Source organism: Bactrocera dorsalis, chromosome 2 (genome assembly GCF_023373825.1).
Source record: "Bactrocera dorsalis isolate Fly_Bdor chromosome 2, ASM2337382v1, whole genome shotgun sequence".
Classification (NCBI taxonomy): Eukaryota; Metazoa; Arthropoda; class Insecta; order Diptera; family Tephritidae; genus Bactrocera; species Bactrocera dorsalis.
In genome coordinates this window covers 81,606,478-81,678,331 of record NC_064304.1, presented here as the reverse complement: position 1 = coordinate 81,678,331, position 71,854 = coordinate 81,606,478, and the positions used below count along the sequence as shown (strand labels likewise).

At 38.2% G+C, this 71,854-nt stretch overlaps 5 protein-coding genes and 1 long non-coding RNA gene across 12 annotated transcripts; 2 read left to right on the top strand and 4 right to left on the bottom strand.

Annotated features, from left to right (window-relative positions):
- The first annotated feature begins 13,318 nt into the window (after positions 1 to 13,318).
- Positions 13,319 to 40,182, top strand: LOC105223222 (serine/threonine-protein kinase Pak). Of its 6 annotated transcripts, none has more exons than XM_049448523.1 (8): positions 13,319 to 14,273; positions 27,445 to 27,768; positions 27,839 to 27,993; positions 33,203 to 33,368; positions 33,430 to 34,098; positions 34,731 to 36,118; positions 36,289 to 36,507; positions 36,578 to 40,182. In XM_049448523.1, exons 2-8 carry the CDS (start codon positions 27,615 to 27,617, stop codon positions 36,659 to 36,661), a joined length of 2,835 nt encoding a protein of 944 aa, XP_049304480.1. In that variant the 5' UTR covers positions 13,319 to 14,273; positions 27,445 to 27,614; the 3' UTR covers positions 36,662 to 40,182. The 6 variants fall into 6 exon arrangements, with proteins under 6 accessions (XP_049304480.1, XP_049304481.1, XP_049304484.1 ...); XM_049448524.1 differs by lacking the exon at positions 13,319 to 14,273 and adding an exon at positions 27,146 to 27,359; XM_049448527.1 differs by lacking the exon at positions 13,319 to 14,273 and having other exon boundaries at positions 35,403 to 36,118.
- Positions 25,203 to 27,132, bottom strand: LOC125776472 (uncharacterized). Its single transcript, XR_007421737.1, has 2 exons — positions 26,923 to 27,132; positions 25,203 to 26,853 (listed from the first exon to the last, which is right to left on the bottom strand). It is a non-coding gene; the product is annotated as an uncharacterized LOC125776472 (long non-coding RNA).
- Positions 40,183 to 40,685: 503 nt separating the features above from the next.
- LOC105223221 (39S ribosomal protein L51, mitochondrial) lies at positions 40,686 to 41,355 on the bottom strand. Its single transcript, XM_011200872.4, has one exon. The coding sequence runs from the start codon at positions 41,349 to 41,351 to the stop codon at positions 40,806 to 40,808; it is 546 nt and encodes a 181-aa protein (XP_011199174.1). The 5' UTR covers positions 41,352 to 41,355; the 3' UTR covers positions 40,686 to 40,805.
- A 5,836-nt stretch (positions 41,356 to 47,191) lies between these two features.
- Positions 47,192 to 54,198, bottom strand: LOC105223220 (transcription elongation regulator 1). Of its 2 annotated transcripts, XM_011200870.4 has the most exons (9): positions 53,893 to 54,192; positions 51,633 to 53,341; positions 51,438 to 51,571; positions 51,165 to 51,373; positions 50,944 to 51,094; positions 48,543 to 49,034; positions 48,133 to 48,470; positions 47,736 to 48,068; positions 47,192 to 47,658 (listed from the first exon to the last, which is right to left on the bottom strand). In XM_011200870.4, the coding sequence occupies exons 1-9, from the start codon at positions 54,084 to 54,086 to the stop codon at positions 47,532 to 47,534; spliced, it is 3,687 nt and encodes a 1,228-aa protein (XP_011199172.2). In that variant the 5' UTR covers positions 54,087 to 54,192; the 3' UTR covers positions 47,192 to 47,531. The 2 variants fall into 2 exon arrangements, with proteins under 2 accessions (XP_011199172.2, XP_029404934.2); XM_029549074.2 differs by lacking the exons at positions 47,192 to 47,658; positions 47,736 to 48,068; positions 48,133 to 48,470; positions 48,543 to 49,034 and adding an exon at positions 50,216 to 50,589 and having other exon boundaries at positions 53,893 to 54,198.
- A 6,920-nt stretch (positions 54,199 to 61,118) lies between these two features.
- On the top strand, positions 61,119 to 63,852 carry LOC105223219 (terminal uridylyltransferase Tailor). Its single transcript, XM_011200869.4, has 7 exons — positions 61,119 to 61,313; positions 61,371 to 61,743; positions 62,213 to 62,437; positions 62,522 to 62,770; positions 62,838 to 63,008; positions 63,106 to 63,307; positions 63,363 to 63,852. Exons 1-7 carry the CDS (start codon positions 61,287 to 61,289, stop codon positions 63,550 to 63,552), a joined length of 1,437 nt encoding a protein of 478 aa, XP_011199171.1. The 5' UTR covers positions 61,119 to 61,286; the 3' UTR covers positions 63,553 to 63,852.
- A 5,423-nt stretch (positions 63,853 to 69,275) lies between these two features.
- LOC125776164 (uncharacterized) lies at positions 69,276 to 70,362 on the bottom strand. Its single transcript, XM_049447052.1, has 2 exons — positions 69,363 to 70,362; positions 69,276 to 69,292 (listed from the first exon to the last, which is right to left on the bottom strand). The coding sequence occupies exons 1-2, from the start codon at positions 70,360 to 70,362 to the stop codon at positions 69,276 to 69,278; spliced, it is 1,017 nt and encodes a 338-aa protein (XP_049303009.1).
- Between the last annotated feature and the right edge of the window lie 1,492 nt (positions 70,363 to 71,854).

Sequence of the window (71,854 nt, the reverse complement as noted above, 5' to 3'; positions counted from 1 at the left end):
TTTGCACCGTGCAAAAAGCTGTATTGAAGCAGAAGTAGACTATTTTGAATAAAATAAGTTGATTTTGCCGAAAAAATCATTTTTTCTGTTTTTTTTTTAAGTCCTGTTTACTTTGGAATGCATCTTGTAATATTAGCAGGTACCATATGAGATTACAGCTCTAGGGATTAGAAATAGGTCTATTAATATAAAGCTTCAAAACGTAAAGAAAAACGATTGGGTAGTCGGAAAAGGCTTTTCGTATTTCTAATCAAACTACAACTTATTTTTTATATTTATAATGAGTTTTAATAAACCAAATATGTACCATTTTGGTCGACCACGTTTTACCATTTTTCCGCCAGAGACATTATTCGATCTGTGTAAAACTTTTCTGATTTCTAGGCGAAACCTGCGACAAGTAATTTTCACAGGCTTCTCTTGAAGCCAATTTTATTTCATTAAGGGAGTTCTGCATTGACCGAAACAAATGGTAGCCCAGTTTTTGCCGGGTCATCAAAGATGTGTGTGGTCTAGCGCTGTCCAGATGGAAAACGAAGCCATTTATGTTGATCAGTTTTAGCCGTTGTGTTCGATCGCTTCAGTTGTTGACAGTAAAATGTAGAATCAATCGTTCAACCAGGCTGGAACAGCTCATAGTAGTTGGTTCCTTTCCAATCCAATCATTAGTTGAGCTTCACAACGCTTAGACCATGATCTTCTTGTCATATTTTATCCACTTTTTGACAGTTAAAAGGACTTTGGCTTCAGAAGTTTCGTTTAATTCGGTCCTTTAAATTTATCACAGACAATTCATGTGGTAGCCAGCCTTTTTTAAATGGTTCAAAACCGTTTGATGATGAATGTTAAGCACCTTAGCGATATCATGGCTGCTTATCTTTTCCATAATTCCATCGACTTTTTCGACGATAGGTCGACCAGAGCGAGGTACATGTTTCACATACACATGTTTCACATCGAAATTTCCAGAACAAAAGCGGGCGAACTATTACAAATCTCATGGCTTGCGGGGCACTTTTCTCTTTTTTGTGCAAAAATTTTAAAATATATCGAATTTCTTCATTATTTTCACTCATTTTTAAACAGCTGTAACTTTTTTTCAACTTCCACCAATTTAATTTTATTTGGTTAAAGAAGCTTGAAATCTCAACTTTCCAACACTATATGGTATGACACAATGTGATTGATAGCTCTGGAGTTATACGACTACAACGACATCTATTGACAAAATACGAAAAGACTTTTTCGACTACCCAATATTATGGAGCCACACATTATATGGAGTACATTGTGATACTGGAGGTCTGCAAAACAGGCCTCCGTTCTGACAAAACCTACCCTGGCGAGTGGTCTTTTCATCTTCAGAAACAAAAATTAGTCGTCCGGAACCGTTTCTATAGAATATAATAGAAAGGATAACAGTTTGTCTATGAAATATCAATGTGGCTCTAGTGCCGGCAGAGGTGTTGGTTTGTGTATTGTAAGTCCAGTGGTATATTGTTTCTGCAATTTGGCATCAAATCCATCCCATAAGGCGGCATAACATGGCTCTTCTCCAGTTAGGCGATTGCTCCTTGTGAAAATCAGAATACGTTGACCTTCCTTCCTACTTCCTATAGTTCAATTTTTGCCTTCTTCGGGGCGGATTTGCAATTTCTTGGTTGCTATATCCGGAGTTGAACTATAGATTTAGAACGCTCTGTAATTTGTGGCTTATATCAGGTGAAGGCAATTCCCAATTTCAAGACTTAACAAACAGGCGTGGTACTAAATTTACAATTTGATTGTATGTAAATGAATTTTAGATATATTTCTAAGTCAGCGCCAGCTATCAGATAGGTTTTTAGATCCCATATCTAATAAATATGTTTTACAGATATCTACTCGAACAAATTATGCCGGGGACATGGATAATTTGTGTTCAGAACACTGATTCTACTCTTCGGACAGTGAAAACTTCTGGTTGTCAAAGTATGATACACAGATAATTATAAATCTTTCGGAAGACGTATATTTTTTAAGCTTTCCTGTTTAGCCTTCCATTACAATTCAAGCTTTTTATTACAAATTGCGTTATTTTCTAAATACATATTTATGTGTGTGTGTTATTTATCTGCTTCCTCCTCATTATTCTGCCATTAAAATTGTTCGTTTTTATTCTTTTTTATTACATTTCTTCTTCCACTTCTCTTTTTGTGGTCTGCACGTCAGCAAAATTTTCGCTTTCTTCCACCCTTTTTCTTGCCTTCTCGCACTTCTTGTGCCTTCCGTCTAGCAGCGCCGTGTTGTTGCTGGATTTTCGTCACAATTGCACTTTCTTTTGCGCGCGCTTGGCCTTTATCGCGCTGAAACGACGACATTGTCGGTCGACTACAACGAAAGCAGCAACAATCAGTGGCAGGCCAAAGTCAAAGCCAAAGCCAAAATTAGTGGAAATACACGTACGACCAAGCGAAGACCGACCACGTTTCGCGCAGCAATAGTTGCGCATGCGCCGTACATACGAAATAAGCTTAGCGCTACTGCTGCCATTATTTTTAATACCACAAATAGTAGACGTATTTACTTGCAACAGCATTTATAATTTGTTCTATTTTATTGCACGCGCTTCATTGTGGCCCCCCAGCGGCACGGACCACGTCTTTCTTTACCACACTCTCTATCTCTCTCTCTAGCACACTACCTCGTTTTATTTTTCTGTCTTGTTGTTGTCCGGCTACTATTCGGCATGCAAATGATAGTTTGTGCCTTTTTGTTTTCCTCTTTTTTCGCGTTTCCCCTCTCACTTGACCCTTCAAATGTTCGCTTGCATGCTGAACACACTCTTTTCTGTTAGCAAAGTCCACAAGGCTACTAGTGCTCGTACTCGTAAATATTTACTACTTACACTTCAAATGCTACTGTGTACTGCAGCTACTTGTTGCATGGTGTTGTTGCTGTTGTAGCATTATTAAAATTCATAAACACGCCGACACTTTTAATTTGGGTCTCCAACGTGATGGTCATGAACCAGCAAATGCCAACAGCACTCAATAGACGGTGCTTTAAATTTTTCGCCACAAATCGTTTATGGGTACATTATTGTGAGATATCTATGTACATATGTATATAAAAGAAAGAATTACCTTACCACGTCAACATTTTCTATTTTATTCTTCTATGCCGAAATTCCATCCAGCCCCAGTCGTTCGTTGGCCTTCTTTACTTGGCTGTCAGTCACCCATTTGAAGACTCTTCAAGTTCAAGTTTCTGCAATTGGTTATGCTGTCATTTTATCTTTGCGTTTTAGAAGATTTGAGATTTAGTTGTAATTTTGCGATCGACAGCTGTGTTCCAGTTAAAGTTTAGTGTCCTGAATATAATGTACACTAGCCAGAAAAAGTCTCCGCTCATGATAAACAAATGCTTTTGAAAATTAATAAAATCAAAACAGCTGTTTCAAATTATTATTTTTTGTATGTGTTTAAACATTGGCATTAATGAGTAATGAGTATTTCGTTTGTTAGAAAATAAAATAAGACACATTTTCTTGTGAAATCTAAAAATAAGTGTCAAAAAAAGTATTCGCTCATATAATAAAAAGCTTTTAAATCAATACAAATAAAAGTAATTAGTAACTGGTAGGATAACCCCGGCGTTTTAGAACCTCAGCCAGCCTTTCGGGCATCGAATGCACAAGTTTCGTTGTTTCTTCCGCGGATATTTTGGACCATTCTTCCAGGATGACATTTTTCCGCATCTCCTTGCTGGTGATGGTATGAGTGCGGATTCTGCGTTCCAATAGCGCCCACAAATGCTGTATGGGGTTGAGATCGGGTGATTGTGGAGGTGTATGTAACAACTTTGGAGTATTTTAAAAGAGCCAAAGGCGCACAATGTCTGCAGTGTGCTTTGGATCGTTGTCCTCCTGAAAGAAAAACACAGCAGGTAACCCCAATTTATGGCGGAGATTTTATAACTTTCCTTGTTTCCCGGTCTGTTAATATTTTTGGGCGACCGGAACGAGGTTTTGAAGTAATGATTCCAGTTGAGTTAAAGACTTTGATAACGTATCTAATTGAAGACTCAGCTCTACCAACTATTACTCCAATTTCGCGAAAAGTTTTATACCTTTCTCTTATTATTGTAATAATTTTTCTTTCATCTACTCCAATTTCTTTTTGTTTTTCGTTCATTGGTACTAAAATAAGTAGTAGTAGTAAGGTTAGTTCGAGCGAAAAAAAGCATATTTTCAATAATTTGTTTTAAAGATACAATCGATATTTATATATTTGTATAATTATAGCATAATTATATGATATTGGATTGTCAAAAAAGTCTTGCGGTATTTTTATTGAATTTCTTTTTTATTGAAATTGAAATGAATTTCTTCTTTTCGCTACGTGGCGCAAACTGGATATTCCAAGCGAAGCCAGGTCCTTCTTCATCTGGTCTTTTCAAATGAGTGGAGGTCTTCCTCTTCCTCTGCTTCCCCCAGCGGGTACTGCGTCGAATACTTTCAGAGATGGAGTGTTTTCGTCCATTCGGACAACGTGACGTAGCCAGCGTAGCCACTGTCTTTTAATTCGCTAAACTATGCCAATGTCGTCGTATATCTCATACAGCTCATCGTTCCATCGAATGCGATATTCGCCGTGGCCAACGCGCAAGGGCCCATAAATCTTTTATGGAACCTTTCTCTCGAAAATCCGCAAAGGCGACTCATCAGTTGTTGTCATGGTCCAAGCCTCTGCACTATATACCAGGACGGGAATAATGAGTGACTTATAGGGGTTAGTTTTTGTTCATTGAAAGAGGACTTTGCTTCTCAATTGCCTACTCAGTCCGAAGTTGCACCTGTTGGCAAGAGTTATCCTGCGTTGGATTACCAGACTGACATTGTTGGTGGTGCATATACTGGTTCCAAGATAGACGAAATTATCTACGACTTCAAAGTTATGACTTGACGTGAGAGCCAAGTCGCGAGTGCGACGACTGTTTGTTTGATGACAGGAGATAATGCGTCTTGTCTTCTTTCACTACCAGATCCATTTCCTTTGCTTCCTTATCCAATCTGGAGAAAGCAGAACTAACGGCGCAGGTCTTGAAGCCAATGATTTCAATATCATTGGCATACGCCAGCAGCTGCAGAGGAGAGGTCCTTTCCGATCCTGAAGGAGCTTTTGGTGTTGCTCAACGTCATCTTATACATCCGTATTAGCCTTGCGGGGATACCAAGTTCACACATAGCGGCATAAAGGCAGTTCCATTTCATGCTGTCGAAGGCAACATTGAAATCGACGAAGAAGTGGTGTGTGTCGATTCTCCTTTCATGGATCTTTTCATAGATTTAGCGCATGGTGAATATCTGGTCGGTTGTTGATTTGCCAGGCTGATAAGGTCCAATCAGTTTGTTAAGGGTAGGCTTTAATCTTTCACACAATACGCTCGATAAAACCTTATACGCGATGTTGAGGAGGCTTTTACCACGGTAGTTGGCGCAGATAGTGGGGTCTCCCTTTTTGTGGATTGGGCAGAGCACACTTAAATACCAATCGTTGGGCATGCTTTCGTCCGACCATATTTTACAAAGAAGCTGATGCATTCTCTTTATCAGTTCTTCGCCGCCGTGTTCGAATAGCTCGGCCAGCAATGTTCTTCAAGCAGGTAATTGCTATTCGAACTTCTTCATCGTCGGGCAATGGAACGACTGCTCCATCGTCATCGATTGGGAAATTTGATTCGCCTTCTCCTGGCGTTGTACTTCCATTGGCATTCAGCAGGCTGGAGAAGTGTTCCTCCATAATTTTAGTATGCTCTGGGCATCGGTCACTAGATCCCCTTTGGGGGTTCTACAAGAGTATGCTCCGGTCTTAAAACTTTCTGTTCGACTCCGCATCTTTTCGTAGAACTTTCTTTTTCTGTTTGCACGTGCGTCTCGCTTCCCTCTTCATCTCTCTATCTGTTTTCTCTCCGCTGCGACACGGCACTCCTTGTCGTACCAGCTGTCCTTTTTTGGTTACATTTTCAAAATATTATTTTTAAGGAAAACCATTCCATAAGCCTAGATATTCACCAACTAAATATTTTTGATTTTGAGCATAACAAATAATATTAATTCATGAAATTTTTTTCCAAATAGTACTGTTGTAACCTCAATACACAAATACTACTCATACAAATAACATCCCTTCCAAATTTTAAATGAAGACCTCAAAACGCTGTCATTTGTTACTAATATACCGTTAGAAATAAAAGTAAATTAGTTTTTAGCGCAGACGCCAGCGCACTCTTCACCAGCCGTGCTTTTTTTTTGTACTTTTCGTAACGAAACCATTACTACTTAGCCCTTCTAGCTTGGCTTTAGCCAAATTAATGCTTTCCTTAAAATCAGCCATAAAATCACTTACTAAATAAGGTTGTAAGGCAAGTTGTTCGCCAAGCATTCCTTCATGCATTAATAGTGCACATTTCGTGGCTTCGTATTGTACGTGTGTGTATACGTGCCTACATATCTTTTCTCCAAGCAATCACCTTAATTTTTCCGCTCAATTAAATTTTTAAATATCGGCTAACCAAAAAAGCAACAAAACATTTACACACATCACCAACAAACATAAAATTACCATTACATTGGTGAATTGGCGTGGTGACCTTGTTAATCGGCAATGGTCATGACCATTGCTTTTGAATGTCGAATCAATGTATGTATGTGTGTATGTCCATATGCATGCAGGGAATGAGCTTACAATGCAAGCAACGGTAGCGCTTGCATACCACTACTATAGCGCTTACATACATAGAAGCTACAGGTAACAAGCGTACAAAATTTTGGCAAAATGCATGAAAAGCAGAGGCCGTAAAAGTTAGCCGAAATTGTTACAAGTAGACTGTAGGCTAATACAACAACACTTGTAGGCGAAAAAGTCTACATTTATACAAATATGTACATATGTATATGTATATATGCATGTCAGAAAGTCCATTTAATTAGCTACCTTTGATGCTGCCACTTAGCTTCGAGCGACACACCCACATATACATACATACACATGTATACATACATACATATATATGTATATATATATACATACATACATATTTACATACATACTTATGTGCATATCCCACTGTGTCAATTCAACTAAATGCATACCTCGGCAATCAACAACGAAAACAAACGCCAACGTCGCCGCCAGCAAACTCACACATTCGAAGACACACTCACACACATACACCTATTAAATAGTTTTATGCACACCTTTACATTATTTACGTCTATGCAATCATTTAAAACAAAAACAAATCTTGCTCAACAATGAATACAATATAAAGAAAAACGAAAAAGCAAAAGCTATAGCAATGCAAACACAATAACAACAACAACCAGCAGCTATGCTTCAACTTGATAGTCACAACCTCAAACTTCAACTTTAGCCTTAAAGTGTCACTGTCATGGCCCTTTTCACTGCATTGACTTTGAGCAGTTCGCTTGCTTACCTCTTATTGCTGTTGTTGTTTATACATACATATAAGCACCATATATAACTAAATATACACGTTTAATAAACTTCGTATTCAAGTTGGTTGTTCGTATAACATCGTTTCTCTGATCTGCGATTGCATTGTTGCTGCATACAGATGTGTGATTTACGCCATAACTGTATGCTCATGTATATAATATGTATGTGTGTAAGTATATACTGAAGCTTTATATGCATAACCTGTTGGCAATTTAGTTTAAGATGCTTTTTTGTTTTTCTTTTGCTGCTTGAGCATAAAGCGTTTACTTGCGGATACAATGGGTCTAAATAGAGCCTTTGAACACACTTACAAATTATTTTCAAGAGCAGAAGATCTATGTCTTAATATTGTTTAATTCATTTCATACTTCTGGCTACTTTACTGTTACAGTTTACAGTTAACAACACTCCAAAAATATTTAGAATCCTAAAGTTATGTCGGTCCTGGCCGATCTGACACCCGGAGGTCTCTAGTCCTTACGTTTAGATCAATTTTTAAGCTTACCACACAATTTTTAATGCAGTTAATATCAATCCCAGATATTTTCTAGGTTTGCGAATAGGGTGCCTACCGAAATATTTCAGTCTCATGAATGTGACAAGATGATTCCTTCACGCCTTTTTCCATACAGAGTGTACGATTATGATCAACAACGTTTCGAACAAATTTTTGTGGTATTTGTATAACATGGGAGGAAGTATAGTTCTGTTAAGATTCCCCAAGGATCAGTGGATGCTAAGAAACCTTCACAATACAGCAGATTTCAAGAAACCGTTAAGTTAGGGGCTAGACCTAACAGATGTACCAATCTTAAATTTCACCGTTGTGTACCGTAGATCGAGTTTTTTCTGCTAATTTTGAGAGTTTACTAGGCTTAAATGAAGAGGGAATCGTTGAAATAAGAAAATAATATGCATCCAATGAAATTTCTAACTTAATATAAACTAAGAATAAACACTTTTAGGAAAGCCTCTTTGGATTCCGGATCAAGAATCAAGATATAGAATCTTACAATTTATGAGAAGCTTTTGCGTAAAAAAATAGCTTCGGAGGTTAGCCATTGTCAGAAGGGAACGACCGATATTGGGGAAACCTTTTATGTGGTATAAGTTGGTAACTGGTATCGCGACCAAGTTTTGTAGAAGAATAGTCCAATATTTCAGTTGTTGAGAGTTCACAAAGGGTAGAGAGACCTAAAACATATATGTTTATGTGGGTGTAGATCTTCAAAAGATATTGTTCGCCCGTAGCAACAATTATGCCCGATTCGCATACAGCGCATACTAAAGCACCCCCTTGCCCACAGACCTGTGTTTCCCTGCGGAACTACCTATAGGCTTTCCTTCGCAGGGCAGGTATTGTTTAAGTAGTATATAACATCTCTTTTATATATAACATCTTATTTTGTCATACGTATGCAGCTTCTCAGGACTGCACTCTCGGTCTTACCGCAATTTCCTCTTCACGCAGCCTTTGCATAATATATGCTATTATCCCACATACCATATCCCACAGGTAAGATGTTAGCATAAAATTTACTACATCCCTTGAGCGTATGGGTAAGGACTTTCCTACTTTATCTGAAAGTATTTGCCTTTCCTTTTGGAAGCGGACACATTCACCAGTATGTGATCTGCCGTTTTCATATCATTTTCACATTGCATGCAGAGAGGAGATTCCACATGCTTATATTAGTACAAATAGCTTCTGAAACAGCCATGGCCAGATAGAAATTGCGTGAGGTAGTAGTTCACCTCCCCATGATCCCGCGTAACCCATTCTCTAATATTGGGTATCAGAGAGTGGGTCCACCTTCCTTTCGTTGAGGTATTCTATCTCTCCTGCCTTTTTCGGAGGCATTTTTCGTTGATTTTTTCCATTTCTTGCTTATATTGGCTAGGTGACATGCTAGCCCTCATGGCTCGGACTGGTGAGCAACGCTCTGCTGCTATGTCTATGGGGAGTCTTCCAGATATAACATGGATTGCATCATCCGACACTGTGCTGAATGCACAGCAAGTTCTCAATGACGCCAGTCTGTGAACCGAAGCAACTCCTCTCATATATGAGCTATGTTTAATAGCAGATATCCAAATTGGCGCCGCGTAAAGAATGATGGAGCTACTGACACTTGTCAGCAGCTTTCTGACTAGTTGTCTGGGGCCTCGCATATTGGGCATTATTCTTGCTATTGCCGACACGGACCTCGCCGCTTTGGTGTGTGTGGCCATTAAGTGCTGCTTAAACGAAAGTCTTTGATCTAGGATTACTCCAAGATATTTTAAATGTGGACTTGACTTTATTGTATGCCCATCAATACATATCTCTATTGTTTCCACCTTTTTTCGACTACTCATCAAAACAACCTCCGTTTTGTGAGCAGCTAGTTGTAAACCAGCCTTTTCGAGCCATCTTTTAATATTGCTGATGCTTTCGTTGCACTTGTTTCTCGCCTGGCCCAAAGTTTTCGCTACTACTACGACCACAAAGTCGTCCGCATAACCTACTATGTTCACCGCATCTGGCATCGCGACTCTCAGAACCCCATATACATATACATATACATATATATGTATATTACTGTGCAGAACAAAGACTTTCTAATCTCACCCCAGATAAGTAAAAATTACACTGAAATCGCCCTTTCTTAGAGTATCGAACTATACTGTTCTCTTCGCATTTAATTCTGTACTATTTTAGTAATAGTTTTTAACAGCAACGCCCCACTGTGCGCGCCAAAAAGCTGCTCGAGGTACAAGTATAATTGAGTCGGCTTGAATACAACCGGCAACTTGAACACACGCACACATGTAAACAAAGTCAATTATGCCCGAATGGCTAACACAGACACGTTCAACTGTTGCTCCACGTAAAAAGAAAGACCAACGAAGAAAGGAAAAAGAAATGAAATGTGCAAAAGTAGGTCAACGCGAAACACAACAATAAGAAGAGTGAGAAAAAAGTTGGAAAAAACGAAAAACTTGAAAAAATAAAATCGGTAAAGCAGACAAATCAACTTATGCTGTGAATAGCGAGCGCGTTGTTAGTGCGGCTGGCTGTCGGCATTTAGCTGGTAGCTGATTGTGTCTGTTGCGGCTAAAGACATCGTCACAGACCCGCCAATGGACCAATGGAGCCAGAGCCGGCTGTGCGGAGTACCAAGAAGCTTGGAGCTTGCAGTTTGCGTACCAAAGTTAAAGAGACGATGTTAATTTCGATGCTAGATGCGATTCAGTGGGACGTAGTCTTGACTTGCTGCGCGCTGCGTTTGTGGCAGTATGTGCGTGTGTAAGCTGTAAGTAGACAAACGAGTTGCGGCTTCGTGGCTGCCACTCAAGCCGCCTGGCCAACTTAGCGTCAGTAGCTTTGCTTTCAGCCGCATTTCGACTCCGTCTTAGCGGAGGATGCAATGCAGCTCCGATTGCGGGGTGGCGGGGTAAATACTTTATAGATTTTATGGTAAAATATTCCACACACATTTATGATATGGACGTATGCATATGGATGCTGCCGCTGTCATAGTTATGCAAGTATGTATGTATGTGTATACATACATATGTATATATGTGTTAATGTATATGTGTAGATATGTTTGAATGTGTATATTCATATACATATATGTAAGCTCTCAACACACAGCGGCTTTATTGTTCTAGATATTCTTTATAATATTTTGAATTTTAATTTCAATTACTTTTTTCGAACAAGCACATGTAAATCTATGTGTTAGTAGCTCCAAGCTGCCTTCAGCCTTAATTCCAAACGCGTATTAGAACTTAAATGCACACACACACAAGACATAAATTCAAAAATGCCATTTCAAAATTACCATAAATGCATAAATTTATTTATAAAAAACACCAACAATAACAACAACTTAATATAACACGCCAATAAACACAAATACAAGCTGAAATATATTAAAAGCTTTTGCCGAAACACTTAATGGCAATCAAATGAGCTCTTCTGGATTTGCAGACATTTTATGGCCCCTTAATGGCACGGTGTATATACATACATATGTGTGTGTGCATAAATTTGGCAAAATGCGCATTAAAAACTATACAAATGAGGGTAACGTGCTACAAATGAACCGTTAAAATGTGTAGGCGATATTATTATTGTTATTGATAAATTTTTAATTTGCAACATTTTATTACGAAAATGTCATGGAATTTAGTTCAAAGCGATGATTTTAGAACTATGACATATAAATTAACAAAAAGAGCGTACAAGAATATATACTCGTATTTAGTAAGAGATTATGCAAAGATAAAACTATATACATATGTTTGCAGTTAAAAATAAATTTATACTCTGAGTTGAATTTTTCATTAACTTTCCAATTTAAGCTGAACTCACATAGTTTCGGGTTTACTAAAAACTTCGTAATAAACAAGTAAGAGAAAAAAAAGAGTATGATCATATGAGTATCATGTAAATATAAAAGGTTATAATTCAGCAGAGAGAATCACAAATGAAAGGCTAAAATGCCATAAATCAACCCATCGGCGTCGAGTTTCTGAATTCATGTTAGGAGAGATCGAACTAGAGAACCTTAACTTTTACATGACACCAATCTATTGATAAGCTCCTTCAAAGCGACGAACACTGTAACGAAATACGAACCAACTGACGGCTCTACATTTTGTGGGAGAAGACATTTATTTGAATAATGGTACTTCCAAACAACCCTCGCGGAATTATATGTCACAAAGGACCTGTCAACCCGACGGTATGTCATAATAATATATTTGAATTATTCTATGTTCCTACAACAATAACATACATACATATGTTACCAAATTCCGCAAGGTGGCTTTCTACCTCCAATGCACCGCAAAATGTCACTCCTTCGCTACAATTCCCAAAACAGTCGGGTCTAATAATCAGAAGGAACTCGGATTGTCAATCGGCAACATTCTTCTAAATTACTTCAGGGATGTTTTTGCCGCTACAACAAGAGAAACCACTTCGCAATAGGAAATTGACATTTCCATCGCCTATGATTGTACAGCGAACAAAATATTGGACTAGCTTATTCCAGCTCTCAAGTCCACAAGTTTTCACTACTTAGAAATTGAAACCTGACTTTAGGTTATTTCCAGTCACACAAACAAAAATATATCCCCGATGTGTAAAGCCTAACCGATTAACCAATCTCAGCTAAGTACACAACAGCTTCGTCACATTCAGTAGAATGGTTGAAGAATTCAATTGATCTGTAAGCAGTTAAGTAATAAAAAACAAGTTAATCAAATTTTACACATAAGAAATAACACTTCTTATAATATTTAATTTGAACTAAGCGATCTGATTTATCACAAGCGCCAAGCGGTATGCAAAGATATTTTAATTGATGCAGTATGTTCAGACGATGCTAATCAGTGATTGACGTAATAATTGCAACTAAACAGATTATGATCACTAAAACTGAAATAATCATAAAAGAACAACTGGGTTTGCTGCTAGTTTTCTTTTGATACAAATGTTTTTATAATTAAATAAGGTATTAATTACATTAATAAATATTGTATTTAAAAAAGTATGCATTATCGAACAGTTTGCAAAGCACTGTGAGCATAAACAGTGAATGCAACCTTGCAGTAATCCAATCAGAACAACTATCTCTCTTTGGCAAGTAATCATATTAAGCATGTAAGAAAAGGATAACATTAAGAAAATAACTTATTTAACAATCGGAGCGAATATTCCAAGCAAAGAGAAATGCCAATTAGACTGCATATGTCAGTGTTTCCTTGTGAAGTTTTTAACATTAGGGTTTTTGTATTACAATACAGATCACCGTTTATTTTACTATTTTGACATAATTTAGCGTTTTATTGTAAAATATACGCAGGTTTATGATAAATTCGAAAACATTACCAAAGTTTATTAAAAGAATTGTGAAAAAATTCGAATATTTCACATAAAGCGCCCACACGAATGCAACCTTTGGCGAGTGTGACAGTAGACAAGAAACGATAGCAGCGATAGAGTGCAGTTAGCTTTTTTCCATGGTGTGTTTGTGTTGTCCAATAAATCCAAGAAATGGCAAAGTTTAACTTGCAGACAACTCCATAAAATTTAACTAAAAATCTAAATTTATTTTTAACCATTTATAGAATGATAGTGCATAATCGCTGTGAACTTTTCTTTTCATATTGATACAATGATTAGCTTGGAACACCGTCGCGAAAGTTACTGTTTGAATCGTCATCCTTAATTTTTTCTTCGTCAGTCAATGCGATTTTTCACTCCTTCATTACCTTTCAGTACTTCATCCGCTCATTAATTTTTTTTTATCTTGCACTCGGCCATAATTTTTTGATTGTATGTTCAAAAGTGCAGAGTTAAGAAAATTGAAATGAAACTAAAGTGAAAGAAAAAGCGAGAAGGAACGGCAAGACTAATCAAACGACCGAGAGGCAAGTGGACGCATTTCCTGCTCCACAAAAAGTTGATTAAGAAAAAAAGATATATTGGTTGAAAACTGAAAAGAATTTAATTAAAATCGTGAAAGGTGTTGTTAGTTGTTAAAAAAAATTACTTGTAAAAAGAGAAAAAGCTAGAACAGCACAACGAAAAAGCTGAATTACATTTACGGGAATTGTCACCAGCTGCTGCTGTCGACCAATTACGCTGACACTTGCATTCCAAGTTTTGGAGACAACCATAAACGGAATGTAGCAGTTTAACCTCGGTAACAGCACATAGGGAAAGGAAGGAGGTGGTAGTGTTTCTAAGAACCTCGTCTTTTAAAATATTGGGTGAGTTATTTAAATTTTATAAAATTCGTGAAACTTGCACACGACGTATTTCAACAGAGACTCTATTGTTCGAATAACACCTTTATTAGTAGCAAATAATTTACAATTGCTCTAACGCATGTCTAGCAGTTAAATTGATTTTTCAACCATAAACTATTATATGCATTATTAATGTGAATTAGTTTGTATTAATTTATTCTTGCTCTAATACATGCACATCAAATTTTAATTAATGTGTGAGCATTGTGACTTGATTTTTGGTAGAGAACGAGTTATTCAGTTATTTATAACTACTAATATCAAAAGTGAAAATGTTAAGTTGCGAATGATAATAAAGAAAGCAATAGAACACCAATTAGAAGATGAAAAGTTAAGAATTTCTATTTAAAAAATAATAGATTTACAATTCTAAATAAACTGTTACGTATAAGAACATTATCAGATTTAGAAGATAATTATGTAAACATTTGTTTTTAAATTTGTAAATATCGAATTTATCATAATTTAAATAAAACTCGAAATAAACTATTTTGACAATTGACAATGCTGGCCTCCCTTTTGTGCCTTGGTATTTTTCACAATATGTGTCTATATGGTTAGTATGTATTAATTACTAAATAAAATGGTTAATAAGCCCTTCTAACCAAATTGAATCAAACATTATTACGCATATAAACATATTATAAATATACAGGCACATATGTATAAGCGAAAATATTTAAACTGAATCTTTTAATTTTAATTTAATATCAGGTTTGCTTAAACCGACAAAACCTCTGGCGACCGTAACCTACAGTTTAAGACTTCTGACGCTCAGTCAGTCACTTAGCTACTTGGTCATACTAAACCATTACATATCCAGTCATTTACATACATATGTGTTACAGTCTTTTAAGTATTTATGCATATGTTTCCGTTCACTCACTTGAACACACTTTGATGCGCAATGTTGGCTTTGTGTCACACTCGTTTATGTGCTTTAGCTATAGCTATTCTAGTGGTTGTGTAGCCTATTGTTAACTTTTAACTACTAGAAGTAGTTGTTGTTAGTTTTCCTTTTGTGGTCTTCATATTTCCGTCGTACGGTTCCGGAGGCACCTAAAGCGGCGCAACACCACGACTGGGTGGCAACCAACTAACACTTTTGTCGTCATCATTCCATTTTTTTACGCATGAAATGCCTATATTGCTATGTGTAATTATAAGAGAAAATATGCAAACAAAAAATTATTAAAGCAACAAATAATAATGGTAGTATTTCCGCCTCCGAAATGGCTTAAAAGTAAACGCCAAGGAAGGTGGGTGGACGCCGGTTAACTTGCGTCGTAAAGTTTTAAGCGTTTTTGTTTTAGATAATATATATTTTTATACCCTTAACACGGTAATTGTATATAGCCTAGGGAACCACTATAGCCCAATCTGGTTACCATACACACTGAACGATTAAAATTAAGGCCGTATATGGAAAATTTTTTATTTGACGAGATATCTTCTTGAAATGGGGAAAAAAAATTATCAAAAGCAATGCTGCAATTTAAAAAAATCCAGATCCGTCCACTATATCATATATCGAGTTGACATGCGAACTGAATGATTAAAATCAAGTCCTTGTAAGGAACTTTTTTTTATGAAAATGGGGAAAAAATATTATTCTAAACGAACCACTAAGCTTATAGCAAGCAGTCTTAGAATAGAATAGAATAGTTTTAATTGAGGAAATGCACCGCGACCTGAGGTCTATTGTGCCCTCTCCTATATCACATGACCTCCCAGAGCCCCAGCAGCCTGAACAGTTCCAGCAGTTTGCCGGGCTCTAGTGAGGTGATGTGATCCCTGCTGATATACACTGAATCCAGGGCCTTGCGCCTTTTTCCACAGATTGCTGTGCAATCTAGGATTAGGTGTGCTGGTGTTTTCTGTTCCAGGTCGCAGAACCGGCAGTTAGCACCGGAGACCATGCCCATGTTGGACAGGTGCTTCCTGAGCTTACAGTGCACTGTGTATATTGCGACGAGGAGACGGAATTTCTCACGGGGTAGGTTAATTAATTCTTTAAACATGGAGAGATTATACCCTCCCAGAAGCAGCTTAGCGTGGCGCATACTTGCTGCCTGCCGCCAGTGCCGCTCTCTTTCCTCTCTCTCCTCCGTGCGGAGCAGCTCCTTAAGAGTGTGGGGTCCTACCGCTATGTATGGCTCTGGTCCAAACATCCTGGACGCTGCTGCCGTGCGGGCCACTTCGTCGGCCTTCTCATTTCCTTCTACTCCCTTGTGCCCTGGTACCCAGATTAGGTGTACCCGATTGCACATGGACAGGCGGTTTAGCTTTCCTATGCATTCCTCGACTAAAAGCGACTTGGTCTCGTATGATAGGATCTCTTTTAGTGCCGCTTGACTATCACTGAGAATAGCTATGCGCTGGTTGCGATAGTTGCGGCTGAGGTTGAATTCCGTGCACTGACTGATGGCAAAAACTTCAGCCTGGAATATGCTTGGGAAGCAGCCCATAGGTATGGACAGCTTAGTACGCGGTCCCGCAATACCTGCCCCAATACCTTCCGGCGTTTTTGAGCCATCAGTGTACCGCTGAATGGTACTGTCTTCCAGCAGCTTTTCCAGCGTGGAATCATTCCACTCCGTCTTGCTGCCTAGAGTTACTTTGAAATTCTTTTTGAGATTTATTTTCTTTGTTGTGCCATCTCGTGGGAGGAGGGCCAGCGCTAGAGCGTCCTTCTGTTTAGAGGACATAATCTTCCCTCTTCCACACTCTTCCGCTGTCATTAGCAGCATGGTGTGCTTTGCTGCTAGCTCGATCACCTGATGTACCGGTGTCAGCTCTAGTATGACTTCCAGTGCCACCGTGGGGCATGTGCGCATTGGCCCGAAGCACAGACACATGCAAGTCTTTGCAGCTTTGACAGTCTTCCAATCACCGAAGACTGCGCTGCTTTGGTGGCCCAGGCAACCGCTCCACTATCATGGTATACAGCCATCTAATGATGCTTGGCTTGCATCCCCATGATTTCCGGCCAGGCGTCTACAAATCATAAGCGCTCTAGTTGCCTTGGATAGCGTTAGGTCCAAGTGCCTACTCCATCTTAACATTGAGTCTAAGGTGAGGACAAGGAATTTAACCTCCTTAGACATTTCCACCTCCGATTGTTAGGGATCTCCGGCCCGGAAGAGATCTCCGCATAGTGAATGGGATCACGGTGGTCTTTGCTGGGTTGATATTTAGTCCTACCGTGTTACACCATCCTTTCGCCAAGTTTAGGCCCCTTTGAACAATGTCACAGAGAGTGTTCTCAAATCTGCCTCTCGCCATTATAACGAGCTAAGCTTATAGCAAGCAGTCTTACGAACCGTGTACTTTTTTATTTGTGAAAGGTATTCCAACTTGTGCATATATATTTTTGTTATTGTCAATGTTATACACTATGTCATACGTATTTAGTGAAACATTTTTTTGTGATATATTATACATATGTAAACCTAAAATAGAAAAGCCCGCAAAGCACGCTTGAGTATGAAACCTCAGAATTACAAACATATATTTGTATTTCATACATGCAATACAGTGCAAATGTACTTTTGCTGAAACACTCAACAAACGAATAGACATCTCTGCATATTTACATATAAATAAGAATATAAATTCATATTTGTTATTTTTAAACTCAATGCGGCATACGTTCGCATACGCGCAGTAACACAAACCGCTAATACCACAATTTACTTTCAGAACTACTCTCCACTTCCCCTACATATAAAGGGTGATTTTTTAAGAGCTTGATAACTTTTTTTTGAAGATAATTTCATTTAAATGTTGACCGCGGCTGCGTCTTAGGTGGTCCATTCGGAAAGTCCAATTTTGGGCAACTTTTTCGAGCATTTCGGCCGGAATAGCCCGAATTTCTTCGGAAATGTTGTCTTCCAAAGCTGGAATAGTTGCTGGCTTATTTCTGTAGACTTTAGACTTGACGTAGCCCCACAAAAAATAGTCTAAAGGCGTTAAATCGCATGATCTTGGTGGCCAACTTACGGGTCCATTTCTTGAGATGAATTGTTGTCCGAAGTTTTCCCTCAAAATGGCCATAGAATCGCGAGCTGTGTGGCATGTAGCGCCATCTTGTTGAAACCACATTTCAACCAAGTTCAGTTCTTCCATTTTTGGCAACAAAAAGTTTGTTAGCATCGAACGATAGCGATCGCCATTCACCGTAACGTTGCGTCCAACAGCATCTTTGAAAAAATACGGTCCAATGATTCCACCAGCGTACAAACCACACCAAACAGTGCATTTTTCGGGATGCATGGGCAGTTCTTGAACGGCTTCTGGTTGCTCTTCACCCCAAATGCGGCAATTTTGCTTATTTACGTAGCCATTCAACCAGAAATGAGCCTCATCGCTGAACAAAATTAAAGCGCGAAACACATTTCGAACCGAACACTGATTTTGGTAATAAAATTCAATGATTTGCAAGCGTTGCTCGTTAGTAAGTCTATTCATGATGAAATGTCAAAGCATACTGAGCATCTTTCTCTTTGACACCATGTCTGAAATCCCACGTGATCTGTCAAATACTAATGCATGAAAATCCTAACCTCAAAAAAATCACCCGTTACTTACAGTCTACATATGTAGGTGCACCTTAATCACGGCGGCATACCTAACCAAAAATACAAGTGGGCTTGTTGAAGACGCTACTTGAAGTAGTGTGAGTCTAATAGTGAGGGCTTCCACAACGGCAACGGTAGTCCCAATTTGCCTAACAACCACATAGTAATGTGCTGATAGTGTTACTTAGTACTGGTCTTAGCGAAGTAACCACAACCTATTTCTACGGTATATTGCACCTATGTTGCAACTGCATTAATATCTGCATATGCGGTAATACTACTGCGCTTGAATGCGTTAAGCATGCCGGCAGTCGTTAGCTAGACAAGCCAAGCAAGCGACTCATATAGCCAGTCAGCGAATTAGTTACATATGTATGTACAAATATTGTACATATATTTATACATTACACACATATTGTATTAATTTTCTTGTATGTTTTAGCGTTTTGTTTCGCCTGCGTCTACGTCATACTTACGTTACTTATTTGCGCTCACCTTTGTTCCGTATGCACTTCTTCCATGCTGTGTTATTTCAGTGTGTGCTCTTCAATGATTATGTCGTGTTTGTTGTTGGTTGGTAGGCTGTAGGTAATGTACAAGTGGTGCTGGGACTGTTGTACATTCATACGGCAAGTGTTTGCCTTCTTGCCTCTTTTGTTTTCTAACTGCGCCTGTGACTTGGATCATCTTGACTGTTGTTTGCTGGCATGTTATCTATTTCCTTCTTGGCTTATGTCTCTTGCGAATTCCATGCACGTGTGCATATTTTCATGCATGTTAGGTTGTTAAAATTATTAAAGAAAGAATTGGCCTATCATTGTAGGGTTGCAAAGGACGAGACGGTTATATGGCCTATTCACAATATTGTATGTACAATTCATTTTAAAATATAATATATCATTCTGTGTGCATTTTGTGTTAATAGCAAATTTTACAATGTTTCAATTATTATTTTTTTTAAGTTATTAATAAATTCATACTTCCGAAATTTTATTATAAGTTTTTCGAAGACTTATTCCTCAGGTTTGTAAGTAATCTATTGTTTTAAAAATTGGTTTTATTTTCCCGAAATTGCTTTGGTTCAGTAAAAAAAAAAATTAAATTTCTCCTTTCTTAATATATGTAAATGTAGGTTTTTCTATTCTTATACATATGTACTAATGCATGTTTCTAAAATATATATTTTTGCGCTCAGATTTTGCTTATTTGCTTGCTGTTCTCGCGCAATTACATGTTCACACCTCCCAGTTAATACGTTGGTGCGACATATGACAGTGGCGTAAAATTCAAATTCACTGCTGTCATATATCATTTCAGCAGTAAAGCTTCAATTACCGACTATATTCCATCTAGTTTCCATGCAAGTGCCCATTAGCGCTATCCCTCTGTACTGCATGCAAACATACCTACACATACATTTGCATATATACCTTAATACTTATTATTGACTTCAGCCAAACATTGACAACGTGGCACAACCACTTGCTCCGGCGGTCTCAACCAAAACCGAAGTTAGCAGCTGCGTGTGCTAGACGGACCCACAATGTTGACGCCCGGCCTGCTGCCGTTGCTGGGACTGATTGTCTCGTCGACCGACAAAGATGAATCATACACGCTGCCGCAACTGCTGCAAGAGCTGGTGTTTTAGTGATGTTGTTTCACCCCGCTGCGCTGTGTTGCCTTTTTGTCACTATTTAATCGACAATTTCCATTGCAGCCGTAGCAGAATTCAGTCATTCCCCCATTCATTAGTTGTTATAGAGGGCAACAAGTACCCCCTACCTAAATATGTATGTTTAAAAATGTTAGCATGTGCATGTGTATTTATATATTCCCAGTGTTGAAACGTTCTTGCATCTGAATAACTATTTTCATTGATATCGAGGTAGTTGATTTACTCAGGTGAAGGTTATAAGTGTGTGCATGTGTGAATATGTATATTTGCAGCAAGTTGTTTATGGCCTGCTGCGTGAAACCTGTTGCATTTAACGAATTTAATTTCACAAATGTATTATAACATTTATAACTATTTTTTTCTTGAGTCAGGTAAACTAATAAGTGATATAATAAAACTGAAAGTACTAAGTTCCATCGAAACCAAATTGAGTTCTGTTTTGAGAACTTAACGTTTTGTAAGTTAAAGTGAAGTGAATTTTAGGAAGGTGCTTCTTGAAGCTGCAATGACCAGTGTAAAATGTCACTTTTTGCTGGAATTTGTCTTTGGGGAGCTTTATAATATATATGTATATACCTGAAATTAATAAAGATTAATAGATTTTCAAGACATTACAGCTTTTAACTTACAAAACGCTAAGTTTCACACAATTGATATCCCTGTCCCTCTCTTCTTAATGGAACAGTTCCTTCCATCGCTATATAGGAAGGGCACAGAAGCCAATGCAAAGCGGGCAAGCTCGTCAGTCAGTTTGTTTCTGATACCCCCTTTCCTTTTCTCGCATTTCTGCTAATGCAATAGTTCTGCATCGGTCCAAGATTTCCCCTTTTCGTACTAGTACAAAACCAATTCGATTCTTTGCTTCATTCAGGTTTTCTCTTCTTTATTTTTGTTGGTTTTGTTTGCCAGCAGTGGCTCAAAATAAGTAAATACCGTGTATGATGCTATAATTTTTTGTTATATATGTACATATGTTTTATGTGCATTTTACAGTTGTACTTGATAATTTAAGCTCGGCACTTTACTCGCTGCCTCAACATGTACATACGAACGTGCATACCTATGTATGTGCTTACATATTAACATAAATATTATTAATCATCACCATACTTTGATTGTGAAAGTATTTATGACTCTTTCTACGCTTTGTTGTAGTGCATTTTTGTAGATTTTGATTTCTTTCTGAAATTTTATTTAATTTGTGTACATGTCAACTAAATCTTTTTTAATTTTTTTCACCCCCGTATCCTTTTTACCCCACAGATTTTGTAATCAGCAATTTGATTATAGATTTTTTATTTCTGGTACATTGCCCTCTTTTTGCCTACAAAATTGACAGCTTCTGTTAGCAGTTGTATTAATTTGTTGCACATTCATATTGGTAGACATACACACATATTGTTAGCCAGTAGTGGCGACTGCTTGCATACCGCGCGTGCGACGCCTGTTTTTGTTTTTTGCTTGTACAACCTGACGCCGGCATTGCCCATTTTGGCGGCAGATTGCAAAGGTTTTCTTTAAATCCTTGGAGTTTTTTTCACTTAATTTTTGTTATTACATTATTTGTCTCCAACGCTTTTATGTTGCAGTAGCATTTATTTTCAGTGGATTTGGCTTCCACTTTTAAATTTAGTTTTTTAGTGGGTTTTATTTTTATTAAGTTGCGGCAAATTTATTGAAATTGAAATCATGGACGGCGGTATATGGCTCTGTGAGGCCCATACGCTCTTGCGTTTGATATGCAAATGCACAAGCATGTATACTTATATCCATATGTATGTGCATGCCCTTTCGAAGTCGTTGCTACTGATGCCATTGCTCTGTGCCTCTGCCATTCCTGTTGCTTTTTGTTTTCATCCCATTGAATTATTTTGCCAGCACACTTTTCAATTTCCCCGTCGTTGATGTAGTTATTTTATTTTTAATTTTTTGTCTACCAGTCGACATAGTTGTGGTACTCTCTTCCTTTCCCGCTATTTTTTCAGTCGTTTTTCCTTCTTTTTGGTTTGTGTTGACAGCGTAGAGTTGTGCCGCCAGTGGCGCTGTTGAAAATCCATGCAAGACGCCATTTCATATATTCATACATACATACAGACAGACAGCGCTTATTTTCGCGACGATCAATGACTGTGACAGGCATAGTTGCCACAAAAGCAACAGTTTTTTTAGCTGCAGTGTGGGTGCAGTTAATCCGATATGCGTTTATCGAGAGTTTTCAGTTGTCTCGTAAATGGTTTTGCTTTTTTTGAGGTAAACGTATGCGAGTTGCATACTTAAATTTTTAGATTTATTTAATGCAACTCAACTCCTCTTGTTACTAAGTCCCAAATTTATGCATATTAATACACATTGCAAAAAGGGAGAACGAGTTCGTGGATAAGCGTAATCGGACCACTGCCACGCCTTCAAAACGCCATTAATGGAAAACCTGTGCCATAACCAAACCGTGCATTAAGATACAAAACTGTAATTGGTACATTGATTCATAAAAACGAGAGCACCTGTGGTACCCCTAATAGGATTAAATTTATAGAGGTGCATTCCAAAGTAAACAGGAATTTTTGAATCTAGCACCCCCTGGTGGCGCCATCTATGTATATGTTGACTGGTGCGGCAGAATCTGCTATTTTTATCGACTGTTCAGTGAGAATTTCATGACATTTCATTGATTAGAAGTGAAGTTATTGCGTTTTAAGTGTCAGTATGTTTGTGTTATCAGTGCGAAAATGAAGTGGTAAAACTTTTACCGAACGATAATTGCCTATTACGTAGCAGAGTGCACGAGTGGTTTCAACGTTTACAAAGTGGTCGTGAGGACATAAATGCCGATCAACATGTGGGCCAATCAAAATCCGTGGTCAACAAAAATCACATTTTAACCATTAACCACTTCCTGTATACACCTGATATACTGGTCGCCTTCTAAACTGGTCATTGCAAATTCAAGAAGCACTTATTTAACATGGGCCTAGCTTCTTGTGCAAATTGCCGGTTTTGCGACTTGCAGTCTGAAACTGCAGAACACCTGCTAATGGACTGCACAGCAGTCTGTAGACGCAGGATTAAGGCCACATCGCCTCAATAACACCTAGCAGTGTATTGGAACTCGTCAATTAGCTGGGACTAGTTGAGTCGATGTGAGTTAGGAGAGGGCACAATAGACCATAGGTCGCCCATGAAAGGAGAGCGTTATGCAGACGTAGAGACCATTCAAAAGGCTTGCACCGGCATACTGGCCAACGAGCTAAAACACTCGTTCGACATGCTTTTGGACCGTGCAAAAAGCTGTATTGAAGCAGAAGGAGACTATTTTGAATAAAATAAATTGATTTAGCCGAGAAAAACATTTGTTCTGCTCTGTTTCTGAAAAAAAAAAAATATAATACAATCTTTAATTCAATTTGAATCAAAGTTCCAAATGCGGAAATTTTTATCAAAATTTAATTTTATCAAAAATATTAGTACATCTGTAAGGTATATTATATAAATTCGTAGAAAATCCTTTCTAATATAAATGGGTTGCTTATAGCTGATAGAAAGATTTTCGACTTTTTTTTATCTTCATACTGGGTGTATAACGTAACGCCGACAATCCAAATCTCGAAATTTAGAATCCCAACAGTCAATATACCGACAAATCAAAATACCGTCAAATCAAAACACCGACAAATCATAAAAAGGTGGCGTTGTTCGTTCGAGGCTCTGCGGCCTCCAGCCACGAACACGCTCAGGATTATAACCCTTAGTCTGTAGAATTCTCTTTCTGTGCTTCGATAGAAATAAGGGCAGACAAGATAAAATATTTTTCACATGTCGGCATTTTGGTTTGTCGGTATTTTGATTAACTGCATATTTAAATTTTGTCGGTATTTTGAGGTGTCGGCATTTTGAATTTCGATATTTTAAGTGTATCCCCTTCATACCGTATATATCGGCAAATAAGTGAGTTATATTAACCAAATTGAGAGAGCCCACGATAGCCGGTTTTACGCACCGGAATTGACTTGGAGTTTTTCCGACCACGGGCTGCTATTTCGGCGATCAAACCCCGTTTAGATCGGTAAGTGTCAAAAGCGTGTTTTTCTAATAACGGTTCATCTTTTGCTTAAAATTTATTAATTTGGGTGAAAAATTGCCCTAGACCCCATATAACTAACAAACTTTATGACCCTGAATGAGTTAAAACATCTGAACTTGGCCTTTTCTTACTTCTTCTTTTCAACCCATTTTTTTATACCCTAAAGTTTGCCACGATATGTGTAACACTCAGAATTTTTCAATTGATGATATATCTTTACTAAATCTTGCAAAGAACTGAGCAATAAAAATAAAATTCTTGTAATCAATTTTTTGTATTTGTGAAGGGTATTATAGCTGCAGTGCAGATGTTGTTTACGTTTTTGTTTTTAATTTTCTCTTATACAGCAATAAAAGGTATCAGAATAGAAAAGCTGATCGTTCATTATTTTATCATATGACCAATAAGTTTTGATGCTCCGAAAATATACTTATCTAATCACAAAATTGTTATAGTTGCTAATGTAACTGAATCCAAATTAACTCTAAATCGATGACTCACAGAGGCCACAATAACATATGTATGTATTTGAGCGGAATAGGAGAAGTTTTTGGTAATAATTTTATAATATTTCCGTTATTTATTTTTAATTAATATTAGCGCATTCTTTTAATTTTAGGTCATTGTTTCTAAAAATATCTTAAACTTTGTTGTGTATGAAAAAACCGAATCGTAACTTCTGTCCCATAGCAAAGGATGACTTTAGGCAGTTTCTTAAATGATAAATATTCGCCTTGTCAAGTTTAAATGCTCACGATGTATAAATTTTAAATTAATTGACTTTTTTCTAATAAGATTTACTGTATAAAGAAAATGGCAAACTTCAGTACATTATTCCATTTTAACACCAAGTATTTTTCTATTTATTTGATAAATATAGTCAAGTTAGCTCTAACAAATAAGAGTAATTGCATAAGAAAGTCTAATTAAATGGATTGTTTTATCTATATAATGTGAAATGTGACTTTAATTCGCATGTTATTTTATCAATTCAATTAAATGTTACTACGCCCACGACAATCTCTACTTGCATAGGCGCACTGTACACACATACATATACGTAGATAAGTATGTATATTAGCGTGTGTGTGTGTACTTTTTGCTGCACATCATTTGACAGGCAGCATCTCCTTTGCTGTGATTTTTATTTTCAATATTGTATTTTATTTGTTTTCTTTTTCTACGCTACTGTCACTGTCACAATTACCTTCACCACCTCCGCGCTCCAAAACCACTGCCATTGCCCTTCGTCTCTACTACCAGCACTACCACCGTTTGCAATTACTTTTTGATTTCTAACGTATTTTTATTTATATTTATTTCTTTGTTATGCTATTTTTTTTTGCTTTTTTGTGCGTATTTATAGCCATGTGGGATGATGCTGGTTTTGATTTTTGGATTTTCTTGCCTACGAAATCGGCTGAATTAGCAACCATCCGTGTACTACGAAAGTATTGGCGCTACGCTCGTGCTCTCTCAACGTCTACTATATCCCAGCGTTCGGCACGCACAGCACAGATTATTTGTTCTAGTAAATATAGTTTTCTCAAAGAATTTATGTGACACTCGCTCTTGTCACCTACGCGGTTGCCACTGTTGATCTTCTGGCCTATCCCATGCCACCTTCCGATATCAAGACCCCGCTGTTTGTCTGACATTGCGTTGAGCGCGCGCGTTTATAGATTTATTTTCGTTTTCTTTGATTATTTGTTGCATTTATGCACGCGTACGTTTGTATTTATACGTATCGATATACGTATGCACCGTCGGTTGTACACATCGTACATACAAATTATTTATTCCATCGCCCACTTCGCTGTCGTGAATTTCCCGTGATTTTCAAAGCCAACCGGAAGACTAACGTCGAGGAATGTCTTGCGACAGCAAAGTTATTGACATTTTGTGCCGCCGACGTCGCTGCTGTCATTCCTGTTCAGTTTGCATTTGTTTTTGCTGTTGTTGGGGTGCCGATAATGGTGAAAATATGACGAATATATACATATGTATATAGTGTTAACTTGTTCAGTTCCTAGTGCCTCTTGCCTTCAGTATTTCTTATTGCTCTGCTGCCGGTCCCATTCTTCCATTTGCAGTCTGGCTACTTACCAATTGCTGATTCCAACAATGGACAAGGCAAAGTTGCTCCAATTTCCCGCAGCACACAATAAGTTTTAGAAAAGCGTTGGATAAAGAAAAATAAGCAACAAACTTGACAAACAACGTGTAAAAGCAGATAACAAAAAATATTATTGTATAATATCATATGTATATGCACACCTTTGTCTATATATTTTTGTTATTTATGTTCTTTGCGCTCAAATTTTAATGCGAGTGATATTTGTTGATAATTTTTATTATTATTTAATTAGTATTTTTGTCAACGTTCTTCGTTTCCACTCATAAAGTCAGTGCATACGCCTTTGCCTCATGGTCTTCTCTTGCTGTTTTCGGCTTCATTCTATTCCACTCGTTTTATAGCCTTGTTTGCAAAATAGTGTGACAAACGCTCTTAAGTTCGAATTTCAATGACGTGACGCGATCGCGTTCCTTGCTATCAGCGTCTGTCTGTAATAATCGACTGACGGCAATTGCTGCCCAGAACATATAAAAGCAAAAAAAGTTTGCATGGGGTGAAGCAAAGCTTATTTAGTCCGAAAATGTTGAGTAATCTCACACAACATAAATAGAAAACAAAATCAAATATTTGTACATATGTATGTATGTTATTTTATTTTATTTTTACACACAATATGTATATTTATGACCGTTCTTATTCATTATTTCGTTTTTGTTTTGCAGCGCCCACAGTTGAACGCTTGCCGGTCATCGACGCGCCTCAGTTGGGTATCATTCGTCCAACCAATCGCAACTACACTCTATACCAATATCCATTTGCAGAGCTACAAAACGAAAAACATCAACAACAGCAACATCATCATCTCCCCAAACCGCTGCAGCAACGGAAAAAAATGTCCAGCGAAGAGGACAAACCACCAGCGCCGCCTGTGCGTTTGACCAGCAATCGCGGTGGCGATCGTGTCGGCGGTAGTGCCATCAACACGGGGGTTGGTGTAGGTGGTGCTGGTGATGGACCACCCGTCGATATGCGCCCGTTGCCCAAAGGTAAGTGCGTGCGTTTAGTTTGTTTTCTGCTAATAAAGTTTATTGAACTCTCAATTTTATGTTCCCACAGAGCCAGATGATCCCGATCGTAAGAAAAAGACACTAAAAAATAAGATAAAAGGTTCGAAGCCCTCGCATACAGACTCTAAACCAAATATATCTTATCCCACAAATTTCGAGCATACCGTGCATGTGGGCTTCGATGCGATCACCGGTGAATTTACGGTAAGTTGTCTATTTATTTCATTCATAACCACGGCACAAAACTAAGCGTAACATTCTATACGAATCACCGCTAATGCACATTTTGAAAAGCTGCATATGCATAAATATTTCTGGTCTAAATTGCTGCTTATTTATGCGAATAGCTTCATGCTTATTTCGCGAAGGCCGCTGGAAATTTTAGTTTTTCAATCTCTCCCTTTTATTTTACTTTTTCCACAAGAAAATAGAAAATTTAACTTTTGCCCTTTCTAACTCAAATAGCTGTTTTACAAATTAACACACCCATTCAATTATAAAGTAAAATATAAAAAAAAAATTGATTTTGAAATTTTCGCACTATGAAAAACAAGCATTGTTCCCTGTGTAGGTGCCACCTTAATGACTCACCACAATCATGACTCTCACACTTTCAAGTGCAGCAGTGCAAACATTCTTGCTGATAAAGTCGCCAGTTAAACAACACACAGATAACAGTGTTTGTTTTAGAAACTCGAATCAGTGTCGTTTTCTTCATACTTTCTAAAAACGTTTACTTCGGCCGTTATAGTGAAATCGTGCTAATGCGTGGATTCGAATAGTGTCATCTTTATTATTATCGGCAAAACAAAAATTGTTGCAAGTGCTTATGATACACCGACATCCTTCAGAATGTGCACAACGGCATACACGGAGAAAACGGCTGTAAGTGTATGTGAGATGTAATGCATTTTGTCTAAAGTAACTGGTGGAACTTTTCTATGGGCAATACATATGTATTTGGCGCCTCACCTTTTTTTATACGTTCGGCCGTGCTTCAATACTTGTTTGGTGCATGCACTCTTTATGTTATCTAAGCGACCGATCAGCTGAATAGCTTTTATTTGCGTATATTTCCATTTTTTTATTAAGAGTTTGAGGTTTATTCGCGCAGTACACGAAGAACTAAGGCGTGTCCTTCAGCTGCGGTCACCAAATTTTTCTTTATACATTTAGAAAATTTCCCAGTGCTGAATCTTCGCTTAAACGGAATGCAAAGTTCTAAGCAAATATTTGCTAAGCAAAAACACTAATATGCTAGAATAATTATTTTTTGGTATGCTGTGTACTGTTTAAGCATATTTTAAGCTTGATTATATACATATTTACCTTTATTAGTGTACATTGTTGACTTTATTAATTATTAAAAAAAAGAAACTTATTTGGAAACTAGATTACAAAGCAACTTAGTCCATATATGACCCATTTCGATTTGCAAATAGATTTGTAGGAAATTAATTAATTTTTGGAAATATATATACTGATAAATAGGACATTATCTAGGCAGCCTTTTGACAGAATCTTAGGTGCAATAAGTAGTTTTAGCGGCAGAAAACATTCCTAAAGTAATTCGGAGAAATGATGCCGGTGTGACAATCCTTGGCTGGATAAAAATCTTTGTCCCTAAACTCGACTGTCGCGGGAACGAATGCCGTTTTGTAGTCCAGAAGTGGTTCTAAAATATGTTCTGGTAATTTGTCGATATCTTCACGAAATTTGGCATAGATAATTTTCCAAAGCAACAGTACGATCCCCGCATAGGACCACTATTGCATATAGCAAATTCCGGTATCTAAACTTTTGTATTTGTGAAAGGTATTACAGCTCCAATACAACCGAAGTTAACCGATTTTCTAGTTTTATTTTGCAATTGCTATTTGTTTGGTCGAGATTTACCTCTTATTTCCGATAGGTGTATTCAAATATCCGACAAATAGGAGGCATCGAAATATTTAAGTCGCCTGCATTCAGAAGTTTTCTGTTACTTGACGTAGGGTCGCTAATTGGAAAAATATGTTTATGTAGATTGTAAACTGAGTTCGAGATAATAAGTAGTTGGGTTAAGAAATCTTCAAACCAAATTCCAGTTGAGGAATGTAAAACCATGATTTAGATAAGTGGTATATTAAAACTAAAAAACTATGTGCAATTTCAAAACTTTATGTCTGGTATTTGGAAAAAAATATATACTACTGTTATCAAATTGAAAGGTGAATTTTTAATTTATATTTCGCGTGTTTTTCGAATCGGTAATTTTTTTTCTGTAAGTTGGTAGTACTGTTAGTGACATCTATGCTAAATTTCACGTCAAAATATTCATTAGTATTTGAGATACGTGTCATTTGTGAGGCTCTAAAAGTGAATTCTTTCAATTTGATCACAGTAGTACACATACAAACATATTCATTTGAAAAATCAGAAATTTTCCTACAGCCCAATTCGCTTAATAAATAAAGCTATAATTTCAAATTGTGAGACATATATATTTTTAAGTATCCGTAAGGCTATGTTTACACACTTTTCTTTTCAAAAGTTAAATATTTTTCAAAATGCAAAAAAAAATCAGTCTATTTAAGTATTTTAATTTCGTTTGTTATGCTCTTTTGCATTGCCAATTTTGAAGACCTTAAACATAAGTGTAAACGCAACAATTTTGTTAAATTAGTAATATAAATTTCGAAAAAGAAATCTTCACATATCTTTACAATTGGCATTTTCTAACTGTAAAATACATTTTATTTTACAATTAAGTCGTAACTGTGTAGACATAGCCTAAGCAACAACAACTTTCACATATATTTAGCACCGCTTTCAATAATTTTTCGCTTCGTCTGCGCTACTTTTCTGTTGCAAACTACACCGAATATTAAGATATACAACTGCAACAAACAAAAAAATATATATTTACCAAAAAACAACATTTCACAGCACAGCAACAACAAACAAGTAAAACACAAAACATATGCGTGCAGGTCCTCAAAAAACAAAAATTAAAACATAAACAAATAATAATATTATTAAGTTTTGAGGCAGTATTTAGTTGTAATTTCGGTGATTATTTTATTTGTTGTCTTTTTCTTCTTTTCTTTCTTTCTTCCTGTATACATTTATTATTAATTCAATCTTTTTTTTTGGAAAATATACGTGCGTGTTTGCTTATGCACATACAAGCTGCCAATAAAAGTAAGTATCGGCTATGAAAGTGTAAATGTACGACAAAAAGCGTTAAGGATAGTGTAAAGATAACTTCCAAGCAATAAGCGCTATCCCTTATTGAGGATTTATTTAGCAGCCAACATCAAAATCTGCTTATAGCGCATCCAACGCAATCACACCCCCAAACGCGCGCTGATTTGTGCTAGTTATAGTTTTTTATAGTATTTTCTTTTTGATTATTCGTTTTAATTATATTTTTTCTACTAAGCTCTAGAAAATAGTGTCACTATAACATCTGTACATTTGTATACAAACATAGACACAGAATTGCCTAACGTCAAATGCTTTGCTCCTTTTTCTACTAGCTGTTAATGTTTTTTTTTTTATTAAATTTACTCTAATCGCTTTACATTTGTACGTAATATCTCTGTACGTATGTATGTATTAATGTCAATAATATAATATTTATATTTGTCAATGCTATAAAAACTCTAGTCAGCTTTTATACTCTTAAAGTTAGCACACACATGTGCTATTGCCTAAAGTTATGTCACCGCATTACTTTGCATTATCTATTTAACTTACACTTAAGTATTGAAAAATATACCAAAATGTGTTTTTTATTGTAAAATACTGAGTTTTGTTTGGCGTAATGTGTTAGTTTGTAGTAAAACATTCAACCAACTTTATAAATTTTATTTCGGTGCCTATATCAAATATTCAAAGTCAACATTTCAAGGTTTCAATTTCAAGCTCAGATTCCATGTTTTTTATTCATATCCTGAACAGGGTATACTAAATTTACCACAAAGTATATTTTATATTCAGTTTTTGGACAAGTTCTTTTCTCTCCAAGAAGCTGCTCTTTTGTCGCAATCGCCGAATGCCGAATTAATTGTAGCAGTATATGGTAACTGCCAAAATTCAAGTCGTTATATAGAAACATTTTTATACAAGATATTTTCAGGAAATTTGGCATGCGTTTTTTTATCGAAGGGTCATTATCCAGCGATACAATCTGCGATCATATTGTTCAGATTCATAAAGATCTTCATAAAATACATTTTTTTTACCAAACAACGTGGCTAGAGAGTATATAACAAATTCAGAGGTTGTGAACCGATTTTACAACTTAACCAAAAAGTTGGGGATGTTATGTGTCCAATTTGATGGAAATCGGTCAAATGTCTTTAGAGTTATATAATTTCATTAAAGAAATGTTGAGAAAGTTTAGACACTGATATATTATAAAGGTATACCATATGTATATTTATACATCTTGCAACCGAACTTTACGTTTCTGGCATTATTATTTTAAAAATTATAGAATTTTTAGTCATTTAGTAGTAAATTTGAAAAATCGAACAAGAAATGTTTTCTCCGAATTTAGTTATAAAGATCAAATACTTTAAGGAATCCGTTAATCTTATTAGAGGAGCTTTCCTATGCAACCCTGCTTTAAATTCATATTTTCGCACAAATTATTTTGTGAGCATGGCAGTGATCCGACTCCGTCTAATCGTTAAGATTATAATATCAAAAAATATTAGATTTCAAGGAAAAAATATTTAATATTTTCTGGTGTTAAATTAAATTTTCAATGTTTTTTGTTTAGAATTAGTGCAAAAATTTCGCATGCGATTTTGAAAAATATCTAAACGAAATGAGAATCACAGGAAATTAAATCACTTAATTGCAAATAATTTTTTCTTTAATTTGTAATATTTACATCTATAATGCATTTTTGGATATGTCCACATATTCGAGTTTTTTCGGTCATCATATATCGGCCACATAATGCAATTAATGTTTTTCTTATTCACATACCAATCACGTACGTATCCCTTTCACGTTGCCCTAAACAAAAGTTATTCATAAATTTCGTAAGAACTGGCCGGTCGCATTTATTTTCATTGTTATTCAGCCGTTGGCACAGAAAAACAAAACAAACTTTTACGCAAAAACGCTGCCGGCGCAGACACTTGCGTTTATCTATTTTATTTATTTTTTACGAATTTACCACCTTTCTTTCTTGGCAAGCTTTATTTTTGCTACTGCGCTGTAAGTTAAACGCACGAGCAAGTCATAGCACACGAATATAGTTTGGCTAGTTAACAGACACACACATCTTGCTGTAAATGTAATTAATTTTCAAGCCACTTAGCAAATATTGAATACGGTTAAATATTTGAATTTACCATTTCCTTTTAATAGTTTCTTTTTTTTATTAATCTTCACCGTTTTCCTATGTTTCCAGGGCATGCCGGAGGCGTGGGCGCGTCTACTGATGAACTCCAACATCAGCAAACAAGAGCAGAAGAACAACCCACAAGCTGTGCTGGATGTTCTCAAGTGGTTTGACAATACAACAAAGCAGCGGCCAAGTTCCAAATACATGACAAATGCCATTACGACGCATTCAGGTAAGCTCATTGCACACAAATATTATGAAATACATGCTCTCATGTATGCCCCACATTACAGGCTCCTCGCTAAGTCGCGTTAGCAGCAGCAGTCCTAGCAGCACACCAACAGACTCAGAGTTACACGCTTCGAATAGTGGCGGCAATTTGATTGGCGTCAATCTCAGCAATCTAAGCCTTGGCGGTACAAATGCGAATACGAATGCCAACACTGTCGGTTTGATCGGTCAATTGGGCGGCAGCATTGGCGGTGGTATCGGTGGTGTGGGGCCGACGGTACATGGCAATCACCATCAGACACACAGTGGCGCTTTGAGTCAATCACATTCGTATAATTTTGGTGGAAATACGGCCTCCTCATCTTCGCAACATTCGTCCGCCAATGAAGATGATATATTGGGTGCGCCACAACCGGCGCCACCGCCGATCGCATCGCGACCCGAACGCACGAAATCGATCTATACGCGTCCCATTGAGGGGGCGGTGTCTGTGTCGGAGGGCATTGAACATTTGCGTGCGGTCACGCCAACCACGCCGCTACAACAACTGCAACAACAACAACAACAGCAGCTGCAACAACACCAACACCAGAACAATGTTGCGCAACCGCAACAGCAACAATACCGCACGCCGAATAACGCAATTGCGACAACCGCAGGCGTCGCCGCCACAGCTGCAGCAACAAGTGCGACAACAACAACCACGTTGGATAAGAACAAAAATAACGAAAGTAATTACAGTCTAACATTAAATGCTTTTGGTTTTTTGTTTTGCCACTTAATTGTAAATAATTTAGTTAGTAGTAAACAATACATTTCGCAAGTTGCACGCGTTCCAACAAACTGCAGCGCGTTTTTGAAGTGCATAGTTGAAAATGTGAAACCACGACATTTTGGCAGCAAATTAACTTAGCCATTGATGGTGTAAAAGTATTTTTTTTTAATTCCATTATACGATGTACAGTTGTTGGCACGTGTGTATTTGGCAAACACGTCACGCACATCCTCGCTTGCGAATGGCTAACACTACTAACACATATACATACATACATTACATAGCAATACATACTAAGTATGTATCATACGTGTGAATGCGACTTTTTGCTGCCGGTTAATATATATACATATGTGTGTGTATGATGGTGTGAGTGTGTAGCGAGTAAAAACATAATTTTCGCGGTCACTGTAAGCAAATTATGTCCACAAACGCTTTTAGTACTAACCAATTTCAATCATATAACAAAAATTAACCAAAAAAAATAACAAATAACTGACTTGTATGTTGCGTATCGTCTGCTTTTCCGTTTCGCCTTCCGTTCGTTCGTTTGTTTGTTTTCGTTTTGTGTTTCTGTTTCGCCTGCAGCAGCAGCAGCAAAGTCAGCAACAGCAACGTCCGAGTGCGTTGCGACTGCGCCGCCTCTGCCACAGCAAACTGTTGAGCCTGTCGCTACGCATGCATCGACATCCATTTGTAATATAACCGCAACGTTGTTGACTACGTCGACGACCATTGCCAGTAATCTTGATAGCAATACGAGTGTTATTGGTGTCATTGGTACTTGTTCTACTTCTATCATTACTGCTACTGCTACTGCTAGTCCTACTAACATTGCAACAGTTGACACAACTACTACTACAACAACAAGAACAACAACAGCTACTAACTCCACTGCTAGCACTCATTTGCAATTTATCGATTGTAATGCTACGACGACTAATCACGATTCTTCTGCTTCCTCCTTTTCATCGTTTCCATCATTTAATGACGATGCGTCGCTGCTGCCACCCATCTATTGTCCATCGGTGTCTTCCTCCATCTGCGAATCTGTGGCGATGTCAACGCCACCACCACCACCCTTACCGACGCCTACTACCATTACAACCACAACAATAACACCGGCCACACCAATCTCCGGTGGTGAACTAACATCTGCCGCTGTACAAATATACGCCACACCGGTTGGTGGCGACACCTCGTCTGCAGACCTCTATACTACCGATCCAAACACGAAACGTTTGACGGGCTCACCAGCAGCAGTGCCACAACCGCAACAGGCGAACACGACACCAGCACAATTGGTGACACCATCAGCGGTGGCACCGAGCACGGCGGCTACAGCAGCTCCGCAGCCACGCTCAGGCACCGCCAAGAAGAAGAAAATGTCCGATGAAGAAATATTGGAGAAATTACGCACTATCGTTTCGGTTGGTGATCCGAATCGCAAGTACACCAAGATGGAGAAGATCGGACAGGGCGCATCGGGCACGGTATACACAGCGATCGAGTCGTCTACCGGTATGGAAGTGGCCATTAAGCAGATGAACTTATCGCAACAACCGAAAAAGGAACTAATCATCAACGAAATACTTGTTATGCGAGAGAATAAGCATCCGAATGTGGTGAATTATTTGGACAGTTATTTGGTGTCCGAGGAATTGTGGGTGGTGATGGAATATCTGCCAGGTGGTTCGCTCACCGACGTTGTCACGGAGACGTGCATGGATGAGGGTCAAATAGCGGCAGTTTGTCGCGAAGTGTTGCAGGCCTTGGAGTTCCTGCACTCCAATCAGGTGATACATCGTGACATCAAGAGTGATAACATACTGTTGGGCCTGGACGGCTCAGTGAAGCTGACGGATTTCGGTTTCTGTGCGCAAATCTCGCCAGAACAGTCGAAACGCACAACAATGGTGGGCACACCGTACTGGATGGCACCGGAGGTGGTGACGCGCAAACAATACGGACCCAAGGTGAGTGTTAATATACCGAGAAACACACTAAATGTAAATTAGTATGCGGTAAAAGTTTAAATTTCGAAAAGAATTTCTTTCGGCAGAGCTAAACAATTTCAACTTGCATATATTTATATAAAGAATTACAACTGTTCATTTTCAAAACTAAATTGAATTCCAATTTGCAGGTCGACTTGTGGTCACTCGGTATTATGGCTATTGAGATGGTTGAGGGTGAGCCGCCGTATCTGAATGAGAATCCATTGAAAGCCCTGTACCTCATTGCCACAAATGGCAAGCCAGAAATCAAGGAGAAGGAGAAACTATCGACAGTATTTCAAGATTTTCTAGATCAGTGTTTGGAAGTCGATGTCGAACGACGTGCAAGTGCACACGATTTGTTGAAGGTAGTTCAGTGAAAAACGCCCATATATTTTTTCGCACAAGATTAAACTATTTTCTTTCTTATGCATACAGCATCCTTTCCTGAAATTAGCACGTCCATTGGCTAGCCTAACGCCTCTTATTATGGCCGCCAAAGAAGCCGCTAAAGGAAACTGATTAAAGAAGAAGCATTAATTTAATTTACATAAAAGTGATGAAATTAGAACTTAACACACTTGAAAGAAAACAAAAAAACAAATATATATACATACATACATTTAAACAATAACAATAAAACTAGGAACGAAAATTATGTAATTCATAACACCACGACACGAAGGCAACACGAACAGTTACACTTGCATAGTTGCAGTTTAGACACGTATTAAATTGATATATATATATATATATACATATATTGATCGTATATTTACGTTTTATTAAGCGCAAAATGAGAGCAAGGCACGCAATCGTTTTATTATAGCTATATAGCATATATAGTTTGTACCATAAATTGCGCGTGAGTTTCGAAAATGGGCCAAGGTGTTGCATAGCACACAGAAATCAGCGTGTGGTAACGATTGAAATGTTTGGAGAAAACAAATATACGAAATTGTAATTAATTTTCGTTTGGCATTTGATATTGCTATATAATGTATAAAAAAGAAATGTTACCGTAATTATTTATAAATTAGCGCGGCACAAGTGTTGCTGCTATATTATTTTGAAAATTATCATTGAAAAAAAAATTGATTGTTTCGTTGAAAACTAAAATATATAAAAAATCATATAATGCATTACTCGCACATATTCCTTGCATTACGCGGGTGTTTTCAAATGTATTTTAAATTCATTGGAAGAAATTAAGTTTTATTTTTGTAGGTTTAACATTTTATATCAGCTGGTTGGCATTTAAAATGTCTCCTTGCGTAATATTTTATTTCATTTCATTTGATTTGTATTTAAATTAATTATTGTTATTAGTACTTTAACGTGAGAACGATTACATACATACATTTAACAGAGAAACTGAGACAATTTTTGTAAGACTATGTCATTCTAATTACATACAATTTAATTATAATTAGCATTTTATACATAATTATAAATTATAATTAACGAAAGTTAAGTAAAGTAAACAAACAAACAAGCAAAAGTAACACCTTAAAACGCTCTACTACTTACTGACAACTTTATTTATATAATATATATTTGTAACTATAGAAAACTTCAAAGCAAATTTGGTTTATTTTTATGTTGCTAATAAGTGGCAGAATTGAATACTGTTACACATTTATTATGATGAGTTCTAAGTGACGATTTTTAGTGTAGTCTTTTCATAAGAAAATCAAAGATCCGAACGCATTTGCTGGTGTAGCGCTTGAGTATTGTTTATTGAGTTTGAACTTGAAAAATGAATATCAAATAATTTTGTAGTGAAGTAGCGTAATATCGGGCTGTCAAAATTGTCTGAAAATGAGTTTTGCTTGATTCAATCGCGACTCTATATATTACAAGTTTACAGTTTGATAGCTGCCTGTTCCCGCTTCTCATTTAGTGGTTGTTGCTCTTACTATTCTAGTTTTTGCCTGATTTCTAATCACAGAACACTATACCTTAACGTACCTTAGCACTAACCCTTAACGTGGTTTGTAACATCTAAAAAAACGTCGGAAATCCTATAAAGTATATTTACAAATGATCAGCAAGACGAACTGACTCAATTTAACCATGTTTTTCCGTATATATGCAAACTAGCTTCTCACTTTTTTATATATCGAACTAATTTCAATCAATATCGGATCACTATAGCGTGTAGCTGGCATGCGAACAGAAAGATCTAAATCATGTCCTTGTTTGGAGCATCCTTCTATTTGACAAGATATATTGAGGAAAGTTGGCAGTATAGCTGCCATACAAACTTACCAATCAAAATCAAGTCCTTGTATTGAAAGCTTTTTCATTTAACAAGATATTTTCACGTAATAAGGTGTATATAAATTTCCAAAAAATCTTCGCAGAATTTGTTAAAATCGTTCAAACCAATCAAAAACAAGTTATTTTATGAAAACTTTTTTATTTGCGAAGAGTATTTCAGCTTCGGTGCAACTGCAGTTAATTTGTTTCTTGTTTTTAATTTAAATTACAAAATATCGTCTTGAAAATCAACGAGCTGAAAACCCAGAATTAACATTCTTTCTATAAAACAATATTTAATTTAGTAAATTCAATGAAGTTTTTAATTTTTGTTTTTTTTTTCGATTGTAACATATCGTTGCATTTCGCTTTCTCATCTGACATATTTTTAATTGGGAAAGTCGCTATGGTTTGTATATGACATGACAGTATATTGAGATTTTTTTATTTACCACATTCAATAAGTAAGCACACATTACTGATAGTTTGTTTGTATTTGCAAAATACAAAATTACTACATTAAAGAAAGACACAAACACACAGACGAAGATGAACGTCGGTAGAAAACTATACACAAAGTAAAATAAAACAACACCAACAATAATAAGAACAAATTCAATAGCGTTTAGTGATTACTAAGTAATAATTAATTTCGTAGATCGAACTACCATAAAAAATGAATAGTACTTAAATACACAAAAATACCGACAACAAACAAACCCAAATATGTATGTTTGCATATTTGTATTTAATAATAGTAGCACTTAGAACCTAAACGAAATTAGGACTTGTATGTATAAATAGTATTTTTCCAATTTGCAAGTGAGCCAACCGGCGCGACTTGTATGTTATAGGTATGTGTGTGCGTTTGTAGCCAGAACAGGAAGTATAATTACAAACAGATACTGCTAATTAAATCAATATAAAACAAAAAAAAATACAACAAAAATATGCAAATGAAAAAGTTGGAGCAAAGTTAAAAAATTAACGGTGATGGGTTGAAGAATGTTGGCGAGCAAATAAAATAATAATAGAAATCATACTTTGTGCCTAACTGTAAATTACTAAAAAACCAAACAAACAAAAAAGAATAAAAAATATAACTAAAAACTGTATGAAGCAAAAAAATTTAATTAAAACACAAAAACAAATACACTCGACACTATACTATAATATACAAATATATGTAGTAAACAACCATAGACCACTGCAAACAAACAATAGAGTACTATAAATAATTGAAACAATGATTTTTTTTATCCCAATAAGGAAAATTTAACTTTTATTTCGTTAAAATAATTGATAAAAAGTATCTCAATTTCAGATTAAAGCAAATCATTGGCAGAGATGGTAAGATTTTAAAATTAAATTCTACTTATTGTAATAGTAACAAGATTCTAAAGACTCGTGAAGTGGTTTGTAGGCAAAAGCACTGTAAAACTGTCGAAATATATTTTATGACACAAATCAATTGGCTTCCGACAGACGAGGGAAAGTAGACACGTACATAAGTATATGTATATGATTTATCGTTTCATTTTATAATGGAGTTCCTAGTTCCCGCCATAAAAATTATGTTGAAGAAGTTTATATAATTTCAATTGGAGAAAAAACCTTGATAATAAAACCATTTTCTTTTCCAAATTTACATGAAAAGAGGAAAGCATATTTGTTAACATACATACAAGCATAGATATAATAAAAATGATATAATATGCACACTACAATAGAACTGTAGTCAAATAAAAATAAAAAAAAACGATTCGCTTATAAAAATTTAATTATTAATTCGTTTCTGTTCTCAAAATGTGTAATTTCTGTATTTATTTTTGTTTTTACAAGTGATTTTAATTTGAGCATTTGGTGTTAGTTTTTATACGCATAGTTTATCAACTTTTTTTGTGTGAAGATTCGGTGAACGCTACAAATTAATTATTGTACTCAAAAATAAAATTTATAGTGGTATAACGAATGTATTTAAGAACAACTTCTAAGATTTATGCTATTATTATATGGTTATTATGAGTATAATTATTATTATGAATGAAAACATATATGTATTATGAAGTAAAACATTATGAACGGAATCAAGAAACAACAAATAAAAATTATTTAAAACAAAAACTTTGACTACTCTAATTGACAATCAATGACTTTGACGATGGGCGTTTAGACGATTTTTTCGAGTCTACAGAAATCATTTCAAGCACCTGAAATTACACAATATCCACAATTGGTAGCTTAGGTACATACATATATTATTTTGCCAAAGACATACAATACATTTCGATTTCAAATTGAATCATTCGATTTTATTTAAAACACATTTTAAACTTTTAATAAAATTTTTCAAATCCCATAATATTGACTTATTCAATTTAACACAATTTTTATAAGCTATACACTATTGTTTGGAGTAACTGGTCTTCGTTTTGCGATTGAGGAACCGATACAAATAAAGTATACGCTTCTGTAATTGTTTCCACTTAGTTGGTCGCGCAATGGGATACTTGGTTTTGCATAGCATTTTACGTTTACGGAGCAGCACTTGATATTCATTACCGGAGACACCACGCAACCATGATGGTACTGAATATAATACTCGTGTTGGATGTAGACGATCAGAACCTAGTATGTCGATATAATCATTTTGGCCAAAAAGCGCACGCTTTTCAGACCACGCATTTTTCGGTCGATAATCTGGCATTGGCAATTTCTGTCCATTATCCCAGTGAGGTAGCAGACCACGTTGATGTAGACGCTCTTTATAACCATAGCGGCGTATGAGGGGACCTTTGGCACGCTTCTCTTCGAAAGAAAGGTGGCGCAAACCCACTGCACTGACTGGTGTGTTGGTAATTGCTGCGGGAATATGTATCCATTTCTGGAGGAATGGCTGATTGGTTGTGCAGTTTAATGCCTTGCGAATATTATTTGCTATCCAGGACATTTTAATATCTGGATATTATTTTATTTGGGTTAGGTAATGAGAATGCACCGGACCAATAAATATAAAGTAACAACAAAACAGCTGTTTTGCGATAGCGTACGTTTAGTGCGCAGTTGAAACACAAGGCGACTCAAATAAAAATTTTTATTTCTTAAAAGAATTTGGAAGATTGTGCATTGTATTGTTGCGAATTTACTCCTTGCTAGTTTTACTTTACTGGGTTCGTATCTCTGGATTGACAAATGAAACCAAAAGCCGTTTAATTCACTTCAACAAAATCTCTTTATTTTACAACTCGTCTACACTATATCAGTTTACTCTTAGCACTGGTTGATTACGTTGGCGCTGCCACGGCTTATATAGCCACGCACTTCTCACTGATGCCGACGTGTCCTTCTAGAATATTGCGTCTGGAAATTACCAAAACATAATGCTATACGGCGCCAGACGCAAGCAGACAGCCGCGGCGCCAGACTCAGCAATTGTTTAAGTAGACAAGCAGACAGTGCGGCGCCAGATGTCTATTGTGTCGACAAGCAGACAGCCGCGGCGCCAGATGTCTACAACAAGACAAATGCTATTCCATATACCTACAGTTATTGTTCATAATAAGGGATGCATATAGCAATACAAATACAACTTAATACTACTTTTGTAACACTGCCCTCCACTAAAGCCTAATCGTCCCGATTAGGCACAAATCCTCTTGAACCAAATGGGGCGAGCCTCTCCAAATGTACTACTTTCATTTTACATCGTGCTTTTCCATTTCTTTGTATGCGGTATACCACGTCATTAAGTCGTTTCATCACCATATAGGGTCCTTCCCAGGCTGTCTGCAGTTTCGGGGACAAGCCTTTCTTTCGAAGTGGATTGTACAACAGGACCAGATCACCTTCTTCAAAACCTTTTGAATTTGCCACTTGATCGAACCGGTCCTTCATCTTATTGCTCATCAGATGCGTATGCTGTCTTACCATTAGATGCAATTCATTCATTTCTTCCTTTAAGGCAGAACAATAATCTCCATCATTTCTTACAGCTGTAGGATTCGTTCCAAACTTAAGATCAGCAGGGAGTCGCAGATCAGATCCGAAAATAATCTTTGCTGGCGTGTAACCAGTTGTCTCGTGCTTCGCTGAACGATACGCCAGCAGGAACATCTGGATGCACTTGTCCCAATTCCGTTGATCTTTATCGACGATTTTCCGCAGATGTTCTTCGAGCGTTCGGTTGAATCTCTCTACCATCCCATCTGATTGTGGGTGTAAAGCTGTTGTCCGTGTCTTGTGGATGCCCAATAATGTACAGACTTCTTGGAAAATGGAAGATTCGAAATTCCTGCCTTGATCTGAGTGTAATTCGACGGGCACTTCGAACCTTGTTATCCAATTTTCTACAAACGCTTCGGCTACTATCTTCGCTTCTCGGTTTGGTAAGGCATATACTTCTGGCCATTTACTGAAATAGTCCATGACAACCAGTAGATATTTGTTTCCGGCCGTACTGGTTGGGAACGGACCTGCAACATCCATTGCGACTCGTTCAAATGGTGATCCCACGTTGTACTGTTGTAGCCTACCGCGACTTTTGGCTTTAGAACCTTTAGCTGCCATGCACTCTACGCAATTACTTATCCATTCTGTTTGGAATCTCGACAACCGATCCAGTAGAACCGTTGTTTAATCTTCTCTATAGTTTTTGTAATTCCAAGGTGCCCTCCACTAGGTCCATTGTGATATTCTTTCAACACTTTCGGGATCATGGACTTCGGTACTATGATCAGCAGACGAGACTGTTTGCCATCTTCGCTTTCCTAGGTACGATTAAGGTATCCATTAACGAGGTTTATGCTGTTCCATTGGGCCCAATATGCTTTTGCAGTTGGACTCTCGCTACTTATTTGTTCCTTTGGTGGTCGTACCCCATTTTCTTTGGCCATTACCAGCTTTGCAAGATCAGGGTCCTCCAGCTGATTGATTCTGATGCGGTGAGGAGTCCAATCATCTTCAGGTTCTATATTCAGTAATCGCACGTCGATTATACCTTCTTTTCCTTCTGATTTGGAGCAATGTTTACATTCCAGTGGACAAGGGCGACGTGATAATGCATCCGCATTTTTGTGGTGAATCCCCTTTCGAAGTCGTAATTCTGTAATCTTTCGATCCATCGTGCAATTTGGCCTTCCGGATTCTTAAACTGTAATAACCATTTTAATGCTGCATGATCAGTCCTCAGCAAGAATCGTTGTCCATACAAATACTTGTGGAAATGTTTTACGCATTCCACCACAGCTAGTAGTTCTTTTCGCGTCACACAGTAGTTTTTCTCTGGTTTCCCGAGCACTCTGCTGTAATACCCAATTACTCTTTCTTGTCCGTCGATGAGCTGAGACAGGACACCTCCAATTCCATAAGCGCTCGCATCTGTATCCAGGATGAATTTCTTTCCAGGTATTGGATAAGCTAACATCGGCGCCGTAAAAAGTAGTTCTTTCAGCTGCTCAAACGCTTTTTCTTGTTCCAACTGCCATACAAACGGGCGATTCTTCTTTGTTAAATCATGTAAACTTCTAGCCACGTTCGCAAATCCAGGTACAAAACGGCGGTAATACGTGCATAAGCCAAGGAAGCTGCGGAGTTCATGTATGTTGGTGGGTCGAGGCCAATCTTTGACTGCTTTTATTTTTCCTTCCTCGGTGTGAATCCCCTCAGTTGACACTTTATGTCCGAGATATGTGACCTGCTTCTTCCATAATGAACACTTTTTGGGATTCAAGCGTAATCCGGCTGATGCTATTCGCTGAAAGACTTCCTCTAGATTTTTCAGATGATCATCAAAACTTTTTCCCATGATGATAATGTCATCAAGATACACCAAACATGTCTTCCAGTTGAGTCCTTTTAACACATGTTCCATCAGTCGCTCGAACGTTGCAGGCGCATTACATAACCCAAATGGCATCACAGAGAATTCCCATAACCCGTCGCCCATACTGAAAGCGGTCTTTTCACGGTCACATTCATCAATCTCGACTTGCCAATATCCACTTTGTAGATCTAATGTAGAAAACCATTTCGCTCCAGACAAGGTGTCTAATGTATCGTCGATTCTTGGTAGAGGATAACTGTCTTTCTTTGTGACATCATTCAACTTCCTATAATCTACGCAGAAACGGGTGCTACCATTTTTCTTTTTAACTAAGGCGATAGGTGAGCTCCATGGACTTATTGAAGGTTCGATTACACCGTTTTTGTGCATGTCTTCAATAATTTTGTTAGCATCCTCACGTTTTGATGGGTTTACTTTTATATTGCAATTTCGGGCAAAGTGACCCGCTTTTCCACAGTTGAAACATCTTCCTGTTGTATTTACTCGCGGTGCAGCAATTGTCTTCAGTGTCTTCAATATTTCTTCCATCAGCGCCGGTTGTTCCATTTCAACCCTTTGTACTTTGTGTGCTGGTTTACTTAGTAGGGAAACTGTTTCCTGTGTGAGGGCGTGCGAAACCGTTTCAGCAAACGTTCTTTTTGGCAATGCATATGTGGCGCGTTTGGTGTCCACATCACGAATTCCATTTATGAAACATTGAATTTTTACCCTCTCAATGTAATCCACAGGTGCATCTGCATTTGCCAAATGAGCCAGTCGTTCTATTTCAGTTGCGAACTCTTGCAATGACTCGTTCATCTTCTGACCCCTATTTTGCAGTTCGATCTGGTATATTTGTTTCCGGTGCTCACTACCATATCGTCTTTCTATCGCTCTCATCAATGCCTCATAGTTGTCCCGTTCACAGTCTGGAATAGTCTGAAGGATTTCTGCCGCAGGTCCTTTCAATGATACAAAACAAGGACGCCACTTTGTCCGCTGCATTCCAGTTATTGGCCATTGCTGTCTTTTCAAACTGAAGTTTGAAAATTTGAAATGGAATACTTCCATCGTATGTGGGTGCCTTCAATCTTTGATTATTTGTTGATGGTGCAGGGCCATGTAGTTGCAGTTCTCGCACACGATTACTTCTGATTTTAAGTTTTCTTCGTCATTTTTTAAAGTGCTTAATTCGTCTTCAAATTTTGAAAATTTCTCTTGCACTTGTGTATTATTTTCTGTAATCTGTTGTACCAAACGCTTTTCTAACTGCGTATTATTTTCAGTCATTTGTTGTGTAAGGCGAGACTCTAACTGTGATGTATTTTCAGCTATTTGCGTCATTTGCTGTGCCAGACGATTTTCTGTTTGCACTGCATTTTCTGTATTTTCAGCTATTTGCTGTGCCAGACGATTTTCTGTTTGCACTGCATTTTCTGCTATTTGCTTAATAGCCACTAACAGCATGTTCATGTCCACACTTGATGATGTTCGTTGTTCTTCTACTTTGTCTTCTACCTTTGTAGAAGTTTCTGGCCCAACAAATTCGAACTCGTCCACATTAATTCCATCTTCCATTGCTTCACGTAATCGTGCCTGCAGATCCGCCTTTTGCCCGCTTATCGGCAAATTACGCTCCTCCAGTTCCTTTTTTAATTGCTGAATTCTCAATTCTCCGAATTTAACCATCTTGAATTTGGATTATTTGACAATCCCACTTCTGACACCAATTGTTACGAATTTACTCCTTGCTAGTTTTACTTTACTGGGTTCGTATCTCTGGATTGACAAATGAAACCAAAAGCCGTTTAATTCACTTCAACAAAATCTCTTTATTTTACAACTCGTCTACACTATATCAGTTTACTCTTAGCACTGGTTGATTACGTTGGCGCTGCCACGGCTTATATAGCCACGCACTTCTCGCTGATGCCGACGTGTCCTTCTAGAATATTGCGTCTGGAAATTACCAGAACATAATGCTATACGGCACCAGACTCAGCAATTGTTTAAGTAGACAAGCAGACAGTGCGGCGCCAGATGTCTATTGTTTCGACAAGCAGACAGCCGCGGCGCCAGATGTCTACAACAAGACAAATGCTATTCCATATACCTACAGCTATTGTTCATAATAAGGGATGCATATAGCAATACAAATACAACTTAATACTACTTTTGTAACAGTATTAAATTAGATTTTCGTTAAGAATATGGAATAAGAAACATTATTTTCGGTTGTTTTTTACATGAACTTTTACTTACAAGAAGTTGATTTTGATTGTTCATGGCAATTACATGATATAGTAAACGTGGCTAGATCTTCGAAATAACAGCCCTTGGCCAGATAAAATTCGGGTCAATTCCGGTAACCTAGAGCAGGTTGTTGTGGGCAGTGAATGGCTTACTTGGAGTCAAAGCACTACCCATTGCAGACGAAGATCTCGAGTTGTCGCGGGAAACTAGAGGGACCCTTGCGCAGCTTCGTTCTGGATACTGTAGCAGGTGAAGTACCTACTTATCCAGAATAAACCCCGACATATCGAACATATGTCCAACGTGCAATGAGTATCCGCATAACACTAGCCACCTCTTTGCATGCACAGCTAACCCTACTTACCTGACACCCTTCTCCCTTTGATCCCCCTACGAAACAGCATGTTTCCTCGCCCTACCGTTGGATGACAACTAATCTAATCAATTCCCACGACAGAATTGACTCGGATTTTATCCTACCAAGGGCTGTTTTTTCGGCGATCTAACTAAAAAAAAAAACTAATCTAATCCCTACTATCCTAACGGGGATTAGGAAACAGTTACAACAACAACAACAACCGTGGGTAAATCTACTCAGCTTGTCACGCTTATAATTTATATCTACACTTTATAGGGGTTGCGATGTTTCTTCTGGGTGTTGCAAACTTAACATAACCTGTTCAGGGTACAAATATTGCATAGATAAATTAATGTAATTGTTTAAGAAGTGGTTCCTTGTTTCAATTTTTATTGGTAATGCTTTTATGAAAACTAATTGGATTCTTGTTTATTTCACAATTTACTGCTGAAACTACAAGGTTAATACATACATAATGAATGAGGTTAAACTGAATCGGTTAGTTGATACAAATTATCTTCTAATTAATGCAATTAATTCATTGTTATTTTCAACTAAATTGGTATGTGTAATAAAATGCTTATCATTAGGTTATAATGCAACTTTTTCATTATGCATTCTTGTGACCATAACATCGCATAAAAATGTTATTTTACCACAAGTTATTGGTGTTTTTACTTAAAATGTTGGATGATAAATTACTTATTGCGTCTAGTTGATTCAGAAGCCGTGGGAGGCGGTGGAGGACCACGTTTATGCAACTCTTCCAAGTAATTCACAATGATAGTGGTGCGCTCCTCTTCCATGTGGTTCAATATTAGATAACTGGAATTGAAAGCAAAAAATTAATATACATATATAAAAAAATATTAGCAATTGCAACAGATTTTAAATCGGCTTACCGCTTATCGTTCTTCAGTATATCCTGTATTTCCTTCAGATGATTCGGGTTGTCTTTAACAACTTCGCTACTTTTGTGTGTTATTAGTTTACATTCCTGTAAAAGCTCACGCAATGCAGTCTTGGCGGCGAGAGTTTTGTCTTTAATATAATCACGAAATTCGCGTTCACATTTATCGGAATTGTTATATTTCAGATAACGTGGATCTTCTTTAATTGATTTTTTGATATCCTTCCAAGAACTGGTCAGCTCCAGCGCTGACAATTCATCGAGCATTTCACGAAATTTTTCACGCTTTCTCTTCATCAGTGTGTCGATGTGTTCGTTGAAAAGCCTAAAAATATGTTACATATTTGTAGGCCAAGTTAAATGTATAGATTTCAGTGCAGTAAACTTACTTCTCACGATCATCTCGATCCAGCGTCTCAATTAGTTCCCAGCGACTATCCTTACGTAGTTGCCGTTTCACCTCCTTCCATGTCAGATCTGGATTACGTACCAAGTCCGTCAGTAGCGCATTGAAATGACCAATAGCTTCATCCCGTTTGTGGTGCTCCCTCTCCTTATCGCGATCGCGCAAATGTCCGGCCAATGTGCGTTGAACCTCCTTCTCACGTTCACGTATACTTTGTTCGGCACGCAATTGTTTTTCACGTTCCTTTTGTAGCCGCTCCGCTTCGTCATCCTCGCTATTAGTGTGACCCTCTTCATCGTCATGTTGCTCGCCTTCCTCATCCTTCATTGACAAGGTGAAATCGTTCATATATTTATTAATATTTTTTTTTCTAAGTAATAGTAAGAAACTTACCGACTCATCGTGCTTTTTCTTTTGCTCGCCATTCTTCTCCTTATCTTTGTCCTTTTCTCGCTCCCTATCCCTTTCTTTGTCTTTCTCCCGCTCCTTATCCTTCTCACGCTCCCTATCTTTCTCACGCTCTTTACCTTTGTCCTTGTCACTGCGATCACGGTCGCGTTCTCGACTGCGGCTACGGCTACGATCGTTGCGCCCACGTTTGCGGTCTGACTTACGTTCACGATCCCGTTCCCTGTCACGTTCACGCTCCCGCTCGCGTTCCTTCTCACGCTCACGCTCCCGCTCACGATCCTTTAGCTCACGTTGTTTACGCTTCTCTTCTTTCATGATGCGCATAAAGTCCTGGAAGTATTCCTCGCGATAAGTAGAACTCTCCACAGCACGATAACGTGGATCGGCATCGAATTTCTTCTTGATGTCATGCCAACGAGTATGCCGGTCCATATCCGACCGTTCGCGCAACATTTCTATGAAATCTTTGCGTATCTAAAATTTGTTAGAGGTACGTAGTGTGTGTTTTGGGATGTGCATTTGGGTGAATGTAGCAAGTGCAGTCAGGAAGATACAAAGAGAGAAAACAAATGTGGAGAATTAGACGATTTCAGACATTGGCTTTCGTTTTAGCTTACACGATATTTTTATAGGCACATAACAGGGGCTTATAGATGGCGCTTACTAACTAACTTAATAGTCGACAATAATAACTTAAATAATAATTATACTTAATTATGCTGCAAGAGAATGTTCAAGATTAGTGTTATAATTAAATGGCGTCGAATGCTGAAACAGAAAATTATTGATGACTTAATTGTGAGAATCCAACAGTGTAGAGCTGAAAATTAAAAATATTATTGGCATAAATTAGAGAGGCAACGTGTAAGGGCACTTTGTCGACGGACGGACGGATGGACAACAATGACATGTACGTGTATTATATAATAAGAATACATATAGGTAATGTATTGAATGCTTTACTTTATGAACTTACAAGTAAAGCCCGTCAGTAAAAATCAATATTTCACATTCGTTTGACATTTTTGAAATGGTAATAAGTGCCACGTGCCATAGATTATGATTTACTAGCAAAAAAATCCATTAAAATATATATATTCAAAATATGCACTTCTGGCGGCACGAATGTGAAATATCGAATTTTGAAATGCTTATTGCATTTGCGGCTGTAACAAAAATTCTAAATGTATGAAGTTTAGATTGAGTTTTTATTCATACTGTTTCTGTCTCTTCTCGCTCAACTCCCACTCCCGCTCTAGTTCAAGCTCTGCCACACTCAGAGACCAGAGACTGGAGACTCGAGCGCCAACATTAACTAAACTGCCAGCTGTTGGGAGTTTGGCATGTCTTGTCGTCTGCCTAATGCCGTTACGTCTTCTATGTGTCCATTGCGTTATTTTCCATCCATCAATATACACCATTTGTCTGTGCGCATCCAAATAGCTTCAATATGTATCATGTGACGTGCCGACGTGCCGACGTGCCGACGTTCCTGGTGGCAGAAGGGTAAATCACCAAGTTTTATCGTTGATATACAATAATTTGCATTTGTTTGCTGTTTGTTTAATGAAGTCAACGTTGATCTGATTTGTTTTTTGCATTTATTTACTTTTTTATTGTATTAATGCTTTCATATTTGCATATAAATAACTCACCACGAGCTCGAGCTAGATAGACACAAACAATTTGGGGAAAACGTGCCGAGCAGGCGTGAAGGTACTAACGAACAGGCAAGTCACTGGGTTGATGGGTGGTAGTAGCTGGATGGACATGGTTGCCTGGCGGATCAATGCAATTTGATGCGGTCGTTGGCAGCTGGATGACCATGAATTATCAGTCAGTCACACGTTACGCTGCTACATATTATTTGCTGCGTTTTCCTTACGTTTATACTGCAGCCTAAAAACGATATTTAGCAATTTTGCTTTTTTTCTAAGTCAACCAACTTTTACGCGGCTAAGCAAAATAGTATTGGTTTTAAACACACTTCAAGCAGCGGACCTATAATCACATGATTGGTTGCAATTGACTATGTTTTTTTGTAGTTGGTTAACAATTTGTTGTTCGTGCGTAGTTTAGCCGATATTTATAAGCGTTGAAGTAGTAGTGGTAGATTTTTTTGTTTGATTTGTTTTGAGATTTCAAGATTAGAGTGAAGAAAATTTTTATAAAAAATAAAAAGTATAAACTTTGCTGTGAAGCATTAACAATATAATAAGTGTATATACAAATAGAGACGTATGAAAAATTCAATTAATCATTTAAAAATACGAAATACTAAATATTTAAATAAGAAATACGTTTGCTGCGGCCCAAAACCCAAATTAACTATGCTAACAAACGCATTCTCGTCCCGCATGCATTTAAGGGAACACGCACATACCTGTTCCTTTTTTTGTATTTTCTCCTCTTTTTCTTGACGACGCACATCTACAATATACTCGTTGAAGAGGCTCTCACGTTCGCGCACCTTTTCGATAGCTTTATAGCGGTCATCTTTACCATAACGCTGACAAAACTCACTGAATGATGACCTAAGCGATGTGTTCAAAGAAATAAATATGTGTTAAAATTATTTTTTATAAAAACTGATTTGCTACGAACTTTCCATGCAGCTTTGCATCTTCCATAAGCTTGCGAAAATCTTCGCGCTTTTGACGCATCTTATTGCGCTTCTCCTTGCGTTCCTCTTCGGCGCGATCTTTAACGTACTTTTCAAACACCTGTTTGCGCTCCTTGGAGGTTAGCAGCAAGTACCGTGGATCGAAAACAATTTTGTGTAGCTCCTTCTCCCAAGTGCTAAATGCTGATACCTAGCGAATGAGAATGATTAGCATAAATCATGCATATTCAAGCAAAAAGTTCTAATTCACTTACATCTTTTTCACGCAACATTTCTTTGAACTGTTTGACACGTGTCTCCAATGGCACTACAGCGCGCTCCTTAGCCGCGCGTACCTCAGCTTCTACGGCTGCTTCGTTGGCATCCGCCTTCCTGGTTTGCTTTGCGGCTGTTAAAAAAAAAAGAAATCTGAATAAAAAAATATCTTTATTTATTAATTAATTGCTTACATAATCGGGACTTCTTCGTTGGTACTTCTTCCACACTGGATTCAGATTCAGTGCGTATTTTGATGACTTCATCATCTTCTTGCTCTTCTTCTTCCTCTTCCTCGGGAATTTCAACCTCTTTTTTCTTCTCTGTCTCAATCTTTTCGACCTGTTTCTCCGCAGCGTCACTACCAGCAGCCTTTAACTGTTCCGGCGGATTGTTGACTGCTTTGTCTACGTCGGCACGGTCTATCAAATCGTCGGGTCTTTCCCAAACAGATGTGCGTGTGGAAGGATTATAGAAAAAAACCCTCGCATCACCTGTCCAAACGACACACCATGGTGTACCAGCGATGGGAGTACTTGAAATAGGACGTGATTTATCTACTGGTTTTGCTGCTGTTGCCGTAACTTTCTTTTGTTGCTCCTCCTCTTTCTTTCGTTTTTCCTCTGCCACCTTCCTGGATTCTTTTTCCAATGCCGCAGCTTGCGCCGCTTTGGTTTGTTCGAGGGGTTTAAGATTAGCAGCAGCTGCTGCAGCGGCGGCGGCTGCGGCTGCGGCAGCAGCAGCATTGTACGCCATAGCCTGCTCATAACCGCCGGCTGCCGGCGTCATGTGCATAAGGGCAGGATTGGGCATCATATGTGGTGGCATGGTGGGTGCGACTTGAGGCGCCACTGCCTGTTGCGGTGTTGTGCCCGAGTGAGCAGCCATGCGTGCTGCTTCCATGTCACGTAACGCTTGTGGTTTTTCCCAAACGCTCTCGCCGCGACCGGCATGATAGTAATAGGGACGTCCGTCAGGTGCACGATGTTCGGACCATTCAGCAGCGCGTGCAATTACAGCAGGATCAATTACACCAGGTTTTATAATTAAATTTTTTGCCGGTTTGTCTTGCGCCGGCGGACCGTGTGGAGGATGCATGTGCTGATTCCAGGGCATACCCCATGGTGCTGGTCCACCTGGAAAACCACCATAACCAGGAGGAGGCATTCCAAATGGAGTTTGCGAGAAATTCGGAGGATGCATACCAGGTGGAAAGAATGGAGGTGGCTGTTGGTGCATTGCAGGTGGAGGCTGTTGTGTCATTGGTGGCGCACCGCTTGGTACTACATTTGGTGGTGGCTGCGTCAAGGTCTGTTGTGTTGGTGGTGGTTGTGACATCATATTTGGTGGTGGATGTTGTGTCAATGTATCTGGTGCTTTCATGGGTGGAGCAACCGACATGGGGGGTAACTCCTTTTGCGCATCTATCATGCCACCTTGAGCGTGACCACTAGGCTCTGGCCCTTTAACATTTGCATCCGCATGCTGTGTGTTATTCTGTTGAGATTGCTGTTGAGGTGGTTGCTGTTTTTTATTCACTTCCTCAATTTCTGCTTGAGTCATAACTTTAATATTTTGACCTTCTGGTCTAGTCCATGTTGTTTCACGTGTCATGGCATGATAAAAATAAGATTTGCCATCATCTGTCTTAGTCTCCACCCATAGTTCGAGTGGTGGCCCGTTTGTCATATTTGGTGGGCCATTTTGGTTTTGTCCCTGCCAATTCGGTTCAAAGTTTCCCGGTCCGCGTCCGCCAAAATTGCCGCCACCCCCTCGAGCACCACCGCGACCAAAAGGCATTATATGAATACCTCCTCGTCCACCACGGAAAGCTCCGGGTGGTCCACCGAATGGCGGCATACTAAAAGGTTTAGCAGTGGTAGCACTTTGATTGTTTGGAGTCCTGAATATAACATAATGAAATTAAATAGGTTACCGAACAACATAGAAGCATTTTGCCTGCATGCTAATACTTGAGGGTTTATGTGCGACAATTATAATAACAAAAAGAAAAAAGTTAACTTTAGTTTTACCGAAGCTATTATATGAATATAAAGGCATCTAAGAAAGAACTTGATGTTATCGGTGAGTTTGTCTAGCAGCTTATGCATTGATAGTGTGTTAAGGATATAAAAAGTTGTATACATTTTTATTTTTGAGTTCCCGGCTAGGGTTTTTTTTAAGGCCGCAAATGAAAAAAAAAAGTTTTATGGGAACATATGATAGTACGAATTTATATATATTATAACATAAATGAAGATACTTCGTAAAGTCTAACTTAAACTTTCCTACAACAGTCGTGTCTACTTAACCGGGACGGGACGGATTTTTATCCGGCCAAGAACTGTCAACTCGGCAGATTTTTGCCACTACAACCCAAGAAATTGTAATTTTTATCGACCAATATGTTCACACAAATTAACTTATCAATAATATTTTTTTTTTGTTACGTACCATTGAGATTCGCCTTCGCTTGCATCTGGCGTTGCTTGTCCCGCATTTCCATTTATATTAGGGGTTGCATTGTTTTCCTGAGAAGGCCCAGCCGCACCACCTTTATATGTAGTTTCACCATCTATAGATGGTGAAGCCGCTTCGTCACCAGATTGTATATTATTTCCAACGCTGCCTTCGACTTCAGCGTCCATAGTCACAAAAGTTGAATATTAAATAACTTTTTCTTACTTAAATTCAGAAAATATTTTCCTCAGACAAAGTATTCACACACTTTTCAAGAAAAAATAAAGATGTGTCTTTAAAATCGTTGCATATCGATAACAGTAAAAAAAAAATGTCGTGGAAAATTTGTTCTCATATAGGGTTGCATTTACGAAAACTCTCTTAAAATATTTATAAACATTTTAGGAAGTATTAATAATGTTACAAAAGTAGTATTAAGTTATATTTGTATTACTATATGCATCCCTGATTATGAACAATAGCTGTAGGTATATGGAATAGCATTTGTCTTGTTGTAGACATCTGGCGCCACGGCTGTCTGCTCGTCGAAACAATAGACATCTGGCGCCGCACTGTCTGCTTGTCTAGGTAAACAATTGCTGAGTCTGGCGCCGCGACTGTCTGCTTGCGTCTGGCGCCGTATAGCCGTATGTTCTGGTAATTTCCAGACGCGATATTCTAGAAGGACACGTCGGCATCAGCGAGAAGTGCGTGGCTATATAAGCCGTGGCAGCGCCAACGTAATCAATCAGTGCTAAGAGTAAACTGCTATAGTGTAGACGAGTTGTGAAATAAAGAGTTGTTGAATTAAATTAAACAGTGTTGATTTTATTTGTCAATCCAGAGATACGAACCTAACAAAGTAAACTAGCAAGAGTAAATTCGTAACAATTGGTGTCAGAAGTGGGATTGTCAAATAATCCAAATTCAAGATGGTTAAATTCGGAGAATTGAGAATTCAGCAATTAAAAAAAGAACTGGAGGAGCGTAATTTGCCGATAAGCGGGCAAAAGGCGGATCTGCAGGCACGATTACGTGAAGCAATGGAAGCGGATGGAATTAATGTGGACGAGTTCGAATTTAATGGGCCAGAAACTTCTACAAAGGTAGAAGAAAAAGTAGAAGAACAACGAACATCATCAAGTGCAGACACGAACATGCTGTTAGTGGCTATTAAGCAAATAATAGCTGAAAATATATCACAAATAACAGAAAATGTAGTGCAAACAGAAAATCGTCTGGCACAGCAAATAGCAGAAAATGCAGTGCAAACAGAAAATCGTCTGGCACAGCAAATAGCCGAAAATGCAGAAAATGCAGTGCAGGCAGAAAATCGTCTGGCACAGCAAATAACGCAAATAGCTGAAAATACATCACAGTTAGAGTCTCGCCTTACACAACAAATGACTGAAAATAATACGGAGTTAGAAAAGCGTTTGGTACAACAGATTACAGAAAATAATACACAAGTGCAAGAGAAATTTTCAAAATTTGAAGACGAATTAAGCACAATAAAAAATGACGAAGAAAATTTAAGATCAGAATTTCTTCAACTGAGTAATCGTATGCGAGAACTGCAACTGCATGGCCCTGCACCATCAACAAATAATCCAAGACTGAAGGCACCCACATTCGATGGAAGTATTCCATTTCAAATTTTCAAACTTCAGTTTGAAAAGACAGCAGTGGCCAATAACTGGAATGCAGTGGACAAAGTGGCGTCCTTGTTTGTATCATTGAAAGGACCTGCGGCAGAAATCCTTCAGACTATTCCAGACTGTGAACGGGACAACTATGAGGCATTGATGAGTGCGATAGAAAGACGATATGGTAGTGAGCACCGGAAACAAATATACCAGATCGAACTGCAAAATAGGGGTCAGAAGATGAACGAGTCATTGCAAGAGTTCGCAACTGAAATAGAACGACTGGCTCATTTGGCAAATGCAGATGCACCTGTGGATTACATTGAGAGGGTAAAAATTCAATGTTTCATAAATGGAATTCGTGATGTGGACACCAAACGCGCCACATATGCCTTGCCAAAAAGAACGTTTGCTGAAACGGTTTCGCACGCCCTCACACAGGAAACAGCTTCCCTACTAAGTAAACCAGCACACAAAGTACAAAGGGTTGAAATGGAACAACCGGCGCTGATGGAAGAAATGTTGAAGACTCTGAAGGCAATTGCTGCACCGCGAGTAAATACAACAGGCAGATGTTTCAACTGTGGAAAAGCGGGTCACTTTGCCCGGAATTGCAACATAAAAGTAAACCCATCAAAACGGAAACAACCAACAGATAACGAGGACGGAGCATCCACATCTCACAAGTCGTTAAACTAAAACGGAACAGTTCAAAGGGGCGTGAGCTGGTTCCCACAACTATTTGCCCCACCATCTCGATATCACAAATAGGTCGCCATGACAACAATCTTACTATCAACGGCATCGTAAATGGACGACTGTCAACGCTTACTTTGGATACTGGTGCCACACATTCAATTATCCGACCGGATGTGGTAAGAGGAACGGTTGAACCATTAGTCGGTTGCAAGCTTCGAACGGCCACCGGGGAGGAAGCAGCTGTCGCGGGAAAAGTGTTTTGCAAAGTGATGATTGGTACCCTGGAAGTTAATCACACCTTCATCGTAGCAGAAATCACGGATGAAATTATAATGGGAGTAGATTTCATGATTGATCACGGGGTTACTTTGGATTTAAACAAGCAAATGCTGTTTTGCCAGAACATGGAGATGCCTATAAACACCGGATATGTGACCAACGTTGAAAGTAAGAGGGTGATTGTTGATGATAATCAGAGTATTCCACCAAAATCTGAGGCGATTGTATGGGCCAAAGTGAATGGAGGAGGTGGGACTGAAGAGTTGTGGATTGTGGAACCAACAAAAATAGATACACCCATATTGGTAGGAAGAACGCTTGTGAAAACTAGTGAAGACGCCACCATTCCCGTCAGAGTAGTGAATGAATTCAACACGCCTATAAGTCTGAAGAAAGGAGCCGTAATTGGACAGTGCCAGAATATAAGTGCAATAGCACGATGCGAACGGTCACAACAGAAACCTACTATTGAGCCACAGCAGATAAGTCCTACACTCCTAAATAATTTGCTGAACGAACTGCATGGAAATGAAAAATTAAAAGCAGAAAAACTATTAGAAAAATACGCATCCATATTTGCAAACGAAGGAAACACAGGAAGAACCGGCATTGTCAAACATCGCATAAATACTGGAGACGCTAAACCAATCCGACAAGCTCCGCGTAGGGTTCCGCTAGCAAAACGTGAGGATGCTAACAAAATTATTGAAGACATGCACAAAAACGGTGTAATCGAACCTTCAATAAGTCCATGGAGCTCACCTATCGTCTTAGTTAAAAAGAAAGATGGTAGCACCCGTTTCTGCGTAGATTATAGGAAGTTGAATGATGTCACAAAGAAAGACAGTTATCCTCTACCAAGAATCGACGATACATTAGACACCTTGTCTGGAGCGAAATGGTTTTCTACATTAGATCTACAAAGTGGATATTGGCAAGTCGAGATCGATGAATGTGACCGTGAAAAGACCGCTTTCAGTATGGGCGACGGGTTGTGGGAATTCTCTGTGATGCCATTTGGGTTATGTAATGCGCCTGCAACGTTCGAGCGACTGATGGAACATGTGTTAAAAGGACTCAACTGGAAGACATGTTTGGTGTATCTTGATGACATTATCATCATGGGAAAAAGTTTTGATGATCATCTGAAAAATCTAGAGGAAGTCTTTCAGTGAATAGCATCAGCCGGATTACGCTTGAATCCCAAAAAGTGTTCATTATGGAAGAAGCAGGTCACATATCTCGGACATAAAGTGTCAACTGAGGGGATTCACACCGAGGAAGGAAAAATAAAAGCAGTCAAAGATTGGCCTCGACCCACCAACATACATGAACTCCGCAGCTTCCTTGGCTTATGCACGTATTACCGCCGTTTTGTACCTGGATTTGCGAACGTGGCTAGAAGTTTACATGATTTAACAAAGAAGAATCGCCCGTTCGTATGGCAGTTGGAACAAGAAAAAGCGTTTGAGCAGCTTAAAGAACTACTTTGTACGGCGCCGATGTTAGCTTATCCAATACCTGGAAAGAAATTCATCCTGGATACAGATGCGAGCGCTTATGGAATTGGAGGTGTCCTGTCTCAGCTCATCGACGGACAAGAAAGAGTAATTGGGTATTACAGCAGAGTGCTCGGGAAACCAGAGAAAAACTACTGTGTGACGCGAAAAGAACTACTAGCTGTGGTGGAATGTGTAAAACATTTCCACAAGTATTTGTATGGACAACAATTCTTGCTGAGGACTGATCATGCAGCATTAAAATGGTTATTACAGTTTAAGAATCCGGAAGGCCAAATTGCACGATGGATCGAAAGATTACAGAATTACGACTTCGAAACAGAACACCGAAAGGGTATTCACCACAAAAATGCGGATGCATTATCACGTCGCCCTTGTCCACTGGAATGTAAACATTGCTCCAAATCAGAGGGAAAAGAAGGTATAATCGACGTGCGATTATTGAATATAGAACCTGAAGATGATTGGACTCCTCACCGCATCAGAATCAATCAGCTGGAGGACCCTGATCTTGCAAAGCTGATAATAGCCAAAGAAAATGGGGTACGACCACCAAAGGAACAAATAAGTAGCGAGAGTCCAACTGCAAAAGCATATTGGGCCCAATGGAACAGCATAAACCTCGTTAATGGATACCTTCATCGTACCTGGGAAAGTGAAGATGGCAAACAGTCTCGTCTGTTGACCATAGTACCGAAGTCCATGATCCCGAAAGTGTTGAAAGAATATCACAATGGACCTAGTGGAGGGCACCTTGGAATTACAAAAACTATAGAGAAGATTAAACAACGGTTCTACTGGATCGGTTGTCGAGATTCCATAGCAGAATGGATAAGTAATTGCGTAGAGTGCATGGCAGCTAAAGGTCCTAAAGCCAAAAGTCGCGGTAGGCTACAACAGTACAACGTGGGATCACCATTTGAACGAGTCGCAATGGATGTTGCAGGTCCGTTCCCAACCAGTACGGCCGGTAACAAATATCTACTGGTTGTCATGGACTATTTCAGTAAATGGCCAGAAGTATATGCCTTACCAAACCAGGAAGCGAAGACCGTAGCCGAAGCGTTTGTAGAAAATTGGATAACAAGGTTCGGAGTGCCCGTCGAATTACACTCAGATCAAGGCAGGAATTTCGAATCTTCCATTTTCCAAGAAGTCTGTACATTATTGGGCATCCACAAGACACGGACAACAGCGTTACACCCACAATCAGATGGGATGGTAGAGAGATTCAACCGAACGCTCGAAGAACATCTGCGGAAAATCGTTGATAAAGATCAACGGAATTGGGACAAGTGCATCCAGATGTTCCTGCTGGCGTATCGTTCAGCGAAGCACGAGACAACTGGTTACACGCCAGCAAAGATTATTTTCGGATCTGATCTGCGACTCCCTGCTGATCTTAAGTTTGGAACGAATCCTACAGCTGTAAGAAATGATGGAGATTATTGTTCTGCCTTAAAGGAAGAAATGAATGAATTGCATCTAATGGTAAGACAGCATACGCATCTGATGAGCAATAAGATGAAGGACCGGTTCGATCAAGCGGCAAATTCAAAAGGTTTTGAAGAAGGTGATCTGGTCCTGTTGTACAATCCACTTCGAAAGAAAGGCTTGTCCCCGAAACTGCAGACAGCCTGGGAAGGACCCTATATGGTGATGAAACGACTTAATGACGTGGTATACCGCATACAAAGAAATGGAAAAGCACGATGTAAAATGAAAGTAGTACATTTGGAGAGGCTCGCCCCATTTGGTTCAAGAGGATTTGTGCCTAATCGGGACGATTAGGCTTTAGTGGAGGGCAGTGTTACAAAAGTAGTATTAAGTTATATTTGTATTACTATATGCATCCCTGATTATGAACAATAGCTGTAGGTATATGGAATAGCATTTGTCTTGTTGTAGACATCTGGCGCCACGGCTGTCTGCTCGTCGAAACAATAGACATCTGGCGCCGCACTGTCTGCTTGTCTAGGTAAACAATTGCTGAGTCTGGCGCCGCGACTGTCTGCTTGCGTCTGGCGCCGTATAGCCGTATGTTCTGGTAATTTCCAGACGCGATATTCTAGAAGGACACGTCGGCATCAGCGAGAAGTGCGTGGCTATATAAGCCGTGGCAGCGCCAACGTAATCAATCAGTGCTAAGAGTAAACTGCTATAGTGTAGACGAGTTGTGAAATAAAGAGTTGTTGAATTAAATTAAACAGTGTTGATTTTATTTGTCAATCCAGAGATACGAACCTAACAAAGTAATAAACATTTTAGGAAGTATTAATAAGTATAACAATATGGAAATCTTCGATTGGATTGAGCTTATATCTTTACTTGCCATCATTTAAAACCACCTAGCTTTGAATAAAATTAAATGTGTTAAGTAAATATTAAGAGCGAATACCAAGAAGCAGAGAACATATATCATATTGTTACGAATTTACTGCTTGCTAGTTTACTTTACTAGGCTCGTACCTCTGAATTGACAAATAAAAGCAAAAACCGTTTAATTCAATTCAACAACTCTTTATTTCGCAATTTGTCTACACTATGACAGTTTACTCTTAGCACTGGCTTATTACGTTGGCGCTGCCACGGCTTATATAGCCACACACTTCTCGCTGATGCCGAAGTGTCCTTCTAGAATATTGCGTCTGGTAATTATAAGAACATAATGCTATACGGCGCCAAATGCAGCTATTGTTTAAGTAGACAACCAGACAACTGTCGCGAGCCATATGCAGCTATTGTTTAAGTAGACAAGCAGACAGCCGCGGCGCCAAATGCAGCTGCCATTTGGGTATTAAGGGCCGTTTTCGCAACCAAGTGTGAGTTAAGTTCTGGTTAACTTAACCAAGATTCTTTGCTCCGGTAAAGAACTTTTTTAACCAGAACTTAACTCACAGACATTGAGAAAACGGCTTTTAGAAACTCATCCAAACTTCCACAGAACTTTCTGTTAGCGGTGCTTGGTAGTAAACGGGTGACTTAACACGTTGGTGACTTGCAGATATATTCCAAACATTTTCTGAAAATTTTTAATGCAACGTTGGGCAACTGTTTGACATGTATGCAACAATCAGCTGTTAGTTAGCTAGAAACAGCTAAAAAAATATTTTGATTCAAAGAATTGTACTTCCCACAATAGCGTTGGCATTAGTTTGTTTTAACGTTTTTTATTTGATTTCCTCTTGTAATATATATGTAAAAAGTGTCTAAACCTTTTGCAAACATTTGTTTAACTTTAAAAATGGAACAGGAAGGTGGATCGACTTATGTAAGCATATATTTACCATTTATTATACACAAACTTATCCGCAATAACATCATTTAGTTACATCCGTTAACATTGGAGTCTCAACTATTCCTCAACTCTTTAGAGACTTACAGCCAAAAGTACAATCAAATTGACACAAACTTATGTGATATATTGAACAATATTGTGCTCGGTATACAAAAGTTTTTGGATCAAAATCCCGAACCCATTGTGGCTACGGAGAAAACTAAGTTAGTTCAACGTAATGATTTAGCAGCAATACAGAGTATTTACCACTGCAACATTTGCAAAAAGGATTTGGGAAAAACAGCTGACAAAGCAGCACTACATCTAGTGGCGAAGCATGAAATTAAACCCAATCCAATCAACAGAGAAAAGAAAAAAGCTCAAAAGAAAGCGGCTGAAACTAAGCTGAACAAATTGCCGAAAAGTATGACTAATTTACATTAGGGAGTCCGATATTTCCCAAATTGATTGTAGTTTCGCAAGCGCACCTGGAATTAACATTTTTCCTTAAAAACAAGTATCCCACGTACACTAGCTCCTTATTTTTAACTTAAACCGTGCCTAAATTATTTTAATAATATTTTTCCCATGTACATGTACATATGTACATATATCACGGCATTATTAGGTATATTTGCTTTGGAGATAAAAAAATTATATCAAAAGCTCAAAAATTCGCGTATAAAATGTATGTAAAAAGTTAATTTGTTTATTGAAACCTTTTCTACCGCAAAAATTGAAACTTAAGTGGGGTTTACCCGAAAAAATAAACTTGTTAAATAGAGGACACCCTAATCGTACATATGAAAAACCAATACGTATTCAGATTACAAGATGATTGAATTGTTTATTTATAATATTTTCTTTGTTTATATTTTTCGCCTATAATGTAGAAGGTAGAGCATTGGTTATGGGCGATTTTGCGAAATTTTTTGCCGATCAATTGCAAGTTGCAGAAAAAATTAAACAAATTCCAGAATATGAAGTCATAGAAAATGCATTGTTAACAGCGTTAAAAAAGGCGGTCCCCAGCAAGAGTATCAAATTGTATAAATTTGGTTCTCGTATTACTGGCATTGGAGCGCGCCATTCGGATTTGGATATCTACGTTGATATTGGTAAAAATGCTATCATACTATATTTCATCTTATGTGGGTATCTAACTTATATATGTATGTGCATGTATACGGTATTCAAATTAGGTGGACAATTTAATGTTTTCGAACAAACTGCCAGCGATGAAACGCTTAATAACTACGATCGCATTTATGAAGTCATTAAGAAAAGTTCTATCGATTGGGATCAAATTCGTGCTATTCGTGCGGCACGTGTACCCATAATACGTATGACTAATAGAAAGACAAATATTGAATGCGATGTTGGATTTTCAAACAGTCTTAGCTATTGCAACACGCAGTTACTGGAGTATATTTTCCAACAACAGCCACTAGGTTTGTTGTTTTATATAACAAAATGCAGCATGTAATTACATATATATTAATCTCAATTTTTATTTAGCACGTCGACTTTGTATTTTTATGAAGAAGTGGTTGGAGCGCACGCGTTTGAACGAACATATCACCACATATTGCATGGCCCTGATGGTCATTTATTATCTACAAGTCAAAAAGTGCTTGCCCTCAATCGAGACGCTTCAGAAGAATATGTTAGCCAATGTTTTGGTTGGACGTAAGCAAATTTTTCCAATGTGTTTTTATATACTCCATATATGTATATTATATTTAATTTTAATACATTTAAATACTATAAACTTCCGATGTTACAGCGTGGATCGGCAACTTTAATAACATACCGTTGAATGCTTTAGGGATGGAAGAGCTTGGCGTCAGTCCACCATGTTGCAAGCAGCACATTAAAGAATTTTGTCAATATTACGCAAATTTCAAGTACGAATTGCATGTCGTTTGCCCCTATTTTGGACGTCCAAATATAGAAATTAAGAATTTCGAAAACTTAATGCCGGAACGGTAATTTTGAAATTTTTTTTTGTTAATATCGATGTTAAATAAATATATCTTACAGTTATACCAATTATATTACAAATGATAACTCAGCTACAAAAGAGTGGGGCTTACAACTGAATGCCCAAATCGTCGTACAAGATCCGCTTCAATTGAATCATAATGTTGCAAAGCGTTGTAGCAAATTGCACCTGAAAGAATTAGTGGACTATTTGAAACAATCCGCCGAAATTTTAGTCGATTCTAATTAAAAGCATATATTTATCAATTTCTATTTTATTTCTTACTCAATAATTTGTAGTAATTTTTTTGTTTCTCTACGTTGAATTAGTTTGTATTAACATGATCGCGTAGTTCATGTCTAATTAATATAATTTTTGTACGATTATTAATGAAGTGCCAGTCAGTGGTTTTAAAAATCTGAAATCAGTACAAATATTATGCTTATATATTACAATTAAATGCTTTACTACACATATACTATATGTACATTTAAGAAATGTATGTTTATAATAAAACTTTTAAGAATAAAAAGGTGCTGAAAATCAAAATTAGTTTTTTTTTCTCTGCAATGACTTATTTTCGATTTGGTAAACGCTTACATAGTCGGAGGTTTGTAGCAGAAACGATTATAATTTTTTGATTCCAGGTATTCCTTCTGAACAGCAGCATATGTGTCTTTATAATAAAGTAACAGCTCGCGAAATTAAACGTTTTGGAGGTACCGAAGACGCTAGTATCGCAACCTTATTTGTTCTTTAATTTTTTTTTTTTGGTTCACAACACTACTTCAGGCATTTGATTTTTTCACAACTTTTTACCTACTCAAAACCACAAGGTAGGATACTCTGCATCAGTTCTACATGGCCGGTCTGATTAGTAGGTATCGTCAAAATTGTAATCCATGTAGGCCACACCTTGTGCATCACAGAAAATGGTTCCAATCACCTTTCCATCCGAGAGAGTAGCCTCGCCTTTTTCGCAGCTGCTTGGATGTTCCCTGGACTCTGTACGAGTGAATCCTTGTTTCGTAAAAGGTCTCGAAATAACGCAGAAAATTCTTTTGAACTCTTCGACAGAATCAAACACTGCTATAGAGTGGTTTCAGGGTTGCTGGGACAGCTTTCTTATCCCCAATATTTCATGCGGGATGTGACTCACGCGGTCTTTTGAGTTGACTACTATCTCAGCTTATTCACAAAGTATTAATACGAGATCTTGGGCTTTTGTCAATTTATTTTCCCTAATAGCCGTTTTCAGGGCCATGTTCAAACTTGTTTGACCAATCTCGACGCTCACGATCGAAGATTATATGTTTTTGCATTCATTACGCGATTTCGACTACAAAATCAATCACCGATCGATATTGCATTCTTCTATTTTTCTGCAATCTGCAAACACGGCTGTTTGCAGACGTAGTCAAAACAGAACTTCAGGTCAGATTCGGCTGAGCTAAAACTATTTAGGAAAATCTACTCTATGATAGTTAATTTCTTAATATAAACCTTATATCTATCGGACTGCTTCACATTGTTAAACCATTATGATTTCGTTTCGTTTGTTACAGACAAGTGAACACTTCACAGAAATATGCCTTAGTACCATGCTGATTTTTCTGAAAGGTATCTGTAACTCCGAAAAGTCGTATTTAAAGCTTTCGTGAAGATTAAGAGGTTAATGTTTTAAAGGTGCCCTAGAAAGCATCTAGCGGCGGTCGAGATAATACATTATGGCTGTTTGCTGGAGTGTGTACCATTTACTTTGTCACACCTTTGTTAAAGTAAAGTAATATGTGTGCCATATTGTGCCTGAAATATAATTTCCTTCATTCTGCGGAGTAATCGATAATTACGCTTACTTATAGAAGCTTTTCTGAAAATACCGAATTCCACAAATAGCAGCAATTAAATTTAGAGTGAAATGTGCAAATGTTTAATTTCGTTTCAATTAACCAGCGAAGTGGTTGCGCACATGCGACCAAATGAGCCGCCCACTCCAAATTGCCTTTTAAATAGTGGACAATATCAATTACCACGCAGAAAATACATCAGAACTTTGGATTATTCTTATATTTCCAATTCGTTTTTGAATTAAAAAAAATATATACATACATATGTATATATAAGTATACATACTAGCTGAACCCGTAGTCGTTGTTTTGCGTGAAATTATGTGTTTCGAAATCAAAAAAATAGTTGAATGTACTATATTTTGTGTTTAAATCATTTATTTGCAATTTTTCTAGATTTTTTTTTTCAATGTAGCGCAGCTTGATAAACAACATTGTTTGGTTTCTGTTCCGGTGCGTAAATGTATAGAGAAGATGGGTTTCGAACTTATGAACACGCCACGTATAGCATGCCTTTTGAAAAACATGGCACTTCCAGATTTATGCCTTACACTTCTAGCGACTATCCTTGTGCCCTGTTGATTGTCATTTCAAATGCAATTTTCCCTGGAAACTAAATAGGTTTGACCTGAAATGGCAAATCGTTGGAACTCAAAGGCATTCGTAGAATCAAGCATTCTGCCCCCTTGTATTGGATAGCTACGTCACAATCAGTCGGGTTCCATTACACTGCTTCGGGGCATAAAGATTGCATACAAATCCTCTTCAAAGAATTTAGAAATTCCACTGGATAATTCACGGCTTCGTCTTCATTGTCAAGACGACCGGAATTTGCCCATTACCAATTCTTAGCGAATACGTTGTAAGATGTCTTTGGCAATGTAATTTTTGTTCGTATTCCATAATTGACGCAGATTCGAAGGCTGATATGTTAAATGATCATCGCGAAAAGTGTGCGAACTTCAGTGGCTTGCGAAGTAGCTATCGCATCGTCCATCGTTTAATTTCAGCGATTATCATGTTCCAGCAATTGTAATTGTTGGTATGCTTCTCAAAAAGTTGCACATACCGTACCATTCACAGTGCGCAATGACTCAAATGAAGATGAACCGCGTACATTAATCAATAGCAACCGCAGGTAGAAACAATCGTCGTTTTTTTGGATGGATTGTGTAAATTCGTCCTAATGTATTAGTCGATAACACACCTGAATGTCCATCTACTGGTTGGCCTTGCTTTCTTCGTAATTATTTCTTCGTCGATGCATTCCAAGTATAATATTAAGGTATTTCCGAATAGAGCAATGTTCTCGCAAACGGATAACTGACGAAAGTTGAGAAAAAACTCGTCAATGCTAATTTTGTTGCTGGCGGTGTTTTCACTGGCTGTACTGTATTCTCTGGGTTGAAATACAACCTTGCCCTTCTACAAATGAACTGCGAGATGCACAACAGTCGGAAAAAGTTCATAAATTGCAAAAGTAAAGAGCTTCATTGCAGTTCATGTATCGACCCACTTGATAATTTCTGATGTCATTTCGTTCAAGACCAATAACCGTCATGTTGCTTTCTATGGTGACGTACTTGCAAACGTATTTGATCGATTTCACCAAACAGCAATACTCAACATTGATTGATATGAAGTGGGATTGTGGTGTCCGCAAGGTCCATGAACCATACTGGTTTTCATCAATTCGTATAATACTGGATCTTTCTCTGCATCAGGAATTTCCACAGAAATGATTTCATCAATTTGATCTGGCGTAACCACCATCCACCAACCAAAGAAGAATGTGTGCGTGTGGCAAACCTCTCTTTTGCTACTCAACAGAGTACATCTAGCACATAACAGCACCACATATATGTACATATGTACGTTGCTTCAAGAAAAAGTCCATCAAACATCGTAGCTGTTGCTTGAAAAGTCGGCCTGTAACATCGTGATGATCGCTTGCTGATTGATATATATATATATATAAAGGGTGATTTTTTAAGAGCTTGATAACTTTTTTAAAAAAAAAAAACGCATAAAATTTGAAAAATCTCATCGGTTCTTTATTTGAAACGTTAGATTGGTTCATGACATTTACTTTTTGAAGATAATTTCATTTAAATGTTGACCGCGGCTGCGTCTTAGGTGGTCCATTCGGAAAGTCCAATTTTGGGCAACTTTTTCGAGCATTTCGGCCGGAATAGCCCGAATTTCTTCGGAAATGTTGTCTTCCAAAGCTGGAATAGTTGCTGGCTTATTTCTGTAGACTTTAGACTTGACGTAGCCCCACAAAAAATAGTCTAAAGGCGTTAAATCGCATGATCTTGGTGGCCAACTTACGGGTCCATTTCTTGAGATGAATTGTTGTCCGAAGTTTTCCCTCAAAATGGCCATAGAATCGCGAGCTGTGTGGCATGTAGCGCCATCTTGTTGAAACCACATGTCAACCAAGTTCAGTTCTTCCATTTTTGGCAACAAAAAGTTTGTTAGCATCGAACGATAGCGATCGCCATTCACCGTAACGTTGCGTCCAACAGCATCTTTGAAAAAATACGGTCCAATGATTCCACCAGCGTACAAACCACACCAAACAGTGCATTTTTCGGGATGCATGGGCAGTTCTTGAACGGCTTCTGGTTGCTCTTCACCCCAAATGCGGCAATTTTGCTTATTTACGTAGCCATTCAACCAGAAATGAGCCTCATCGCTGAACAAAACACGCGCGCGAAACACATTTCGAACCGAACACTGATTTTGGTAATAAAATTCAATGATTTGCAAGCGTTGCTCGTTAGTAAGTCTATTCATGATGAAATGTCAAAGCATACTGAGCATCTTTCTCTTTGACACCATGTCTGAAATCCCACGTGATCTGTCAAATACTAATGCATGAAAATCCTAACCTCAAAAAAATCACCCGTTATATATTTTCCCGTAGTTCCTAGGTGGAACATAGGGCCTCAATAAACAAATTATAATTCATTTTATTTACAGCTATAAATTTAATTTCGCTCCAAGAATAACCACTTCTCTGTGCTTCTGCTTCGACTTCCCGTCTCCAGGTGTTGGCTGGTCTTCCACGCCTTCGGCTTCCTTGCGGATTCCAATCTAGCGCTGTTCTGCTAATGTCGTCGTGAGGTTTACGCAGAGTGTGGCCGATCCATTTCCATTTACGACGTCGAATTTCGATGTGGACCGGTAGCTGTTTGGTTACGGTCCAGAGGTTAGCATTGCTAATAACGTTAGGCCAGAATATCCGCAAAATTTTTCGAAGACATCGATTAAAAAAGGATTGCAGCAATTGTAAACCATTCGCTGCAATATTCCACGTCTCGCAGCCATATAATGTAACGGATTTCACGCTTGAGTCGAATATTTTTAGCTTCGTACGTATGGATATATGTGTGGATCTCCAGACTTTATCCAACATTCCGAAAGCAGCGCGACCTTTGGATATACGGTTTCGTATATCGGCTGCTGATCCTCCGTTTTTAGATATGATACTACCTAAATAGCAAAACTCGTCGACTTCTTCGAGGCATGTTCCAGCGATCTGTAGGTTTGGCGCTTCGGTTGTGTTGATGCGCATGAGTTTTGTCTTCGCTATATTAATTTTAAATCCAGTTTGTGCGGCGAGATCACTGACAGCTTCAAGTTTCACGGAAATGTGCGAATATTTATGCGACAACACACATATATCATCCGCATAGTCCAAATCTTCAAGGCTACCGCTTAAACCCCAAGATATTCCTCTATTAGTCGCACACGCTTGTCGCATCACCAAATCCAATACCAAATTGAATAAAAGGGGTGATAGCACGCACCCCTGCCTGACACCAGTCCTAACTTGGATGCCGCTACTTAAAATATTTCCACACCTTACTCGACAACTAGCTCCTGAGTACAGCTGTTTTATTAGGTTAATTAATTTTTCCGGAACTCCTTTGCACACTAGGGCTCTCCAAATCGCATCATGTTTGAGCGTGTCGAACGCTTTCTCAAAATCGATAAAGCAAAGGTAGAGAGGAGTTCGCCACTCTACCGACTGCTCTACAATCACTCGTAAAGTATTGATGTGATCGACACATGAGCAATGGGGTCTGAAACCAGCCTGCTCCTTACGCAGTCCATGCATCAGCGAATCAGATAACCTTTTGTGAATTATGTGCGTTATTATTTTATTCACCATACTTAATAGTGTTATTCCTCTCCAACTCTTACATTCCGATAAATTTCCCTTCTTCCGAAGAAGAGTAATAACACCTTCTTTCAACTCGTCTGGTATCTTTTCTGAGGCCCAAATATCTTTAAGTAAAGGAAACAGTATCCGCGCAGTCGTCTGAGGGTCAGCTTTTAGGAGTTCTGGGTTGATGTTATCCGGCCCAGGAGTTTTGTTGTTCTTTAATGCTCTGATAGCAGTCATTATCTCCGTCTCATTCGGGTACGAGGTGTGAATGTCACGTCTTGGTATGTGACGTTGGCAACCACATGCCTGAATAGCCTCCGACGAAGTTGGTGAAAGCAGTTTTTCATAATAACGCTCCCAGATGGTAGTCTGCTTATCTTTGGCCGTTGTCAATTTGCCATCTTCATCTTTCAGCGGTTTGGAGGTTTTGAGTGTTGCGTTGGTCAGTTGCCGTATCGTTTGATACAGGTCACGAGTGCGGTACGTTTCCGCGGCCTCCTGTGCTTTTCTAGCTAAGTTGTCACTCCAGATTCGTTTATCCGTTCTAGCGCTTTTCTTCATCAGCTTGTCGGTTTTGCTGTAAGTGTGCTGTAGTGCCGCCTTGGCGGATCTCGTCTTAGCGGAATTTAACTGATTTTTTATATCTCTACGTTCGTTTATTAACCCCCATGTGGAGTCTGAGATCCAAGATTTTCGTTTATATTCTTTGAATCCAATACAGTATTCCGCTGCTTTTAGGAAAGTTTGTTTTATACTTTTCCAGTCGTTAGTTGGAGTGTATTCTGTTTCATTTAGCGATTCGATAAACCTTGCGCGGGTAGATTCATCTTTCAGTTTCTCTACGTCGAATTTTTTCTGTGTCTTCTTTTTCGAGTTGCTAATTGCCGCAACTTTGAGTCTGATTGACGCAATTAGGAGATGATGGTCACTGGCAATATTAGCTCCACGTTTATTCCGCGTATCCATCAGGGAACCACCTTCCTTAACTTCCACATCTGCTACATTCGTTGGAGCATAACTTTGTACTACAGTCATGTTTCTAGCTCTTGTGCGCAGCCTCGCTGAGATGATTCTATCCGAGTGAGCTTTCCATTCTATAAGCGCCGCAGAGGCTGACTTAGAAAGAAGAAATCCGACGCCATTTTCTCGTCTTTGAGTGGACTTATTTCCAGAAAAAATGAATTTTTCGCCAGAGGTTGTTGTAACTTCGCCTGATTCGGCCCATCTAACCTCGCAAAGACCAAGAAGAATTAGTTTGTAGCGGTTAAATTCTTTACAAAGTTGCGGTAGCTTAGTTGGTTCTAGCAATGAACGTACATTCCAGGTTCCTATTCGTAATCCATTTTTCATGCTGAAGGTCGTCATCAATTTATCGTTCTTAATCTTCACTTTGTTTGTTTCGGTTTCAGTAATCAGAGGGTTTAAGATGAGTAGGTGATTAGCCTTCTGCATCCGAGCGTAGTTCCGGGGCTGCCGGTTTCGCCTCTAGGCAGGCAATGGCGTAGGAATTTCCTCCTCGCAGATTTTTGGTATAGCTTGGGTTGCCATACGTTGATGGCAAAAAGAACGCCGACCGATATTAGCGCGATCTCTTCGTGGCTTCGTAGCAGATTTCAATCTGTAATTGATCACCTTGTAACATTTTCACTGAATAATTTTCAATAATTTTCTTTTGAATAGCCGGAATAAAAAAGCAAGCGCCCGAAATTGAACGATTCAAATAATTTACAAAGCACAATATTGAAAAATCAAACAAAAAAATGTTTGAAGAAAAAAGTTAATTTTTGGAGCTTAGGGGTATGGAAAACAGATAGTAGCCGAATCTCAGACCTACTGAATACGCGTAAAAATTTGGTAAAAATCGGTAAAGCCGTTTTGGAGGAGTACGGTAACTAACATTGTGACATGGAAATTTTATATATTAGATATATGAATGTACAAGGAGTGTTTTTTGAATCTAGCGCCCCCTGGTGGTGGGTCATCGATTGGAAGTGAAGTTATTGCGTTTAAATCATTAAATTTTGTTTTAAAATTGGTAAAACCTTTACCGAAACATTTCAATTGAGTGCACGAGTGGTTTCAACGTTTTCAAAGTGGTCGTGAGGACATAAATGACGATCAACATGTGGGCCAATCAAAATCCGTGATCAACGGAAATTCCATCGAAACTGTGCGTGAATTCATCAAAAATCAGCCAAAATCATCATTGAAATTCATGGAAATGGAATTGAACATCTCCAAACCATCGATTAGTCGCATTGTGACCGAACATTTGTGCTAACGAAAGGGGTGTGCACGGTTTGTTCCACACAAATTGACTAACGACCAAAAATCACATTTTAACCATTAACCACTGCCCGTACTTACCTGATATGGCACCGTGCGACTTCTTCCTTTTCGAAAAAATGCATATGCCCATGAAAGGAAAGCGTTATGCAGGCGTAGAGGCCATTCAAAAGGCTTGCACCGACATACTGGCGGCCATACCGGCCAACGAGCTAAAACACTCGTTCGACATGCTTTTGGA

Bases quoted from the DNA above. Each gene is read 5' to 3' on its own strand.
- LOC125776164 (XM_049447052.1), bottom strand. From the start codon at position 70,362: ATGACTGTAGTACAAAGTTATGCTCCAACGAATGTAGCAGATGTGGAA.
- LOC105223221 (XM_011200872.4), bottom strand. From the start codon at position 41,351: ATGTCCTGGATAGCAAATAATATTCGCAAGGCATTAAACTGCACAACC.
- LOC105223220 (XM_011200870.4), bottom strand. From the start codon at position 54,086: ATGGACGCTGAAGTCGAAGGCAGCGTTGGAAATAATATACAATCTGGT. The intron at 51,374-51,437 runs GTAAGTGAATTA...CTCATTCGCTAG, and splicing joins AAATGTTGCGTGAAAAAGAT to GTATCAGCATTTAGCACTTG. The intron at 48,471-48,542 runs GTAAGTTTCTTA...TTGTCAATGAAG, and splicing joins AGAAAAAGCACGATGAGTCG to GATGAGGAAGGCGAGCAACA.
- LOC105223222 (XM_049448523.1), top strand. From the start codon at position 27,615: ATGTCCAGCGAAGAGGACAAACCACCAGCGCCGCCTGTGCGTTTGACC. The intron at 27,994-33,202 runs GTAAGTTGTCTA...CTATGTTTCCAG, and splicing joins CGATCACCGGTGAATTTACG to GGCATGCCGGAGGCGTGGGC. The intron at 34,099-34,730 runs GTAATTACAGTC...TTTCGCCTGCAG, and splicing joins TAAGAACAAAAATAACGAAA to CAGCAGCAGCAAAGTCAGCA.
- LOC105223219 (XM_011200869.4), top strand. From the start codon at position 61,287: ATGGAACAGGAAGGTGGATCGACTTAT. The intron at 61,314-61,370 runs GTAAGCATATAT...AACATCATTTAG, and splicing joins AGGAAGGTGGATCGACTTAT to TTACATCCGTTAACATTGGA. The intron at 61,744-62,212 runs GTATGACTAATT...CCTATAATGTAG, and splicing joins GCTGAACAAATTGCCGAAAA to AAGGTAGAGCATTGGTTATG.